The 72,089-nt window shown below is 39.7% G+C and overlaps 1 protein-coding gene across 1 annotated transcript; it reads right to left on the bottom strand.

Annotated features, from left to right (window-relative positions):
* Positions 1-28,192: 28,192 nt before the first annotated feature.
* LOC100344356 (syntaxin-3) lies at positions 28,193-61,198 on the bottom strand. The gene is made up of 3 exons (XM_002720236.2): positions 60,362-61,198; positions 57,519-57,585; positions 28,193-28,317 (listed from the first exon to the last, which is right to left on the bottom strand). Exons 1-3 carry the CDS (start codon positions 61,196-61,198, stop codon positions 28,193-28,195), a joined length of 1,029 nt encoding a protein of 342 aa, XP_002720282.2.
* Between the last annotated feature and the right edge of the window lie 10,891 nt (positions 61,199-72,089).

Raw genomic sequence — 72,089 nt, 5'->3', positions numbered from 1 at the left:
CAAAAAGTTGAAAAACATATAACATGAAACAGCAAGCATAAGAAATCTAGAGTTGTTAATTTAAGATCAGACAGGGTATACCTTAAGACAAGGAGTATTGATAGTAATAGATTAGGATCATTTTATTATAATGAAAGAGTTAATTCATCAGGACAACATAACAATTATTAATGATGTAAAATCTAATAACAGAGCTTCAAGACATGATTTAAAAACTGGAGGAAATAAGGAGAAAAAGTTCCACAACCAAAGGTGAAGATATTAATAACCTGATCAGTTGATACAGAAGATAAGAATCAATAAAGGCATGGATTGGAAGAACTTTGTCAATCACCATGGTATAATTGACATTTATAGAGCTCTGTACATATAAACTCCAGATACTGCACAAAGAACATTTACCAAAATAAATCACATTCTAGGCTATAAAATAAGTTTTGATAAATAATACCCATCAAAATTGAGTAAATTATCTGACCACATTTAATTAGAAATAAGTAGCAATCACCTATCTAGAAAAGCCCTAAAATATAAAAATTAAACCATGTTCCAAATAACCAAAGATACATAGAGGAATATTTAAAAGGCAAAAAGAAAGTAGCTTGATCTTAACTTTAGCTTATCAAAATTTGTGGATGAAGCCATAGAACCACACAAAGGGAATTTCACAGTGCTAAATACCTATAGTAAAATTGAAAAGGTTTAAAATCAGTGACTTACATTGTCTACCTTAAGAGGGTAGATAAAGAAAAACAAATTAATCCCAAAGTAGAGATAAATAAAAAGAGCCTTCCCTGAAAGCCTAACTGACCTTAGGAAAGAAAAGTAAGCATCCAACTGCAGCTTCAGGAAGGAAACACCCAGCTCAAGCTCAATAAGAATGAGACCGAATCATAAGACTATGGGATATTGGGGCTGGCGCTGTGGCGGAGCCGGTAAGGCGCTGCCTGCAGCACTGGCATCCCATATGGGAGCTGGTTCCAGGCCTAGATGCACCACTTCTGATCCAGCTCTCTGTTATGGCCTGGGAAAGCAATGCACCCGTGTGGGAGACCCAGAAGAAGCTCCTGGCTCCTGGCTTCGGATCGGCCCAGCTCCAGCCATTGTAGCCATGTGGGCAGTGAAACAGCAGATGGAAGACCTCTCTGTGCCTCTACCTTTCTGTAATTCTGCCTTTCAAATAAATAATCAGATCTTTAAAAACAAAGACTATGGAATGTTCCCCCCTCTCCAAACTTTACCACAACATTAATACGGCCCTTGTATTATAACATAGATATACAATTAAAAGAATTACAAGCCTCAGATCCTACTTAAGGGAGTCTGTGGGAAAACTCAAAAACAATGGGGGTGGGAGACAAAGAAAAGGACAGTGCAAGGAATTCTGTAGCTGACATTACAGCTACAGCAAACAGTAAACACAAACCTAACTCCTACCCAGATAAACACAAAACTTCATACTAAAGGCATACATAACTCAGTTCCTTTTACCTTATAAATCATGTATGGCTTTCAACAAATTATGATAAGACATGCTGAACGCAAAAAAAAATGCAGTTTGAAGAGACAAAACCAATAGCTAAACCAAATACAGATATGGCAGAAATTTGGGAATAATCAGACAAAGAATTCAAAATAGTCACATGATTAATATGCTAAGGGCTCTGTTGGAAAAGTGGGTTATATGCAACAGATGGGTAATGTAAGCAGAGACAGAAACTCTAAGAAACAATCCAAGACAAATTATAGAAATTGAAAACACTGCAATAGAAATGAAAATATCTTTGACCATCGCATCAGTAGACTAAACAAAGACAATTTTCAACATAAACTTTCAAAACTGAAAAGCAAAGAAAGAAAGTAATAAAAAAAAAACACAAAAAGAATATCCAAGAACTAGGAAAAAAACTACAAATTGTATAACTATGCATAATGGTAATATTAGGAAGAGAAGAAATGACTGAAGCAACAACTGGCCTAGAATTTTCGAGAATTAACTGCAGCTAAGAAACGATAGAGGCTGCCATTGTATCTGTAAAGCTGCCTCCTGCAGTGTCAGCTTCCCATATGGGTGCTGGTTCCTGTCCTGGCTGCTCCACTTCCAATCTGGTTCCCTGCTAATAATGGCCTGGGAAAGCAGCAGAAGATGGTCCAAGTGTTTGGGCTCCTGCCAGCCACATGGGAAACACAGATGAAACTCCCAGCTCCTGGGTTTGGCCTGGCCCAGCTCCAGCAGTTGTGGCCATCTAGGGAGTGAACCAGTGATGGAAGATTCTCTCTCTCTCTCTCTCTCACTTTCTTTCTCTTCTCTCTCTCTCCCTCTCCCTCTCTCCCCATCTCTCTCTATATAACTCTGACTTTCAAATAAATACATAAATATTTAATTAAAAAAGAAAACATAGAGTTAAGAAGTTCAAAAAACAAGTAGGATAAATATCAAAAAGTACACTCAGTCACGTCAAATTTAAATTTCAGAAGAATCAAAGGGGGGATGATGTAGTGGTGCTGCTGGATAAGCTCCCACTTGTGACCCTGGCATCCAATGTCAGAGCCCTGGTTCAAGTGCTGACTGCTGCCCTTTTGATCCAGCTCCCTGCTAATGTACCTGGGAAGCACAGAAAGATGGCCCAATAACATTATTGTTTATGAATCTATCAATAAATCCTGCTGGACCTAATAAGTTCAGTAGTCATGCATGTTCAAGATGTAAAAATTGTATTCCTCTACAATAGAATTATGAGACATACCATATTCAGGGGACTGGAAGAATCAACATAGCGACCTATCAATTATCACCAAAATGATCTAAGATACAGTTTTCAGGTAATTTCAATCAAAATCTCATCAGATGTTTTCTAAAAATAAATAAGCACATAATCAAATTTATGTGAAAAGCCATAGGAAACATGAAAAGCCATAGGAAAGAAAACTTACATGAAAGGCTAAATCTAATTTTTAAAAGAACAAAGAGAATAGCATAGTTTTGGCAGACATTTACCTCTGCCAATAAAATAATAGCACAGAAGTAAACCAACATGATTAGGCCTAAATGATTTTGACTAAGGCCTAAAAGCAATTCAATAGAGGCAGGACAGTCATTTCAACAGTGCTGGAACAAATGGACATCCATAAGAAACCAAAGAAATTAAACCTAACCTTATACAATAATACAAAAAAAGTAAAACTGCACAACCATCAAGAGAAATATTCAGGGCTTAAAACTTGGTGAAGACTTCCTGGACTTGATATGAAAAGGATCAAGAGGTGCCCTCACAATTATAACATGTATTAAGACAAAACAAATTGACAGCCTAAAATGAAAAAGTGAACCTACACAAGTAGCTATCTAAAAGGCTCTGAAGAGAGTTCAAATGTATAATTGTTTTATCCTTCTATACAATAACTTTTTAATGTGATGTGATACTATGACATGTAGCTCAAAAAGAATGCCAAATAAGGAATTCCAAAATACCTTGACTAAAGATATTACTCATTATACCTATGACTAAGTAAATGGCAGGTTTTGAAACTTCCTGTTAACATACCAGATCAGAGACCCATGTTTCACATCAGAGTGCCTGAGTCCAACACCCAGCTCCAGCTTCAAACTCTAGCTTCCTGATGATGCAGACCTCGGGAGGCAGTAGACATGGATCAAGTAATTGGGTTCCTGGGGCCCACATGAAACAACTGCATAACAGTCAGCACAGCCTTGACTGCTATGAGCATCTGGAAAGTGAATAAGCAAATGGTATATCCAGAAAAAACAAAGTACTGAACAATACTTTAAAAATAAAACTAGATTAAGTCCAAGATGACAATTATGAATCACACACATATCTTCATATACACCTGCAGGTCATCCCTTCATATAATTCCAGTCATTTTATGATGAGTCTTTACACAAACTCTCATAAAAGGAGAAAGTAAATACCTTCTCCGTGCCTGTTTTTGTAACTTTTTCAGAATATTTCCACTTAATTTATCTGTGTTTTTTTAAAGAAGATGAGAAATATCAGAGGGAAGAATTAGGACTCATCTGGACCACTAACAATCCATAAGGATTAAAATATTAATAAAGGAATTGATAATTAGCTGTGAATATAACAAAATATGTACAAAATATATATGAGGAAAACTATAACAAAAGTAATCAAAGAATAAATATATGAAAAAATATTTCATGTTAATTGATATAGTAAACACTGTTTAGATGCCAGTTCTTCACTATTTTACCTATATATTATGTGCAATACCAATAAAAATCCCAAAGTGCTCTTTATAGATATTAAAAAATTGATTCTAAATTTGCACAGAGAGGAAAAAGGCCCAGAAGTATACTGTGCTGGCTTATAGCCTACAAAATATTTTTTGAAGTTAATGCCTAACAGACTTTAATGAGATAACTTGTATTTACATGAAGAGTTGACCAAGATTTCCTGTTTTTTTTTTCTTTTTTTAACTTTTATTTAATGAATATAAATTTCCAAAGTACAGCTTATGGATTACAATGGCTTTTCCCCCCCGTAACTTCCCTCCCACCCGCATCCCTCCCCTCTCCCACTCCCTCTTCCCTTCCATTCACATCGAGATTCATTTTCAATTATCTTTATATTTATATTTAGAATATATTAAGTAAAGCTTTCAACAGTTTGCACCCACACAGAAACACAAAGTGTAAAATACTGCATGAGTACTAGTTATAGCATTAAATCACAATGTACAACACATTAAGGACAGAGATCCTACATGAGGAGTAAATGCACAGTGACTCCTGTTGTGGACTTAACAAATTGACACTCTTGTTTATGGCGCCAGTAATCTTCCTAGGCTCTTCTCATGAGTTACCAAGGCTATGGAGGCCTTTTGAGTTCACTGACTCTGATCATATTTAGACAAGGTCATAGTCAAAGTGGAAGTTCTCTCCTCCTTTCAGAGAAAGGTACCTCCTTCCTTGATGACCTGTTCTTTCCACTGGGATCTCACTCGCAGAGATCTTTCATTTAGGTCATTTTTTTTTTTTGCCAGAGTGTCTTTGCTTTCCATGCCTAAAATACTCTCATGGGCTTTTCAGCCAGATCCGAATGTCTTAAGGGCTGATTGTGAGGCCAGAGTGCTGTTTAGGACATCTGCCATTCTATGAGTCTGCTGTGTATCCTGCTTCCCATGTTGGATCGTTCTCTCCATTTAGTATTTGCAGACACTAGTCTTGTTTATGTGATCCCTTTGGTTCTTAGTCCTATCATTATGATCGATTGCGAACAGAAATTGATCACTTGGACTAGTGAGATGGCATTGGTACATGCGACCTTGATGAGATTGAATTGGAATCCCCTGGCATGTTTCTAACTCTACCATTTGGGGCAACTCCAATTAAGCATATCCCAAATTGTACATCTCTTCCCTCTCTTATTCCCACTCTTATATTTAACAGGAATCACTTTTCAGTTAAGTTTCAACACTTAAGAATAATTGTGTGTTAATTACAGAGTTCAACCAATAGTATTAAGTAGATAAAAAAATGAGTACAAATTTTATAAGTATAACTTTCACAAGTATAAATAAGTATATAAATAAGTAATAAATGAGTATAAATTTATAAGTATAACTTTAGGAATATAGTGATTCTTCCCACCAAACACATCCTCCTTGTCCCCATTCCCACCCCACTTCCTCCACTCTCTCCAATTCCTGTCCCATTCTCCATTAAGATTTATTTTCAATTCATTTTATACACAGAAGATCAACTCTATATAGAAATAAAGATTTCAAGAATTTGCACACACACACACACAAAAAAAACCTGTTTGAAAACAAGTGTACAGTTAATTGTTACAATACTACTCATTGAGGACAGAGGTCCTTCATGGGAAGTAAGTGCACAGTGACTCCTGTTGTTAATTTAACAATTAACACTCTTATGTATGATGTCAGTGATCACCCGAGGCTCTTGACATGAGCTGCATAGGCTAAGGAAACATTTTGAATTCACAATTTCCATCAGAATTTAGACAAGGTCATAAGAAAAGTGAAAGTTCTCTCTTCCCTTTAGAGAAAAGTACCTAATTCTTGGATGGCCATTTCTTTCCACTAGGGTCTCATTCACAGAGATTCTTCATGTAGAACATTTTTTATCACGGTTTCTTGGCTTTCCATGCTCTCATGGGCTTTTTGGCTAGACCAGAATGCCTTAAGGGCTAATTCTTAGGTCAGAGTGCTGTTTAAAACGATTGTCATACTATGAGTCCGCTGAGTGGACTGTTTCCCACGTTGGATCATTCTCACGTTTTTATTTCTGTTTTATTACAAGACACTTGATTTTATTTATATGATCCCCTTAACGCATAATATGATCACTTTAACACTTAAGATGGCATTTTTACCACCCAGTTTAATGGGATTTGGAATCCCTTGACAAGTTTTTAAAATGAACCCTTAAAAGTAAGTCCATAGGAATGTATGCAGAACTATACAGATTTATAGTTACAAACTTCCTCCTCTCTTTCTATTCCCACTCTTGTTTTTTACTGAGATCTATTTTCAATCGACTTTAGACACATATGATTAACTCTATGTTAAGTAAAGAGTTCAACAAATAGTATGAAGAAGAGAAAAGAAAAAAATGGTTCCTTGACAGTCAAGACAAGGGCTGTTCAAATCGTTGCTTTTCAAAGTGTCAATTTCACTTCACCAGATTTCCTTTTAGGTGCTCCATTAGTTACCACAGATCAAGGATAACATATGGTATTTGTCCCTTTGGGACTGGCTTATTTCACTATGTTTTCCAGATTCATCAATTTTGTTGCAAATGACCAGACTTCTTTTTTTACTGATGTGTAGTATTCCATAGAGTATATATACCATACTTTCTTTATCCAGCCTTAAGTTGACTGGCATTTAGGTTAACTACATGTCTTAGTTATTGTAAATTGAGCTGCAATAAACATGTGGGTGCAGATAATTCTTATTTACTGATTTCATTTCTCTTGAGTAAATTCCCAGGAGTGGCATGGCTGAGTAATATGATAGGACTATATTCAGATTTCTGAGGTATCTCTAAATTGTCTTCCATAGTGGTTTTACCAGTTTACATTCCCAACAACAGTGGACTATGGCACCTTTTCCCCCACATCCTCACCAGCATTTGTTGTTTGTTGATTCCTGTATGAAAACCATTCTAACTGGGGTGAGATGAAACCTCATTGTGATTTTGATTTGCATTTCCTTGATGGCTAGTAATCCTGAACATTTTTTTCATGTGTCTGTTGGCCATTTGAATTTCCTCTTTTGAAAAACTTGTGTTTAATTCCTTTAACCATTTCTTAACTGGGTTATTTGTTTTGTTGTGATATTTTTGCTGTTGTGATTTTGACATCCTTATTAAAATGTATTCCAAGGTATTTGATTTTTTAGAGCTATTGTGAATGGGATTCATCTTAGAAGTTTTTTCTCAGCCATGACATTGTCTGTATACACAAAGGCTGTTTTTTTTGTGTGTGTATTGGTTTTATATCCTGCAACTTTATCAACTCTTCTATGAGTTCCAGTAGTCTCTTGATGGAGTCTTTTGGATCCCCTACATACAGAATCATGTCATCTGCAAATAGGGATACTTTGACTTCCTCTTTCCAAAACTGAATTCCTTTGATCTCTTTTTCTTACCTAATGGCTCTGGCTAAAACTTCCAGGTGTATATTTAATATCAATGGTGAGAGTGGTCATCCTTCTCTCATTCCGGATCTCAGTGGGACTGCTTCCAACTTTTCCACATTCAGTAGGACGTTGGCTGTCGGTTTGTCATAAATTGCTTTTACTGTGTTGAGAAATGTTCCTTCTATACCCAATTTGCTTAGAATTTTCATCATGAAAGGGTGTTGTATTTAATCAAATGTTTCCTCTGCATCTATTGAGATAATCATATGATTTTTGTTCTTCAGTGTAAATGTGATACATCACATTAATTGATTTGCAAATGATGAACCATCCCTGCATACCAGTAATAAATCCCACTTGATCTGGGTGGACGATCTTTCTGATGTGCTGTTGGATTCAATTGGCCAGAACTGTGTTGAGAATTTTTCCTTCTATGTCCACCAGGGCAGTTGGTCTGTAGTTCTCTTTCTCTGTTGCATCTTTTCCAGGTTTAGGTATTAAGTTAATAATAATTACCTTAATAATTAAAAAATAATGGTCTGGCTTCATAGAAAGAATTTGAGAGGATCTGCTCCCTTTCAATTGTTTTGAATAACTTGAGAAGAATTAGAGTTAGGTCTTCTTTTTTTTTTTTTTTTTTTTTTTTGACAGGCAGAGTGGACAGTGAGAGAGAGAGAGAGAGAGAGAGAGAAAGGTCTTCCTTTTGCCGTTGGTTCACCCTCCAATGGCCGCCGCGGCCGGCGCGCTGCGGCCAGCGCACCGCGCTGATCCGATGGCAGGAGCCAGGAGCCAGATGCTTTTCCTGGTCTCCCATGGGGTGCAGGGCCCAAGCACCTGGGCCATCCTCCACTGCACTCCCTGGCCACAGCAGAGAGCTGGCCTGGAAGAGGGGCAACCGGGACAGAATCCGGCGCCCCGACCGGGACTAGAACCCGGTGTGCCGGCGCCGCTAGGTGGAGGATTAGCCTAGTGAGCCGCGGCGCCGGCCCTAGAGTTAGGTCTTCTTTAAATGTCTGGTAGAATTCAGCAGTGAAACCATCTGGTCCTGGCCTTTTCTTTGTTGTGTGGGTCTTTATTACTGATTCAATATTTTTGGCTTGGTAATGGGTCTGTTTAGGCTTTCTACGTCTTCATGGCTCAATTTAGGTAAGTTGTATGTGTCCAAAAATCTACCCATTTCTTCTAGGTTTCCTAGTTTGTTGGCATACAGCTCTCTGTAGTAATTTGTGATGATTCTTTTTATTTCTGTAGTGTCTGTTGCTACATTTTCTTTTTCATCTCTAATTGTATTGATTTGTGTCTTCTCTCTCCTTCTTTTTTTGGTTAATTGGCCCAATGGTATGTCAATTTTTTTTTTTTTTTTCAAAAAATGGCTCTTCATTTTGCTTATATTTTGGGGTTTTTTTTTGTTTCAATTGTGTTGATTGTTTCTATAATTTTAATTATTTCTTTTCTCCTATTGGTTTTGGGTTTGGTTTTAAGTTGTTTTTCTAGATCCTTGAAATGCATTGATTGCTCATTTATTTGATGCTTTGGAATTTCTTGATGTAGGCACCTATTGGAATAAACTTTCCTCTTAATACTGCTTTTGCTGTATCCCATAAGTTTTGATATGTTGTGCTGTCATCTTCATTTGTTTCCAGAAATTTTTTGATTTCTCTTATGACCCACTGTTCATTCAGGAGCATGTTATTCAGTCTCTATGTGTTTGCATGTATTCTAGAGATTCCTGAGTTACTGATTTCCAGGTTCATTGCATTGTGGTCCAAGAAGATGCATGGCATGATTTTGATATTTTTTAATTTGCTGAGACTTGCTTTATGGCCTAGCATGTGGTCAGTCCTAGAGAAAGTTCCATGTGCTGATGAGAAAAATGTGTACTCTGTGGCTTTAGGGTGGAAGAGTTTGTAGAGAACAGTTAGGTACATTTGGTCTATAATATTGATTAAATCTGTTGTTTTCTTGTTGATTTTCTGTCTGGTTGATCTGTCCATTACCAAAAGTGGGATATTGAAGTCTCCCATTAGTATTGTATTTGAGTATATATCTCCCTTTAAATCCATTAACAGTTCTTTTAAGTAGCCAGGTTCCCCTGTAATTAGGTGCATATATATTTATAATAGTCCTATCTTTCTGTTGATTTGATCCTTTAATCATTATATAATGTCCTTCTTTGTCTCTTTTAATAGTTAAAGTTAAAGTCTATTTTGTCTGATATTAGGATGGCTGCATCAGCTCTTTTTTGGTTTCTATTCACATGGATTATCTTTTCTCACCCTTTCACTTTAAGTCTACATGTGTCTCTGTTGGTAAGATGTGTTTCTTGTAGACAGCAAATAGATGGGTTTTCTTTTTTAATCCATTCTGCCAGTCTGTCTTTTAACTGGGGAGTTGAGACCATTTACATTCAGGGTGACTCTTGTTAAGTAACAACTTTGCCCTGCCATCTTTCCATTATTTGTACTGAATTTTTACTTTGGGTTATCTTTGTCCTTTTTTGGGTCATTTTCTGTGTTCACCCTCTTTTGTAGTGATGTTCCTGTTTCTGTGTTTCTGTGTATAGCACATTGTTGAGCATCTTTTGTAGGGCTAGGGGATAGTTACATATTCTTTCAATTTCTGTTTGTTGTGGAAGATCTTTATTTCTCCTTCATTCATAAATGAGAGCTTCGCAGCATACAGTATTCTGGATTGACAGTTTTTTTTTTTTTTTTTTGTCTTAGGACCTGGAATATATCTCACCATTCTCTCCTTTCCTGTAGAGTTTCTTGTGAGAAGTCTGCAATAAGTCTAATTGGGTTTCCTTTGAATGTGATTTGGCATTTCTCTCATGTACGTTTTAAGATCTTTTGTTTATGTTTTACGCTTTGGAGTTTTACTACAATGTGTCGTGGTGAAGATCTTTTCTAGTCATGTCTTTGGGAATTCTGTGTATTTCCTGTACTTGGATGTCTCTTTCTTTCTCCATGGGGAATTTTTCTGTTATTATTTCATTAAGAAGGCCTTGTAATCCTTTCTATCCTTCCTCACTTTCTGAAACTCCTAGGATCCATATGTTGGATCATTTGATAGTATCTTGTAGATCTCCAACTGTGTTTTTTTATAATTTCTTCTTTTTGTTTTTTGGTCTGGCTGTAATATTTTCAGAAATTTATCCTCTAGTTCTGATATCTGTTCTTCTGTTTCACCTATTCCATTTTTAAGGCTTTCCACTGCATTTTTTTATTTGATCTATTGAATTCTTCTTTTCTAGTATTTCATCCTGACTTCTCTTTAATATCTCAATTTCTTCAGAGACCTTTTCATTTAGATCATGAATTTGCTTCTGATTGGTTCTAAGTAATCTGATGATTAATTTTCTGAATTCCATTTCTGGCATATCCTCTATCTCTTTTTCTTCACCTTCTATTATTAGAGATTTATAGTGTTCCTTTGGGGAACTCATAGTGTTGTGCTTATTCTTATTTAAGGTTTTTCCTTTGTGTTTCTGCATTTGTATATTTTTTCCTCTATTTGGTTGCTTCTCTCTTTGTGTCTTTGTCATTTAGTGGAACATCTATACTTTTAGTGAGCTCCAAGAAGTGTGTACTGGATGTAGCCTGGGTGCTCTATTCAGTATTCCAAGGTGGAGGGTGTATCCAATGTAATGCTCCTGTGGGGCTTTGTAGCTTTCCTCTGGTTTTTTGGTTAGAGGAGGTTGTTCACTTCTGTTGGTGTGGCCTGTCCTTTTCCTCATAGTTACAGGATGCCCTGGTGTTAGCCTCTGGTGTGTTCAGGGTTCTATCACCCTGTTTAATGAACTGCACTTCTAATCTGTGGAGATTTTCTTGTGGTGAGGTTTTCCTCTGTTATGAGCTGCTATGTGTCTGTGCATTGTAAGTGGAAGCACAGAACCCCACCTACTGGATCCTGGCTCATTTCTCAATTGTAGTGGAGGCTTGTATGAGCTCTGGTGCATGGAGCCCCACCTACTGTAGCCCAGCTTGCTTCTCAATGATGGATGGAGTAGGCTCAAGTATTTGATATTCAGGATTTCTCATTGTTGTATAGCTTGTGTGATGGAGAAATAATTTTTCTGAAATGTGGTCCTTGTTCCTGGGTGGGGGGTGTGGTGAGGTCGTCCCCACAATTGATGGGAATGTGTGCAGGAGGCAAAGGCGGCAGTCCCCTGCTTAGTTTTGAAAATGTAAACAAATAAGATGGCTTCTGTTAGCTAGCTGCAGTTCCTGGGGGAGGGGTGTTGTCAAAGGGGTGCCCAACCTCTCTTAAATATACCTTCTCTTTTTTCCTGTTTGGAACTTCAAAAGCAGTTCTCCAAGATTTCCCTGCCACTGCCATTTGCAGCTTCATGGATCCACAGTTTCCCATCTCTCCTTGATCTGGGGTTTTATCATGAATTTTATTTATAACACCAAGAGTAGAATACATGAAACAAAAAAAAAATGATGTTGGGTTTCATTAAATGTAAAACCTTCTCATCCTTAAAGATGCTTTTAAGAGAACAAAAAGAGAAGATATAGACTGTGAAAAATATTTGCAAAACATATCTGATAAAGTATTTGTATCTAAATATGCAAAGTGATGGGTGGGCCAGTGCCGTGGCTCACTAGGCTAATCCTCCACCTGCGGCGCCAGCACACCGGATTCTAGTCCCGGTCGGGGCGCCGGATTCTGTCCCGGTTGCCCCTCTTCCAGTCCAGCTCTCTGCTGTGGCCCAGGAGTGCAGTGGAGGATGGCCCAAGTGCTTGGGACCTGCACCCCATGGGAGACCAGGAGAAGCACCTGGCTCCTGGCTTCGGATCGGCACAGCACACAAGCCGCAGCGTGCCAGTCGTAGTGGCCACTTGGGAGATGAACCAATGGAAAAGGAAGACCTTTCTCTCTCTCTCTCTCTCTCTCTTTCACTGCCTGTCAAAAAAAAAACATTCAAAATGATGGGTGGTTGGTGTTAAGATGCTGCTTGTGACACTGACATCCTATATTGGAGTGCCTAAGTTTGAGTCCCAGCTGCACTCCTAATTCCAGCTTCCTGCTAATGCACTCTCTAGGAAGCAGCCAGTGATGTGACAGTAGTTGGATCACTGCTACTCATGTAGGAGACCCAGATCAAGTTCCTGGATCCTGGCTGACTTCAGCCTAGCCAAGCTCTGGGGTCTTCTGGGGGGTGAATCAGTGGATCGAAGATCTCTTTTTTTCTGTCTCCTCATCTCTGTCTCTGTCATTGTCTTTATGTCTCTTTGCCTTTCAAATAAATATTTTTAAATAAATTAAGCAAAATATTCCCAAAACTCAACTATAAGAAAATGAACAAACCAATCTAAAATGGTAAAAATGAACAAATATCTCATCAAATAATATGTACAGATGGAAAATAAACATATAAAAAGATGCTCCATCTCATATGTTGTTAGGTAAATGAAAATTAAAACAACAATCATATACCACTACACACTATTATGGAAGCAAAAATCCAAAATTCTGACCATACCACATGGTGGCAAGCATATGGTGCAAGAACTATCATTCATTGCTTATGGGTAGAATGCTATAACCACTTTGTCAGTTTCTTTTTATTATCAAATTTATTTCTTTTAATTTCGTTTGTTTTGGAATTTATTTTCTTTTAATTTTGTTGAGAGAGAGAGAGAGAGAGAGAGAGAGAGAGAAATCTTCCATCTGCAGGTTTATTCCTAAAATGCCCACAACAGCCATGGCTGAGTCAGCCTGAAGCCAGGAGTTAGGAACTCAATACAAGTGTCCCTTGTGGGTGGAATGCACCCAAGTCCTTCTGCCTTCCCAGAGTGTGCATTACCAGGAAACTGGATCATAAATAGACCAGGAACCAAACCAGGCACTCTGACATCAGATGCAGGCACCCCAAGCAGTGTTGTAAGAGTTACACCAAACTCCCACCCTTGTCAGTTTCTTACCAAGCTAAACATGATTACCATATGATCAAGCAATCATGCCTTTGATGTTTACTCTAAATAGTTGAAAACATGGCCACACTTGTTAAATCAACAACAGGAGTCACTGTGCACTTACTCCCCGTGTAGGATCTCTGCCCTTAATGTGTTATTCAATGTGAATTAATGGCATAACTAGTACTCAAACAGTACTTTATACTTTGTGTTTCTGTGTGGGTGCAAACTGTTGAAATCTTTACTTAGTATATACTAAATTGATCTTCTGTATATAAAGATAATTGAAAATTAATCTTGATGTGAATGGGATGGGAGAGGGAGTGGGAGATGGGATGATTGCAGGTGGGAGGGAGTTATGGGGGGTGGGGAGCCACTGTAATCCAAAAGCTGTACTTTGGAAATTTATATTTATTAAATAAAAGTTAAAAAAAGAAAACATGGTCACACAAGTAAAAACTGTACCTGGATGCTTTTTGTAGTTTTATTAATTATTGCTTAAGCATGGAGACAACCAAAATGTCTTTCATTGGGTGAATAGATAAAAATTATGGGGTTTCCATAAATTGAATATTATTCAGTGGTACAAGTAAATCGCCTATTGAGTAGCAAAGATATGGAAGTACCGTAAATGTATGTTACTATGTGAAGACACTAAACTGAAATGACCACTTACTGTATAATTTCAACTAAATGACATTCTGGAAAAAGCAAAACTGCATAGAGAATGAAAATTTCAGTGAGTTCCTGTGAGGACATGAGCAAGGAAGTTGTTAATAGTTGGAGAACAGGGGATTTTTAGGGCAGTAAAACTATTCTGTATGATATTGTAATGATGTATAATTAATGTTGCACATTTGGCAGAACACTTAAAAGTGTTCAAAAGAAGGAGTGAACTCTAATGTAGATTATAGACAGTTCATAACATTTTAATATAAATATATACCTAAAAGAAATAAAAATATACATCCACAGAAATCTTATACATGAACGTTGTAAAGGCATTGTTTATGATAGGCAGAAAGTAAAAGAGAGTATCTATCAACGGATGAAAGGATAAACATACATGCTGTATCTAAAAAGAAGAATACTATTTGGCCACAAAAACAGATTCAGTACTTGTGCTTTCACTTAAAATATTACTAAGTGAAAGAAGTCAATTGTATGAAATGAAATATCCAGAGTAGGAAAAATCATGTAGATAGAAAGTGTAGTGGTTTCCATGGACAATGAGAGCTAGGAATGAAGAATGAGTACGAGGTTTCTTTGGAGGTGTTGAAATTGTTGTGCAATCAGATAATTTTGATGGTTGGTATAACTCAGAAAATTAACTAAAATACACTGAATTTTACATTGAAAATAAATTTTATGGTTTTTAAATTACTGTTCAACAGAGGTTTTATTTAAAAAAAAAACATAGAAATTAGAGTTACAGCCCATGTTCACTAATTGGAAGACTGAGTATTGCTTAGTGTCAATTCTTCTCAAATGATGTGGAGATTCAATGCTGTGACAGTTAAGTCAAAATCCCTGCAGGCTTTTTGTAGAAATTGGCAAACTCTGTAAATGAAATAGAATATCCAAATCTATCTTTAAAACAAAGAAAAATTTGTGAATCCTAAATTGCCTATCATCAAACTTACTATAAAGTTACAGTAAGCAGGATGGTGTTAGTGGAACAAGGATAGGTATGTATGATAATAAAAGAACTTTTGAGTCCAGAAATAAACTGGCATATAGTCAGTTAATTGATTTTTGTGAGTAGTGCATGAGAAATCCAACAGAGAAGGGGAGATTTTTCAACAAATGGCACTGGGTAAACTAGATATTCCTATGGAAATAAATGAGAATTGACTGTTACCACATACCAAATAAGAAAATTGACTCAAAATGTGTTATACACCTAAACTCAATAGCTAAAATAATATTTTATTCTAGAAGAAAACACAGAAGAAAAAAATTAACCTTCTGTTAGACAGTGACTCTTTAAGATACAAAAAAATGAGGCACAATAGAAAACAAATGGATAAAATATGACAATGAAAACATTAATCTTTTGTTTTTCAAAGACATTGTTAAGAAAAGTAATTGAGGCTAAAAGACTCTCTCAGTGTTGTCTATTGCCTTAGTGTGATAGAAGGCTCAATAATGAGCTGTTGACATTATTCACTGGTTGTTGGCCTCATGGCACAGTTAGTGACATGGTTCAGAAAAAGATTAAAGATGGGTGAATAGAAGAGCCCAGCATTCACCTTTTCTTGTATGGAAAAGACCAAAATCAACTCCACATTGTGAGTACCCAAAGAAGAACACCTGAATGTAGTAAGGGAGCAGTGGAACACAGGACACTGAGAGGAGACATAGCATAGACAGAGGAACAAAGCCACCTGGATGTGACTGAATCCCCAGTCTCACATCTCGAGAGATTTCCTGTTGCAGGGGAAAGTGTGAGCCAGAGGGCCTAATGGAAGTCCATGTGCAGTGATACCTTAAGTAGGCAATACTCACTGGAGAGGAACCTAGTCATCACAGATCAGCAGCTCAGTAGAGAGAGCTCCCTGGAAAAATGGTTGATTTGTTTCAGAGAAGGAACTCACATTGCCCCCTCCAATCCCAATCATCAGAGCACTGGCTGTGACATGGCACAATCTTGAGAAAGGAGTCATTGTTAGAAGTCACATTGCACTATCAAATAGAAGCCATTGCGTATCTCCTTCCCAGGGACCCCACAGACAATTTATGTGTTCTAGCAAGGAAGATTTAGTCCCACAGCTCCAACTGGGCCCAACAAAGTCAAAATAAGGGCAATCACACAGCACTTGAGCCCACAGAGTTCTGTGCAACTTAGGGGACAGTGCAAGTGAGGAAGCTGAGATATTCAGGCCCTAGGACTCTAGAAGTAGTGATACTTGTCCCTTTGGACTTGGAGATCATCCTCCTTCCTACAGCATCCTGTCCCCTGGCCACTTAAAACATCACTCGTTGCTGCAGGAATACGTATACACTAAGACTCAGTCAGGGTTCATGTGTCTCCACCCAGCCTACCTAAAAGATCTAGAGGTACCTGCATGCTAGGGTCAGAACTTACAGTAGCATCTAAGCACTCAGTAGGAGGTGTGTCCATGCTCTGAACAGTGAAAAAGTCTGAGAGCATGCATGGGACTATGTGCACACTCTGAACAGTGAACTAATCTGCTCCTAACATCAGTACAAAGAAGGGCCTTCAGACTAAGCACCATATCACTCCGCTTGAGCCCCTCTCAATGACAGTAGTCAGCATGTTTGCACCACACTAATCCCAGGCATCACTCTAGATTCTTCCCCCTCCCACAGATGCCTGCCCAAGCTTTCTGGCCCCACTCAACATGCCGGCTGGAAAATTTGTCTTGGGCTTCCCATGTCTTACGTAGTGAAGCATGAAATGTATTTATTCAGGTCTTTGACCTGGGTTTCCTAGCCCTGCAAAGCCCAGCAGCAGATTTCTCCTGGGACTTTGACCTGGGCTTTCCATGCCACACTTAACAGAACATACAGTATATTCACTTGGGGATTTGGCCTGGGCTTCCAGTGCCCCACTGATTTCAGTAAATTACTCACTTGCTGGAATCTCTGGCTCAGTTTCCATGCCACACTCACCATGGGCCTCTAGGCTCCAGGTCTACCCATGAAAGCTGCCATTTCTATGCCACTCCAAAGCTAGTACACTACTGCTCACTTGCATCTCCAGCCCTGAATTCCTATACACCACACAGCTCAGTAAGCAGTTTGTGGAGAGTGGCCTAGGACTGATTATTCTGCTGTCCCAGAACCAAAGTCCTTGTTGTGGATCCAGCTACACTTTCATACAGCATCTGTGGGACTTGACTTCTCTACCCAGTATTATTAGTATTTTGGGGGCTCTGGTGTTGGCAGTGGTTGGGAGTCCATGGACTATCTTACTGCAGGAGCCAGTACTGATCTTGCACCTCCAGCTGCTTACTTGGATATTGGCTGGAAATCTGTGATCCAGACCTATCCACAGCACCAGAAGGGACTGCTCCAATACCTGAGAAGTTCCTGATTCCAGTCTCCCTCAGAAGATAGCTGGGGACCTGTGTGACAGGGGACCAAATGACCATACTGAGGCACAGAAGCACCCCAAATCCCTACTACTACTGCAATCAACTAAAATGAATAAAGGTATAGAGAAACTATACTATGGAGCCCAACTGGAACAAAAGCCAAAGCACTCTGCTAAAGCAATATTCAAAGACACATGCTCAATCAACAAGTTATCTTCTAAAAGTTAAAAAACAACTGATAACGCAGATGTGCAAAAATCAACATAAGAACAAAATACAAATAAGCAAAGTAATATTATGTTCCCAAAGTAATGAAATAATGCATTAGTATTAGACTACAAATAAAGTGAGATTGATGAAATGCCTGAGAAAAATTCAAAAGAATGATTGTAGGCTTACTCAAAGAGATAAAGAGAAAGCAGATAAAAAATTAAGTGAAATTAGGAAATCAGTGCATTACAGAAAAGAAAGCCAACGAAGACACGGGGATATTTTAAAAGAACCAAACTTAAATATTAGAAAGAAGAGCTCAACAAGTCAAATAAAAATATAATAGAAAGATTTGACAACAGACTATATCATGCAGAAAAAGAAATCTCTGATCTTGAAAACAGGTCTTTGAAATATCTCAATTAGAAAAAAAAGGAGGAAATGTTAAAGAAAATAAAAAAGTGTTTGGTATCTCTGGGATACCATTAACATAACTAATATTCAAGTTTTGGGAATGCAAAAAAAGAGAGTGGCTTAGAAAATCTATTCAATGAAATACAGCAGAAAACTTGTCCAAATGAGGGAAAGCTACAGACATCCAAACAAATGAAACTAAAAATATTCCAAATAGACATGATCATAAAAGAACATCACCATGACACAATAAAAAAATGCCAGGTCAGGGCTGACACTGTGGCGCAGTAGGTAAAGCCTCCACCTGTAGTGCCAGCAGCCCATATAGGCACCAGTTCAAGTTCCGGCTGCTCTGCTTACAATATAGCTCTCTGCTATGGCATAGGAAAACTGTAGAAGAAGGCCCAACTTCTTGGGCCCCTGAACCCACATGGGAAGATTTGGAAGAAGCTCGGATCAGCACAGCTCCAGCCGTTGTGTCCAACTTGGGAGTTAACCAGTGTATGGAAGACCTCTCTCTCTCTCTCTGCCTCTCCTTCTTTCTGTGTGTAATTCTGACTTTCAAATAAATAAGTAAATCTTAAAAAGAAAACAGAAAGAAAAGTGCCAGATCATACATGCAGAATTTTGAAGCAAGATCCCTACTCTACACCTCACACAAAAATCTACTCAAAATGGATAAGAGACCTGAATTTACCACCCAATACCATCAAATTATTAGAGAACATTGGGGAAACCCTGCAAGACATTAGCATAGGCAAAGTTCTTGAGAGAGACCCCAGAGGTACAAGCAATCAAAGCCAAAACTGAGAAATGTGATTACATCAAATTGACAAGCTTCTGCACTGCAAAAGAAACACTCAGCAAAGTGAAGAGGCAACTGACAGAATGGGATAAATTATTTGCAAACTATACAACTGATAAAGAATTAATAACCAGACTATAAAGAGAAACTCAACAACAAAACAAACAACCCAGTTAAGAAATGGGTAAAGGACTTATACAGGCATTTTTCAAAAGAGGAGATCCAAATGGCCAACAGACACATGAAAAAACTGTTCAGGATCAGTAGCAATCATGGAAATGCAAATCAAAACCACAATGAGATTTCACCTCACCCCAGTTAGAATAGCTTTCATACAGAAATCAACAAACAACAAATGCTGGCAAGGATGTGGGATACAAAGTGACCTAATCCACTGTTGTTTGGAATATAAACTGATACAGGCACTATGGAAGTCGCTAAGGAGATACCTCAGAAATCTGAATTTTGTCCTACCATACAACCCAGCCATCCCACTCCTCGGAATTTACCCAAGAGAAATGAAATCAGCATTTAAAAGAGTTATCTGTACCCCTATGTTTGTTGCGGCTCAGTTCACAATAGCAAAGATATGGAATGAACCCAAATGTCCATCAGCTGAAGACTGGATAAAGAAATTATGGTATATGTACACCATTGAATGCTACACAACTGTAAAAAATGAAATCCTGTCTTTTACAACAAAATGGATGAAACTGGAAAAACATATTTAGTGAAATAAGCCAATCCCAAAGGGACAAATACCATATGTTCTCCCCGATCCATAGTAACTAATAGATCAACTAAAAGGTAATCTATAGAAGTGAAATTGACACCCTGAAATGCAATGACTTTGAACAGCCCTTGTCTCAACTGTTGAGGAACAGGGTTTTTTTTCATATTATTTGTTGAACTCTGTACTTAATATAGAGTTAGTCTTATTCATATAAAGTTATTTGAAAATAGATATTAGTAAAAAATAAGAATTGGAATGGGAGAGGAAGAAAGGTGTGAGTGCGGGTGGGAGGGAGGGAAGGGTAGGAAGAATCGTTATGTTCCTAAATGTGTATATATGAAATACATGAAGTTTCTATACTTTTAATAAAAAATTTCTATGTTAAATAAATAAACACGTGAAAAGAAAAAAGAACCAAATGTACCTAATAGACATTTATAGTATATCTCATTTCAAAGCATCAGAATATACAGTTTTTTAACAGAATATGGGATATTCTTTAGGATAGATGATACACAAAGTCATAAAACAAGTTTATTTAGACATGTATCTCACAGTCTCCCTATAAACACCAAGGCTCAGATGGCTTCACTGATGAATTCTACCAAACTTTTAAGCAAAAACTAACATCACACCTTCACAAAATATTCCAAATAATTGAAAAAGAAGAAACCCATCCAAACTCATTCTTGAAGCCAATATTACCTTAATTCCAAAATCAAACAAGGTTATCAAAAAAAAGAGAATTACAGACCAATATTCCTGATAAACACAGATGCAAAAATCCTAAACAAGATGCTAGCAAAGTGAACCATACATCAGAAAGATCATTCATTCTAACCAAGTGGGATTTATCCCAAGGATTCAGGGATGGATCAACATACACAAATCAATAAACATGATACATCACATCAGCAAAATGAAGCATAAAAGCCATATGATTTTCTCAACACATGCAGAGAAAGTGTTTGATAAAATACAACATTGTTTTATTACAAAAACCTTAAAAATGGGATAGAAAGAACATACCCATAAAATAAAGCTATGGATGACAATTCCAAGATCAACATCATATTGAATGAGGAAAAACTGGAAGAATTGGGTCCGGTGCTGTGGCACAGTAGGCTATGCCCCTGCCTGCTGCACTGGTATCCTATATGGGTGCTGGTTCATGTCTTGGCTGCTCCTGTTCCAATCCAGCTCTCTGCTGATGGCCTGGAAAAGCAATGGAAGATGTCTCAAGCCCTTGGGTCCCTGCATCCACATGGGAGACCCATAAGAAGCTCATGGCTCCTAGCTTCAGCCTGGCAGAGTCCCAGATGTTGCAGCCATTTGGGGAGTGAACCAGTAGATAGAAAATCTCTCTCTCTCTCTTCCTCTCTCTCTCTCTCTCTCTCTGTGTGTGTGTGTGTGTGTGTGTAACTCTGCCCTTCAATGATCCAGCCAACCCCTTACTGGTATATATTTGCAGGAAATTAAATAAGCATATCACAGAGCCACCTGCACTCCCATGTTCATTGCAGCACTATTCACAATAGCCAAGATATGGAATCAACCTAAGTATCCATCAGTGGCTGAGAAGACACAATGACATATGTTCAGTCATCTAAAAGAATGAAATCCTGACATTTGCAGAGCAACGGAGGGAAATAGAAATCATCAAGTTAAGTGAAGAAATTCAGACATAGAAAGACAAATACTGCAAATCTTTCTAACATGTGGAAGTTAAAAAAATAGCAATGGTCAATTTAAAACTAAAATAGGCTCAACAGTGTGGGGGATAGGGGATGAGTAGAGGTTGGATAATGAATGTCTAAATACAGTCAGATGAAGGCAACATGTTCTAGTGTTCAGTAGCACAGTGAGATGGACCACAGTACACTATAGAGTATTTTATGGTGTATAAAGAACTAGAGGAGAGGATGTAGTAGACTTCAAACATAAAGAAATGATAAGGAAATGGTAAGACCAGTTGCCTTGTGTGTTCAATTTATGCTATGTATATGTGTTAAAAATTGCATTGTTCTCCATAAAAATAAACAAGGATTACATATAATTCCAAAATATAATATATATATATATATTCTTTTTTGAGGTGCATGCTCCATGTGCCTTTAATTGGGCCATGTAAGCATTCACATACTTTTCACATGGGAAATACAGTTTTTTGCAGTAAACTGGCAACAAAGTTTCTTTTGGAAAAAATATTTCAGGTTATACTGGGAATGGTTAACCTTAAACTCAATTTCCAATCAGTTTCCTGTACCCTTGTATTTGCAGGCAGGAAATTTTTTTCAAGGTGATGCCATAATTCAAGGAAGGGAAAAAAATCATAAATTTTCTCTCTTTTCTGTTGTATGTTTTTATTAGTGTGAATAGATCTAAAGGCCACAACAAAATAATGCCACATAGTCATAATTTGTGGTGACAATATCCATACTACTATATGAGTTAACTCTGCAGAATCTTCACAAATTTGGAAGTGAAACCTATGCATAGACAGGTAATATATTCAGAGGAATTAGAAATTAAGAAAAATGGGGGCCAGCATTGTGGTGCAGTGGGTTAAGCCACCACCTGCCATGCCAGCTTCTCATATGAACATGGATTTGAATCTCAGCTGCTCCATTTCTGATCTGGCTCCCTGCTAATGTGCCTGGGAAAGTAGTGGAAGATGGCCCAAATGCTTAGGTCCCTGCCACCCACGTAGGAGACCTGGATGGAGTTCCTGGCGCCTGGCTTCCATCTGGCCCCACTCAGGCTGTAGCAACTATTTAGGGTGTGAAGCAGCAGATGAAAGGTCTCTCTCTCTCTCTGTCTCTGTAACTCTGCCTTTCAAGTAAATAAATATATCTTCAAAAGAGAAATTAAGAAAAATGTTTCCTACTGCACATAAAACAAAAATTAAAACTCCTTAGCTGGCATCCAAAACTCTACAGTCTGATCCTTGCCTACTTTTCCAGCAACATCTCCTGTCACTGCCTACCACCCATTGCTTTCCTGTCCAATATGGCATATGCTTTAGTTACTTTAAACTCTCCATCTCCTAAACATATTTCCCTTCTAGCACCTGAGTTTCAGTTTTTCAAACTACCATTATAGGATAGTGTAATACAGCACAAGATTATCTTAAAAATTATGAGGTATGGGAGGCTGGAATTCTAGTTCTTCCACTGACTTGATAAATGCATTTAGTCCAACCATTTCTCTTTTTCATAGTCAGTTTCCCTAACTGGAAAATGCAGAAAATGAATCTAACTAATCTCCAAGGGCCATTCCTGCTCTATCTTTTCCTAACTTTATATCTCTTTGAGTCATCTGGTTTTGCTAGTCATCCATCGAACTGAACCTTGACTCCCCTTGAAGTTTTCCCTGATGTTTGAAACCCCCTGACCAGGAACTGGAGAAATCCTGATGCATTTCCTTGGATAGAGTCCCACTTGTTTCCAACACGACAATATTTTTGTGTTCCCTTCACCAACAATAGTTTTTGGCAAGTTGCCAACTTTGAACTTACCAGACTTAGAAGCTATTCATTACTTTAATTGAAATGTTTAGTAAACAAAGTCCATACTGCTATAGGGAGGACTGGAAAGCTAAAAAACGAGCCCACACACAATCTTCTAGTGCGTTAACTTTTGAACATTTATTTATTTATATCACCTATAAATAAACATTTTTAACTTCCTTATCATTTGATAGATTTGTTTTCTCATTTTTAAAATATGTATTTATTTATTTGAAAGGCAGAGTTACAGAGAGAGAGGGGAAAGACAGAGAGGGAGATCAATCTTCCATCTCCTGGTTCACTGCTGAAATGGCTGCAATTGCTGGGACTGGAGCTGGGCCAGGCTGAAGCCAGGAGCCAGGAATTCCATGCAGGTCTCCCACATGGGTTGACAGGAACTCAAGTACTTGAGCCATCCTCCACTGCTTCTCAGATGCTTAGCACGGAGATGGATCAGAAGTAGAGTACCAGGCTTGAACTGGCGCTTTAATATGTGATGTGGGCATCTGAAGCAACAGCTTAATTCATTGTGACACAACAGCTGCCCTAAGATTTACTTTTCAAGATTCTACGTGTGGGTGAAGTCATGTGACACTTGTCTTTCTGTGCTTGGTTTATTTCACTTAGCATAAGGATCTCTAGTTCCATCCAAAATGTTGTCCTTTCATGGTTGAATAGTATTTCCATTCTGTACCACATTTTCTTTATTCATGCATCAGTTGGTGAACACTTAAGTTGCCTCCATATCTTGGCTATTATGAATAGTGCTGCAATAACCATGAAAGTACATGTCTCTGAAAGAGTAATTTCATTTCTCTTGGATATATACCCAGTCATAGAATTGCTGGATCATATGATACTTCTAGTTTTAGTTTTTTGGAAGAAAAACATACATTTTCCACAATGGCTGTACTGATTTACATTCCCATCAACAGTGTGCAAGCGTCCCCTTGTCTCCACACCCTTGCCAGCACTTGTTATGGTTTGGGTTTTTTTTTTTTAATAATAGCCAATATAACTAGGGTGAGGTGATATCTAATTATGGCTTTCATTTGTGTTTCCCTGATGATTAGTGATGTTGAGCATTTTTTCATATACCTGTTGACAATTTGTATGTTTTCCTTTGAGAAAAGTCAACTTAGATATACTCACCATTTTCTAATAGCATTACTTAATGTTTTGCCAACTGAGGTAGTTGAGTTTCTTATATACTGGTTATTAACCTCTTTTTTTTTAACTTTTATTTAATGAATATACGTTTCCAAAGTACGAATAATGGATTACTATGGCTTCCCCCCCATACCGTCCCTCCCACCCACAACCCTCCCCTTTCCCACTCCCTCTCCCCTTCCATTCACATCAAGATTCATTTTCGATTATCTTAATATACAGAAGATCAGCTTAGTATACATTAAGTAAGGATTTCAACAGTTTGCTCCCACACAGAAACATAAAGTGAAAAATAATAGATGATTTTTTTTAATGATGATGAAATCAGATCAGACCTATTGTCATGTTTAATCCCAGTGAGAGTCAAGTTGGGAGTTGATAGTTTCTTTTCTTTTCTTTTCTTTTTTTTTTTTTTTTACAGAGGATCAGTTTAGTATGCATACCTCTTGTCAGTCGTATAGCTTGCAAATATTTTCTCCCATTCTGTAGGATCTTTTCACTTTGCAATTATTTACTGGGCAGTTCTTTAGTTTGATGAAATACCATTTGTCTATTTTTGCTTTTGTTTCCTACACCTTGAGGGCCTGAGCAAAACAAAAAAATCCTCACACATCCTAATGTCCTAAAGCGTTTTCTTTTTGTTTTCCTGTAGTAGTTTTTGCTTTGAGGATGAAATCATACTGGATTAGGGCTTGCCTTCAACCATTCATTGGTGCCATTATGAGAACAGGGAAATTTGGATACAGATGCAACACAGAGGGAAGATGGCCACATGAAGACAGAAGCAGATACTGGAGTTATGATGCCACAAACCAAGGACTGCCAAGTTTATCTGGCAATCTCCAGAAACTAGGAAGGGGTAAAGAAGTATTCTTCTTTAGAACCATCAGAGGGAGCATGGTTTTTGATTTCATATTTTATTTCATACTCCCAACCTGTACAACTGTGAGAGAATACATTTCTGTTGTCTTAAGCTACCCAGTCCAATTTGTTATAGTAGCCCACAGAAACTAATACATAACTTTATTATATAAAGCAAGATACTTTGAGAGTGGGCACTATTAACAATTATAGTGGGCTAACAATGGGGATTGTACCAGGAAGACTGGGATTTATGGTCATCATATCTAGGGTTATCCCTGTTATACTATGTATAAGGTGATCTGTAAGGAAAAATAACATGACACAAAGGAGAGGAGCAATGGATTTATGGGCTTGTGAATACAGTATAATGTGGTAATTAGGAGCTATAAATCTGATGTCAGACTACTAGAGCTCTTATCCCAACTCCGCTAGCCATTATTGCAACTTTTCACAGTTGTTTATTTTCTGTGAGCCTCAGTATTTTCAACTCAAATACAGGAAAATTAGTCTGAAAGAAATGCTCTATAAAAAGATTCCACTTAAGAAACTTACCTGTTGGACAGTATTCTTCATTCCCTTTATGAAAATATACCAACTGATTCCCACAACATACTGAAGGTGCACAGCTAAGACATTACTTACTATCTGTGAAACTGCACCACCTGCTGAGTGGTATGCAGAGTCCCAATTCTGTTTATAGCAATGGTACTTGTTGTAATTTTGTAATCTTGTTACATTCCATGAAACACGAGCATGACAACAGAGTTGGCACTCCTATGAAAACAAAATTAAATGTTGCAGAAAGATTCAATAATGGCAATTCTTCTTTGAAAAAAATGCTGTCAGGTTAGATGTGCATGAGAGAGCTATAAACAATCACGTGAAGAGGTAGTCCCTCACTGAGTTGAGACTGCCTTGAGTATTTTTAAATTCTTCCTTCAGAAACCCAAATTGAAATCCTAGAGCAAAGGTCATTAAATTAAAGCTCAGAAGCCAAACCAGCCAGCTGCCTGCTTGGGTATAGACCTTAAGCTAATAATGCAGGGCAGGAAGAAATAAAGAAAATGAAAAAGAATATTTCATGACACTCAAAATTTACATGAATAGAATTTTTACTGCCAGTAAATTTATCTTGATTGGAACATAGCTACACTTATTGTTTATGGCTAGTTTCATGTTAAAATGTTAGAATTGAGTAGTTACAACAGAGATCATAATGCCTCACAATGCTTAAAATATTTACGCTCTGGCCTTCAAATATTTGAGATAATTATGTATCTTTTTAAAATAATTATCTCTTTGAATCAAATTTCCTTTTTTATTGATAGATAAAATTGTACATATTTATGGGGTACTATGTGATACTTCAGTACATATATATGTGTAACACTCAAATCAAGGTATTCGTGTCTATCTCCTCAAGCATTTATCATTTCTTAGTGATGATAACATCCAAAATCCTTTCTTCTATCGCTTTTTGAAACACAAAGTACATCATCATTATCTGCAGTCACCCTACTGGGCAATATAAATCAGAACTTATTTTTCCTATCTAACAAAACATAGTACTCATTTACCCAACTTTCTCCACTACTCCCTTCAACTCAATCTCTGTTGCAAATGTGTGACCTTCCTACTACCTACTAGTGTAAGAAAAGATTGTTTTCTGTTTCATTTTTGCATTGTTTCATTTTCGAGTGCACAGACTTCAGACAAGGTTATCAGTTCTATTGACCCACCTGCATATGCTTAACTGTTTTATAGAAGTAACACAGCATATTGGTTACGTTTATGGATCCTGAAGGTAGAGTGCTTGGGTTTAAATTCCAGCTCTGTCACAGCTTCTGAGCAACTTACTTAATTTCTCTGTGCTTCAGCTGGCTGTAAATTGGGACTGTAAGAAGGGCATCTATTTCCTAGAATTGTGACAAGCACTGACTAAGTTAATAATAACCATTGTTCTTAGAGTAGTCAAGTTCTTAGAATAGTGTCTGGAACACAGTAAGCTGTACTTGGGTATTTTCTGTTAGTAATATTTTCGCCTGATCAAGCAGAGAAGTGTGTCTTCACATCTTCTTGCCTCTCTATTTGGCACTGCTTCTGAATTTGAGAAATCTGGCTTCCCTAAATTCTCTAATATCTTCAGATTCCTGCCATCACAAGTGAAATACTCCTCCCCCTTTCCACATACACACCCAGGAATAGGTCTCCCTACCTGAATTCTTTAGACATACCTTGTATTCCAAAAATTTTCTTCCCCTTGTTACTAATTTTGCTAATACATGCTGCCCGTCATCTAACTGGATGATAAATGGGATGGCTAAATTGTCAATTTCTCACCTTCCTCAAAAAATAACCTCTTAGATTTTTCTCAAAATTGGGGCGATATTTATTTAAACATTATATTGCTTAAAAGATCATCTTCTTGATCATATCCTCCATGTAGCACATTCCACGGTGGCATTGGCATATTCTCTAATTGTATAACTACTTCCAACTATCCTGTTTAATAATAATTTCCTCAGTATCACTGAATTTTCGGTTGAACAGGACCTTACATTTCATCTAGTTTGACCTCTCACCCCAAACTACTCCTTGATTCTATCAAAATGCTGTCACATGGTCATCTCACTATTCAGCCCTAATAGCTTCTCATACAGGTTGAAAATTTCTCAATCCACTGACAACAATTCATCTGTAGGCATTTCTGTTAGAACTTATTTAAACTACCTGGGACCTGTTGCCATAGTTATTCTTCTTCCCTTGCCCCTCTACTTTCTATCCTCCACCCTATCCCCACTCATCCTGACTTGAAGTTAGTGGACTAAAAATCAAATATTCACTATTACTTCCTCATGAAAGCCTCTCATACACATAAGCGTAGTGATCATGTGCCTGAGAAGTATCTTCTTGTCCAGGGTTAACATAAACTAAGTCTTTCTCTTTTCCCATTTTGTCCACATTGGTTTCCAACTTGGCTATCAAAAACAGAGAGTGTTTAATAATACGTCTATTTACATGCTCAATCGGACTTGCCCCAAATGGTAGAGTTAGAAACATACCAGGGGATTCCAATTCAATCCCATCAGGGTGGCATGTACCAATGCCATCTCACTAGTCCCAGTGATCAATTTCAGTTCACAATTGATCATGATAGGACTAAGAGTCAAAGGGATCACATAAACAAGATTAGTGTCTGCAAATACTAAGTGATAGAATCAAAAAGGGAGAGAATGATCCAACATGGGAAGCGGGATACACAGCAGACTCATAGAATGGCAGATGTCCTAAACACCACTCTGGCCTCAGAATCAGCCCTTAAGGCATTCGGATCCAGCTGAAAAGCCTGTGAGAGTATTTCAGGCATGGAAAGCCAAGACACTCTGGCAAAAAAAAAAAAAATGACCTAAATGAAAGATCTCTGCGAGTGAGACCCTAGTGCAAAGAATGGGCCATCAAAGAAGGAGGTACCTTTCTTTGAAAGGAGGAGAGAACTTCCACTTTGACTATGACCTTGTCTAAATAAGATCAGAGTCAGCAAACTCAAGAGGCTTCCATAGCCTTGGCAGCTCATGACAATAGCCTAGGGAGATTACTGATGCCATAAACAAGAGTGTCAATTTGTTAAGTCAACAGCAGGAGTCACTGTGCACTTACTCCTCATGTAGGATCTCTGTCCTTAATGTGTTGTACATTGTGAATTAATGCTATAACTAGTACTCAAACAGTACTTTACACTTTGTGTTTCTGTGTGGGTACAAACTTTTGAAAGCTTTACTTAATATATGCTAAATTGATCTTCTGTATATAAAGAGAATTGAAAATGAATCTTGATGTGAATGGAATGGGAGAGGGGTGGGAGAGGGGAGGGTTGTGGGTGGGAGGGAAGTTATTGGGGGGGAAGCCATTGCAATCCATAAGCTGTACTTTGGAAATTTATATTTATTAAATAAAGGTTTAAAATAAATAAAAAATAATATGTCTATTTAAGCTCCATTTTACACCTACTTAAAAGAAAATATCTAGGGATGGAGACCAAGGATGGAAAGTTTTGAAAACTCTAGGACACATAATGAGTTATAGAACTGAGATTAGGTTCCATTTCATCTGATTCTCAACCCCAATATTTTTCTACTGTACCAGTGGCTATCCAGTGGAGAGGAAGAAGGCAAGATGAGAGAGAAGGGCTTGTACAGTAATATAAAGACCTTGTGGAATATCACTGGAGAAGACTGCTTAATGAAAACCTTTCCCAGATATATCTGACACCACTCCTGGCCCCACTCCCACTGAAAATTAATCTAAATGAAAATTTTATCAGCAAAGGAAAAATGAGTGAAGTGAAAACAGCAGAATCTATTTGTATACTCCTCAGGAGCATCTCTTGGAGTACCAGAGCACCCCAACATATAGGTATTTGCTCACCAGTAGAGAAAGATGATAGCTGAGACACAATAGGCACTTAAAATTTATTCAATAATTAAGAATTAATTAATTATGCAAGCTTCATATTTAGTTAGAGATGAAAAAATATTTAGCAGAAATCCCACTGGCGTTAAAAATTGGAGATTCTATAGAATCTATGTCCTCTCCAAAAAGAATAGGATCATAGAACAAACTCTCTGATAAGAATTCTCTTTTTTTTTTTTTTTTTTTTTTTTGACAGGCAGAGTTAGACAGTGAGAGAGAGAGAGAGGTCTTCCTTTTCCATTGGTTCACCCCAGAAGTGGCACTTCGGCCAGCGCGCTGCAGCTTGTACTCTGTGCCAATCCTAAGCCAGGAGCCAGGTGCTTCCTCCTGGTCTCCCATGCGGCTGCAGGGCCCAACCGGGACTAGAACCCGCGGTGCCAGCTCCGCAGGCGGAGGATTAGCCTAGTGAGCCACGGCGCCAGCCAAGAATTCTCAACAAAGGGCCAGTGCTGTGTAGCAGCAGGTTAATCTGCCACTTGTAAAGATGGCATCCCATATCAGAGTGCTGTTTCAAGTCCTGGCTGCTCTGCTTTTGATTCAGCTCCCTATTAATGATGTGGAAAGGTAGCTGATGTTTGTCTAAATACTTGGGCCTCTGCCACCCATGTGGGAGGCCAGGATAAAGTTCCTGGCTCCTGGCTTTCCCTAGGCCCATCCCAGCCATTACAGCCATTTGCGGAATGAACCAGTAGATGTAATATCTCTCTCTCTCTCTAGAGATTAAATCCAATCCCTATTAATTTAGAAAAGGCATTCTTTACAGAAATAAAAAATGCAACCTCACAATCTTCATTTTGTGAATTTAAAGCTATTCTGAAATAAGATGTTTTTTAAAAACCTAAATTCATGTAAAATAAAAAAAGATCCAAGATGATCCTGAGCAAAAATAAATAAAGCTGGATACATCACAATATTTGACTTCAAAGCAACTACTAATCTATACTAATTAAAACAGCTCGTTACTGGCATGATAACCAACACATAGATCAATGGAGTAGAATAAAGAACCCAGAAATTAATTCACATACATACCTCTAACTGATGTTTAACTAAGATACTAAGAATATACACTGAGGAAAGAATAGTCTCATCAATGAATGTTGTTGGAAGAACTTGATATTCACATGTAGAAAGTGAAATTAAATTCCTACGTCTCACCATATACAAAACTCAAGATAGATCAAAGACCTGAAATTATGAACCTGCTAGAAGAGAACATGGGGTAACCACTTCAATACATTAACGTAAGCAATGGTTTTTTACTACGACACTAAAAGCACAGATAACAAAAGTAAAATTACACAAATGAGATTATATCAAACTAAAGGCTTCCTTATAGCAAAGGAAACAGTCAACAGAGTGAAGAAACAATCAATAGAATAGAAGAAAATATTTTCAAGCTAGTTATCTGTTGAAGGATTAATATTCAGAATATATAAGGCTGTCATAAAACTTACCAAAAAGGAAAAAACAACCAATCCAGTTAATAGGGTAAGGACCTGAATAGACATTTTGCAAAAGGAGATATACATAAATATGAGAAGAGATGCTCAATATCACTGGCCATGTGGGAAATGCAAATTGAAACCACAATGAGACTTCACTGTACCCCCACTAGAGTGGTTATTAGTTAGAAAAGACAGAATGCAACAAACACAGGAAAGGACTGAGAAGAAAGGGAACTCTTATATACTGTTTGTGGGAATGTGAGATAGTAGGGAAACAATGAAAACAAGTACGGAGATTACTTTTAAAACTAGAAATAGAACTGTCATATTACCTAGCAATCCCACTACTGGATATATAGCCAAAAGATATTTTATTACTATCAAAGAGATAATTGCACCATCATGGTTATTAAATGATTCTTCACAACAGGCAAGATGTGGAATCAACCAAAGTCAACAGATGAATGTGTAAAGAAGTTGTGGTGTGTATATACACAATAAAATACCAGTTAGCCATACAACGGAACAAAACCTGTCATTTCCAGGAAAACGGATGCAATGGGAGCACATTATGTTAAGTGAAATAAGCCAGACACAAAAAGACAAATACTGCATTTTCTCTCTCATGTGGAAGCTAAAAACACTAAATACACACACAGAAGAGTCACTGCATTTTTGATACAGAGAATTTCCATTGATTTTTTTTTTTTTTTTGACAGGCAGAGTGGACAGTGAGAGAGAGAGACAGAGAGAAAGGTCTTCCTTTGCCGTTGGTTCACTCTCCAATGGCCGCCGCGGTCGGCGCGCTGCGGCCGGCGCACTGCGCTGATCCGATGGCAGGAGCCAGGAGCCCGGTGCTTTTCCTGGTCTCCCATGGGGTGCAGGGCCCAAGCACTTGGGCCATCCTCCACTGCACTCCCTGGCCACAGCAGAGAACTGGCCTGGAAGAGGGGCAACCGGGACAGAATCCGGCGCCCCGACCGGGACTAGAACCCGGTGTGCAGGCGCCGCAAGGCGGAGGATTAGCCTAGTGAGCCGCGGCGCCGGCCTTCCATTGATTTTTGTATGTTGACTTTACACACTACAAATTTATTAAGTTTGTTCAGTAGTGACAACAGATTTGTGGTGGAGTCTTGTACACATCATGCTATGTGGACACAGGAGCAACTGAATTTTTTTCTTATCACTTTGAGTGCATTTTATGTTCAGCTTTTGCCTAATTTCTTTTACTAGGACTTCCAGAATTAACAAGAGTGGTTGGAGGGGCCGGCGCTGCGGCACAGCGGGTTAACGCCCTGGCCTAATGTGCTGACATCCCATATGGGCGCCAGTTCTAGTTCCGGCTGCACCTCTTCTGATCCAGTTCTCTGCTATGGCCTGGGAAAGCTGTGCAAGATGGCCCAAGTCATTGGGCCCCTGCGCCCACATGGGAGGCCCAGAAGAAGCTCCTGGCTCCTGGCTTTGGATCAGCTCAGCTCCAGCCATCTGGGGAGTGAACCAGTGGATGGAAGACCTCTCTTTCTCTGTCTTAACCTCTCTCTCTAACTCTGTCTTTCAAATAAATAAAATAAATCTTTAAAAAAAACAGGAGTGGTTATCCATGTCTTGTACCCAATCTTAGAGAAATAATTTTTTCAACTTTCCATCATTAAGTGTGATGTTGGTTGTGAATTTGTCATATATAGTCTTTACTGTGTTCAGGTACATACCTTGTATACATAATTTGTGTTTAATTTTTATTACTAAAGGATGTTGACTTTCTTCAAATGCCTTTTCTACACCTAATGAGATGATTATTTGATTTTTATATTTCATTTTTTTTTAAACTTTTATTTAATGAATATAAATATAAATTTCCAAAGTGCGACTTATGGATTACAATGGCTTCCCCCCCATACCGTCCTTCCCACCCACAACCCTCCCCTTTCCCACTCCCTCTCCCCTTCCATTCACATCAAGATTCATTTTCGATTATCTTAATATACAGAAGATCAGCTTAGTATACATTAAGTATGGATTTCAACAGTTTGCTCCCACACAGAAACATAAAGTGAAAAATAATAGATGATTTTTTTTAAATGATGATGAAATCAGATCAGACCTATTGTCATGTTTAATCCCAGTGAGAGTCAAGTTGGGAGTTGATAATTTCTTTTCTTTTTTTTTTTTTTACAGAGGATCAGTTTAGTATGCATTAAGTAAGGATTTCAACAGTTTGCACCCCCATAGAAACACAAAGTGAAATATATTGTTTGAGTACTCGTTATAGCATTAAATATCAATGTACAGCACATTAAGGTTAGAGATCCTACATGAGGAGTAAGTGCACAGTGACTCCTGTTGTTGACTTTACCAATTGACACTCCTGTCTATGGCATCAGTAATCTCCCTATGCTCCAGTCATGAGTTTCCAAGGCTATGGAAGCCCTCTGAGTTCTCCGACTCTTATCTTGTTTAGACAAGGTCATAGTCAAAGTGGAGGTTCTCTCCTCTCTTCAGAGAAAGGTACCTCCTTCTTTGATGACCTGTTCTTTCCACTGGGATCTCACTCTTAGAGATCTTTTGCCAGAGTGTCTTGGCTTTCCATGCCTGAAATACTCTCATGAGCCTTTCAGCCAGCTCTGAATGCCTTTAGGGCTGATTCTGAGGCCAGAGTGCTATTTAGGACCTCTGCCATTCTATGAGTCTGCTGAGTATCTCACTTCCCATGTTGGATCACTCTCCCCTTTATTTATTCTATCGGTTAGCGTTAGCAGGTACTAGACTTGTCTATGTGCTCCCTTTGACTCCCAGTCCCTCCACCATGACCAACTGTGAACTGAAATTGATCACCTGGAACAGTGAGATGGCATTGGTACATGCCACCTCGATGGGATTGAATTGGAATCCCCTGGTATGCTTCCAACTCCACCACTTGGGGCAAGTCAGCCTGAGCATCTCCCAAATTATACATCTCTTCCCTCTCCCATTCCCACTCCCATGTTCAACAGGGATCACATTTCAGTTAATTTTCAACACTTAAGAATAACTGTGCATCAATTACAGAACTAAACCAGTCATATTAAGTAGAACAGACAAAAAAACTACTAAGAGGGATAATGTATTAAGTTGTTCATTAACAGTCAGGGCTATGCTGGTCAAGCCACCGTTTCCCCTAGTGTCCACCTCACTCCAACAGGTTTCCCTCTTGGTGTTCAGTCAGTCGTCACCGATCAGGGAGAACATATGGTATTTGTCCCTTTGGGACTGGCTTATTTCACTCAGCATGATGTGTTCCAGATTCCTCCATTTTGTTGCAAATGACTGGATTTCGTTGTTTCTTACTGCGGTATAGTATTCTAAAGAGTACATATCCCATAATTTCTTTATCCAGTCTATCGTTGATGGGCATTTAGGTTGGTTCCAGGTCTTAGCTATTGTGAATTGAGCTGCAATAAACATTAGGGTGCAGACCTCTTTTTTGTTTGCCAATTTAAATTCCTTTGGGTAAATTCCAAGGAGTGGGATGGCTGGGTCGAACGGTAGGGTTATCTTCAGGTTTCTGAGGAATCTCCAGACTGACTTCCATAGTGGCTTGACCAGTTTACATTCCCACCAACAGTGGGTTAGTGTCCCTTTTTCCCCACATCCTCACCAGCATCTGTTGTTGGTAGATTTCTGCATGTGAGCCATTCTAACCGGGGTGAGGTGAAACCTCATTGTGGTTTTGATTTGCATTTCCCTGATTGCTAATGACCTTGAACATTTTTTCATGTGCCTGTTGGCCATTTGGATTTCCTCTTTTGAAAAATGTCTATTGAGGTCCTTGGCCCATCTCTTAAGTGGGTTGTTGGTTTTGTTTTTGTGGAGTTTCTTGATCTCTTTGTAGATTCTGGTTATTAACCCTTTATCTGTTGCATAGTTTGCAAATATTTTTTCCCATTCTGTCGGTTGTCTCTTCACTCTCCTGACTGTTTCTTTTGCAGTACAGAAACTTCTCAATTTGATGCAATCCCAATAGTTGATTTTGGCTTTGACTGCCTGTGCCTCCCGGGTCTTTTCCAGAAATTCTTTGCCTGTGCCAATATCTTGAAGGGTTTCTCCAATGTTCTCTAGTAACTTGATGGTGTCAGGTCGTAGATTTAGGTCTTTAATCCATGTTGAGTGGATTTTTGTGTAAGGTGTAAGGTAGGGGTCTTGCTTCATGATTCTGCACGTGGAAATCCAATTTTCCCAGCACCATTTATTGAATAGACTGTCCTTGCTCCAGGAATTAGTTTTAGATCCTTGATCAAATATAAGTTGGCTGTAGATGTTTGGGTTGATTTCTGGTGTTTCAATTCTGTTCCATTGGTCTATCCATCTGTTTCTGTACCAGCACCATGCTGTTTTGATTACAACTGCCCTGTAGTATGTCCTGAAATCTGGTATTGTGATGCCTCCGGCTTTGTTTTTGTTGTACAAGATTGCTTTAGCTATTCGAGGTCTCTTGTGCCTCCATATAAATTTCAGCACCATTTTTTCCAGATCTGAGAAGAAGGTCTTCGGTATCTTGATTGGTATAGCATTGAATCTGTAAATTGCTTTTGGGAGAATGGACATTTTCATGATATTGATTCTTCCAATCCATGAGCATGGAAGATTTTTCCATTTCTTGGTATCCTCTTCTATTTCTTTCTTTAAGGTTTTGTAATTTTCATCGTAGAGATCTTTAACGTCTTTGGTTAAGTTTATTCCAAGGTATTTGATTGTTTTTGTAGCTATTGTGAATGGGATTGATCTTAGAAGTTCTTCCTCAGCCATGGCATTGTCTGTGTATACAAAGGCTGTTGATTTTTGTGCATTGATTTTATACCCTGCTACTTTGCCAAACTCTTCTATGAGTTCCAATAGTCTCTTAGTAGAGTTCTTTGGGTCCCCTAAATACAGAATCATGTCATCTGCAAAGAGGGATAGTTTGAGTTCTTCCTTCCCAATTTGTATCCCTTTAATTTCTTTTTCTTGCCTAATAGCTCTGGCTAGAACCTCCAGAACTATATTGAATAGCAGTGGTGAGAGTGGGCATCCCTGTCTGGTACCAGATCTCAGTGGAAATGCTTCCAACTTTTCCCCATTCAATAGGATGTTGGCTGTGGGTTTTTCATAGATTGCTTTGATTGTATTGAGGAATGTTCCTTCCAAACCCAGTTTGCTTAGAGTTTTCATCATGAACGGGTGTTGTATTTTATCAAATGCTTTCTCGGCATCTATTGAGATAATCATATGGTTTTTCTTCTGCAGTCTGTTAATGTGGTGTATCACATTGATTGTCTTGCGCACATTAAACCATCCCTGCATACCAGGGATAAATCCCACTTGGTCTGGGTGTATATTTCATTTTTAATATGGTGTATCATATGTGTACTTTTACATAGGTTAAGCCATCTTTATATTCCAGGAATAAATTTCACTTGATTATGATGAACTATCCTTGTAATATGCTTTGGAATTCAGTGTGCTGGTATTTTTAAAAAACTTATTTTGTTTGATTTGATTTGATTTATTTGTTTTATTTTATTTTAAAAACTTTATTCGAAGGCCGGCGCCGCGGCTCAATAGGCTAATCCTCCACCTAGCGGCGCCGGCACACCGGTTCTAGTCCCGGTCGGGGCGCCAGATTCTGTCCCGGTTGCCCCTCTTCCAGGCCAGCTCTCTGCTGTGGCCAGGGAGTGCAGTGGAGGATGGCCCAAGTGCTTGGGCCCTGCACCCCATGGGAGACCAGGAGAAGTACCTGGCTCCTGCCATCGGATCAGTGCAGTGCGCCAGCCGCAGTGCGCCAGCTGTGGCGGCCATTGGAGGGTGAACCAACGGCAAAAGGAGGACCTTTCTCTCTGTCTCTCTCTCTCACTATCTACTCTGCCTGTAAAAAAAAATTAATTAATTAAAAAAAAAACTTTATTCGAAAGGCAGAGTTACAGAGAAATAGGGAGACAGAGAAAGAGCGATCTTCCATTCACTGATTTTACTCCCCAAATCGCCACAATGGCCAGGGCTGGGTCAGGCTGAGGCCAGGAGCCAAGAGCTTCTCCCAGATATACCACATGGGTGGCAGGGACCCAAGTACTAGGGCCATCTTCTTTTGCTTTCCCAGGTGCATTAGCAGGGAGCTGGATTAGAAGTGGAGCAGCCAGGTTTCTAACCAGCACCCATATGGGATGCCAGTGTTTCAGGTGGCGGCTTTATTCCCTACACCACAGCTTCAGCCTCCAGTTTACTGGTATTTTATTGAATATTTTTGCATCTGTAGTCATCAGTTATCTTGACTTGTAACTTTCTTTCTTTTTTAAAAAACATTTATTTATTTGTTTGAAAGGCAGAGTTATAGACAGGCAGAGGCAGAGAGAAAGAGACAGAAACAGATGGAAAGAGAGAACTTCTGTCCCTGGTTCACTCCTCAAATGGCCACAACAGCTGGAGCTGTGCCAATCCAAAGCCAGGAGCCAGGAGCTTCTTCTGGGTCTCCCATGTGGGTGCAGGGGCCCAAGGACTTGGGCCATCTTGCACAGCTTTCTCAGGCCATAGCAGAGAGCTGGATCAGAAGAGGAGCAGCCGGAACTCAAACCAGCACCCATATGAGATTCTGGCCCTGTAGGTGGCCCCTGACTTTCTTTTCTTGGAGTTTCCTTGTCTGGCTTTGTTACCAGGCATTGATGATGGCTTGGTAAAATGTAGTTTGGAAGTATTCCTGTTTCTTTTGATATGTTTTCAGAAAGATTGGCATTAGTTCTTTAAATGTTTTGATAGAATTCTGCAGTAAAGCTATCAAGTCCTGAGATTTTCATTTTTTGTTATTTACTTTAAATTAACAAAACAAAAATTGTGAGGTAGTGTTTGAGTTTCCATATACCCCTCACCCCACTTCCCCTGTTAACATCTCACATTAGTATCTTTGTCACAGTTAATGGACTACACCAAGCCTTTCTTATTTGCTATCCAAATTCCTTTCTTCCCTCCCATGTCTCCTAGCCTGCAACAATCAACATTTTATGTTCAGACTGATTTTTTCTGATCTTAGCTCCCACATATAAGGGTGAACATGTAGTATTTGTATTTCTGTGTCTGGCTTATTGCACTCAACATGATGTCATCCAGTTACATGTATTTTCCTGCAAATGACATGGTTTCATTATTGTTTATAGCTGAATAATACTTCATTTTGTTTATATGCCACATTTTCTTTAATCATTCATCTGATGAGGGACAGCTTGTTTAATTCCAATTTTTGGCTATTGTGAACAGTGCAGCTATAAACATGGTGGAGCAGGTATCTCCTTGATATAATTATTTCATTTTCTGTGTATACTCAGTAGTGTGATTGCTGGAACACATGGCAGTTCCATTTCTAGGGGTTTGTTTGTTTGCTTAAGATTTATTTATTTATTTGAAAGGGAGAGAGAGAGAGAGAGAGAGAGAGAGAGAGATCTTCCATCTGCTGGTTCACTCCCCAACTGGCCACAACAGCTGGAGCTGGGCTGAACTGGAGCCAGGAGCTAGGAGCTTCTTCTGGGTCTCCCACACAAGTGCAGGGGCCCAAGGAGTTGGGCCATCTTCTACTGCTTTCCCAGGCTATAGCACAGAGCTGGATTGGAAAAGGAGCAGCCAGGACATGAACCAGCAACTATACGGGATGTCAGTGCAGCAGGCAGAGGCTTAGCCTACTGTGCCACAGCACCGGCCCCAATTCTTCCAGTCGGGTCTTGAACCACTGCCCACATAGGATGCAGGCACTGCAGGCGGTGGCTTAATCTGCTGTGCCACAGTGCTGGCTCCCATTTCTAGTTTTTGAAGACATATCCATACAGCTTTCCACAGTGGCTGCACTAATTTACACTTCCGGCAACAGTGTATAAAATTCTCCTTTCTCCACAACCTAGCCAGCAGTAACTGCCCTCTGTCATTTTGATAGTAGCCATTCTGACAGGGGTGAGGTAATATCTCACCGCAGTTTGCATTTATGTTTCCCTCATGGTTAATGATACTGAGCAATTTTTTTATATGTCTGTTGGTCATTTGTATTTCCTCTTTTGAGGACTGTCTATTCAGGTCCTTTGCTCATCACTTGATTGGTTGTTTTGTTCTGTTGAATTGTTTGAGTTGTTGATATATTCTGGATATCAATGCTTTGTTGGATCAGTACAGACAAATATTTTTCCCAGGCTATTGGATGTCTCTTTATTCTATTTATTGTTTCCTTTGTTATGCAGAAGCTTCTGAGTTTGATGTAATCCATGTGTCTAGTTTTGATTTTGTTGCCTGTGCTTTGGGGGTCTTGTCCAAGAAATCATCACCTTCATCACCTACACTAATGCCCTGAAGGGTTTATCATATATATTCTTCTAAAAATTTTATAGACTAAGGTCTTACAGTTAGGTCTTAGAGCCACCTTAATTTATTTTTTTTAATTTTTTTTAATGAACATAAATTTACAAAGTACAGCTTATGGATAACAATAGCTTCCCCCCCCATAACTTCCCTCCCACCCACAACACTCTCCTCTCCCACTCCCTTTCCCCTTCCATTCACATCAAGATTCATTTTCAATTATCTTTATATACAGAAGATCAATTTAGCATATATTAAGTAAAGATTTCAACAGTTTGCACCCACACAGAACATAAAATGTAAAATACTATTTGAGTACTAGTTATAGCATTAATTAAGCACCTAAGAGTAATTGTGTATTAATTACAGAGTTCAACCAATAGTTTTAAGTAGAACATAAAAAATACTAAAAGGGTAAAGTATTAAGTTCTTTTTTTCTTTTTTTGTTTGTTATATAGTTATTTTTTATTTAATAAATGTGAATTTACAAAGTGCAACTTTTGTATTGTTGTGGCTTCCCCCCAACCTCCCTCCCTCCCGAGGCCCTCCCCTCTCCCACTCCCTCTCCCATCCCGCCCTTCATCGAGTTTCATTTTCAACTACCTTCATATACTGAAGATCAACTTAGTATATACTAAGCAAGGATTTCAACAGGCTGCACTCACACAACCGCACAAGGTATAGGGTATTGTTCGACTAGTAGTGTTGTTTATAAGTTTCCTAGCAGAACACATTAAGGACAGAGATCCTACGTGGGGAGCATGTACCCAGTGACTCCCGTTGTTGATTTAACAATTGGCACTCTTATTTATGACATCAGCAATCACCCAAGACTCTTGCTATGAGCTGTCTAGGCTATGGAAGCCCCTTGAGTTCACCGACTCTGAACTTGTTTAGTCAAGGCCGTATCACAGTGGAGGTTCCTTCCTCCCTTCAGAGAAAGGCGCCTCTCTCCTTGATGGCCTGTTCCTTCTGCTGGGGTCTTGTTCACCAGGATCTTTCATTTAGATTGTTTTTTGCCACCGTGTCATGGCTTTCCATGCCTGTGAGACTCTCATGGACCTTTTAGCCAGATCTGAGTGTCCCAAGGGTTGATTCTGAGGCAGGAGTGCTGCCATTCTATGAGTCTGCTGTGTGTCCTGTTTCCCCTGCAGGATCATTCTCTCCCTTTTAATTCTATCCTTCATTAGTTGCTTACACTGGTCTTATTTGTGAAATCTCATCAACACATACCCTATCTTTTTGATCGGTTGTGTATTTATATATGGCGATAAGTACAGATCTAATTTCATTCTTTTGTACACTTCCAGTTTTGCCAGCACCACTTATTAAAACGAGCATCCTTTCTCCAATGTATGTTCTTTGGCATCTTCATCAAAACTCATTTGACTATATTTATGTAGATTAATTTCTATCTCTCTTCTGTTTCATTGATCTATGTGTTGATATTTATGCAAATACTATGCTATTTAATAACTACAGCTTTGTAGTATGCTGTGACATTGGCTATTGTGATGCATCCAGCTTGATTTCTTTCCCTTCAGGATCATTTTGGCTAACCTGGGTCTTTAATAATTCCATATAAATTTTAGGATTGTTTTTTCTAATTCTATAAAGAATGTCATTGGTAGTTTCATAGGGATTGCATGGAATATGTGGATTATTTCAGATAGTATAGGAATTTTATTTTTATTTTTTCAAGATTTATTTATATATTTTGAAAGTCAGAGTTACAGAGACACAGGGAGAAACAGAAAGATCTCCCATCTACTGGTTCATTCCCCAAAATGGCCGCAATGGCCAGTTCTGGGCCAGAACAAAGACAGGAGCCAGGAGCTTCCTATGGATCTCCCACATGGATGGCAGTGGCCCAAACACTTAGGCCATTTTCTACTGCTTTTCCCAGGCCATTAACAGGGAACTGGATGAGAAGTGGAGCTGAACCAGGGCCTGTATGGGATGCTGGCATCTCCGGCAGTAGCTTTTTCTGCTATGCTACAATGCCGACCCCTAGAGAGTATAGACATTTTAATATTAATACTTCCAATTCATGAACAAGGAATATATTTCCATGTTTCTGTGTCCTTGGTGATTTCTTTCATTAAAGAAAGAGATCTCACTTCTTCAGTTAAATTTATTCCTAAATATTTTATTTTTGTAGTTATCGTGATGTATTTCTCAATTTCTGTTTCAAATTGATCATTATTGATATATAAAAATGCTGCTTTTTTATATTATGATTTTTGTAACTTGTGACTTTACTGAATTGGTTTATCTTTTTATCAGCTTTTTTGGTAGAGTGTTTAGGTTTTACCATGTACAACATAACGTCATGTGCAAAGTTATATATTTTGAATTTCTCCTTTTCAATTTCATTGCCCTTTATTTTATCCTTTATTGTGCTCTTGCTAATGTTTACAATACTATATTGATTAAGTGAATGAAAGTGGACATCTTTGTCTTGTTCCAGATCTGAAGGGAAATGCTTTCAGCTTTTCCCCATTTACATTGATATTACCTATTGTTTTTCACATATAGCCTTTATAATTTTGACGCATGCTGCTAGTACACATAATTGTTGAGGGTTCTTATACTAAAGGGATGTTGAATCTTATCAAATATTTTCTCTATATATCGAGATGAGCACATAGCTTTTGTTCTTCACTCTCTTGATGTTATTTGTGATGTGTATTGATTTGTGAATGTTGAGGCACCCTTCATCTCTGGAATAAATCCCACTTGATCATTATGTATGGTGATCTTTTTGATGTAGTGCTGCATTTGCTTTGATAATATTTTTTGATAATTTTTACATCTATGTTCATCAAGGATATTGGTCTATAGTTTTCCACTTGGGTGGTGTCTTTGTTTGGTTTTGGAATCAGATTGATACTGGCCTCATAAAAGCGTTTGGCAAAGTTCCATCCTTTTCAATGTCTTGGTATAGTTTGAAAAGTATTGTAGTTCCTCTTTAAATGTTTGGTAGAATTCAACAGTGAAGCCAACACTTCCTGGACTTTTCTTTGATCTTTTCTTTTTCCTTTTATTTTTTCTTTGATTAACTACTAATTCAATTCAAATATCTTGATTTAATCTTGATAGGTTATGTGTATTCAGGAATTTATCTATTTCTTCAAGGTTTTCCAATTTGTTAGCACATAGTTGTTCATGCGATTTCTTATTATCCTTTATTTTTCTGTCCTTTTGTGACTGGCTTATTTCACTAAGTATAATGCTTTCCAGTTGCATCCACATTGTTGCAAATAACAGGACTTCATTTTTTACTGCTGTGTAATATTCCATAGTATATATGTACCATAATTTGTTTATCCACTCATCAGTTGATGGACATCTGGGTTGATTCCATATCTTAGCTACTGTAATTGAGCATGAGAGTGCAGATTACTCTTTCGTATGCTGATTTCATTTCCTTTTGATAAATTCCCAGAAGTAGAATGGCTGGGTCATATGGTAGGTCTCTATTCAGATTTCTGAGGTATCTCCATACTGTCTTTGACAGTGGCTGTACCAGTTTACATTCCCACCAACAGTGGATTAGGGGACCCTTCTCCCCACATCCTTGCCAGCATTTGCTGTTTGTTGATTTCTGTATGAGAGCCATTCTAACACGAGTAGGGTGAAACTAAAGAGTTCATGCTATGTCTAAGGAAGCAGAGGCTGCTAGACAATAGCAAGTCTGGAAGTTCTTTACTGTCAAATAGTTAATGCATTTTTCAAGAGAACAAAGAAATTTGGAATTTTATTTGGAAAATTCAGCAGATTAATGAAAAATGTGTATTATAAAAAATTTTCAATTTAATTTTCAATATTTTTGCAACAGAAAAACTCATACTAACTTGTTATAACATGTCTGAATAGGATCTAGTTTAGGCATTAAGAAGGATAAGAAAAGATTGAAAAGATCTCTTTTCAAAGCAACATCATCTATGTTAAAATTGAAACAAGAATAAAAATCAAACTTATGATGAAGCTTGGGTGAAAGACTGTTGAGGTCATTGATGCTTTAGTTTACAAATGGATAATTCACTTTAAAAAGAGGCACAATGATATTTTATTTTATTTTATTTTATTTTATTGACAGGCAGAGTTAGACAGTGAGAGAGAGACAGAGAGAAAGGTCTTCCTTCCGTTGGTTCACCCCACAAATGGCCGCTACGGCGATCTGAAGCCAGGAGCCAGGTGCTTCCTCCTGGTCTCCCATGCGGGTGCAGGGTCCAAGCACTTGGGTCATCCTCCATGGCCTTCCCGGGCCACAGCAGAGAGCTGGACTGGAAGAGGAGCAACTGGGACAGAACTGGCGCCCCAACAGGGACTAGAACCCAGAGTGCCGGCGCTGCAGGTAGAGGATTAGCCTAGTGAGCCGCAGCACCGGCCGAGGCAAGATGATATTAAACATGAATGGGAAAGCAATTCTTAACTCAAAGAAATTTATTGGTAATGATGGTATTCCAGGCCTGATCTTTTTTTTTTTTTTTTTTTTTTTTTTTTTTTTTGACAGGCAGAGTGGACAGTGAGAGAGAGAGAAGAGAGAAAGGTCTTCCTTTTGCCACTGGTTCACCCTCCAATGGCCGCCATGGCCAGCCCGCTGTGGCTGGCGTACCGCGCTGATCCGAAGGCAGGAGCCAGGTGCTTCTCCTGGTCTCCCATGGGGTGCAGGGCCCAAGCACTTGGGCCATCCTCCACTGCACTCCCTGGCCACAGCAGAGAGCTGGCCTGGACGAGGGGCAACCGGGACAGAATCCGGCGCCCCGACCGGGACTAGAACCCGGTGTGCCGGCGCCACAAGGCGGAGGATTAGCCTAGTGAGCCGCGGCGCCGCAGGCCTGGTCTTTACAGACTTTTTGGTTTGGGAGATGGGGAAGCTTCTCATTGTGTTTGTAATCCCATTATACAGTTATGTCTCCTCTATACATTTTTTTTGAAAGGCAGAGTTATACACACACACACAGAGGGAACGGGGGAGAGAGAGAGATCTTCCATCCTCTGGTTCACTCCCCAGATGGTCACAACAGTCAGGGCTGGGTCAGACCAAAGCCAGGAGCAAGGAGCTTCTTCCAGGTCTCCCACATAGGTGCAGGGGCCTGAGCACTTAGGCCATCTTCCACTGCTTTCCCAAGTGCATTAGTAAGGAGCTGTATCTGAAGTAGAGCAGCCAGGACTTGAACTGGCCCCCATATAAGATGCTGGCGTTGCAGATGGCAGCTTAACCTGCTATGCCACAGCACCAGTCTCTCTTCTATATACTTATAAGGAAAGGTAGGGAATACATACTGATGGTTTGAAATGACTTACATGCTATTTTATTTTATTTTATTTTTTGTTGTATTTTCTAACATATAAACCTTTTATTTAAGGTATACAAGCTATTTTATAGATGTTGTATAAAAATGCTGACAATCAGTATAATATCTTGAGCAATCCACTTATAATAGAATAAATTATGCAGCATTCTGAAAGAGTATCATAAATAATGGATTTCTTTTCAACCATCTTTTTAAGGATTTAATTAGCACGTGAAACTTCAGTACCAAGTCTTCTCTACATTAATACTGTCAATATAGGTCTTATTCTTGTTAACTCTAGTAGTTATGAGTTAGAGTCCATTAAGAAAGAAAGTGGATCCAGAGGAGAATGTATAGCAATTCTTCTCACTGAAATCATCACAAGAATCTTTCCTCATGGTTTAGTGGAAACACCATGGGGGCTACGAATCTGGGGACCTGAGTTTCAAAATTATCTCTCTCTCTCTCTCTCTTTCTCTCTCTCTCTCTCTCACTCACACACACACACACACACACACACACACACATGCACACGCTTGGTTCCAGTTCACTCATCTATAGAGTGACTCAAATTTCAGTTTGTTGAGATTTTCTGATTTTTACCTATTGTCATGGAGGAATTAGTAATATTGCCTCCTTTCATTTCCAAGAGTGTCCTGATTTGGGCACTACATTATATTGTCATTCTATTTATGTGCAACATAAGGATGCTGACTTAAAGCATTCTAAAAGTATATTGCACACTGCGGGTTTGGATAATATCACATAATGCCAAATCGCTTCCTAGTGTTCCCAGGCCTGATAGATACCTTCTGCCTGGTGTGTATCATTTCATAGCACTTTAGAAACTGAGTCAAGTTGCTGCAGAAAAATCACGTCATTTACAGAGATTCTGAGACTCAGATAAAAGAAATGAATGTTATTTTAAGGCCAATAAATAAGAAAATGACTTTATATATAAAATAATTTAATGGCCAACATTTAGACATGAGCAAAGAATTGTAATAAAGAGGAATGTGACCAGCAGAATACCACAGAATAAAGCAATGCCCCTGGGGCCTCTTGTAGCTTATCAAGTAAGAATGAAATAACATAAGGGGATCTAGGAAGTTGTCTATGGTAAGGAAGGGTCAAAAACTCAAATTTCTACCAATCAGCAGCAGTCATACAACTGAAAGAAATCGGGGCTGGTGTTGTGTCGTAGCCTGCAGTGCCAGCATCCCACATGGGCTTGGTTGCTCCATTTCTAATCCAGCTCTCTGCTATGGCCTGGGAAAGCATCAGAAGATGGCCCAAGTCCTTGGGCCCCTGCACCCACATGGGAGACCTAGAAGAAAGTCCTGGCTCTTGGCTTCAGATCGGCGCAGCTCTGACCATTGCAGTCAATTGGTGAGTGAGCCAGCAGATGGAAGACCTCTCTCTCTCTCTCTCTCTCTCTCTCTCTCTCTCCCTGCCTCTCCTTCTCTCTCTGTGTGTAGCTCTGACTTTTTTTTTTTGACAGGCAGAGTGGACAGTGAGAGAGAGAGAGAGAGAAAGGTCTTCCTTTGCCGTTGGTTCACCCTCCAATGGCCGCCGCGGCCGGCGCGCTGCGGCCGGCGCACCGCGCTGATCCGATGGCAGGAGCCAGGAGCCAGGTGCTTTTCCTGGTCTCCCATGGGGTGCAGGGCCCAAGCACCTGGGCCATCCTCCACTGCACTCCCTGGCCACAGCAGAGAGCTGGCCTGGAAGAGGGGCAACCGGGACAGAATCCGGCACCCCGACCGGGACTAGAACCGGGTGTGCCGGCGCCGCAAGGCGGAGGATTAGCCTAGTGAGCCGGGCGCCGGCCGTAGCTCTGACTTTTAAAGAAATAAATAAATCTTTTATTTAAAAAAGTGAAAGAAATCATTAGTTTATTTAGGATGTTGTCACAGAAGAGCACTATATCTTGTTTCAAGTTCTGAATTCTACTCATAATTCTGCAATCTATAATTTACATAATTTTATTTATTCTTTAAATATTTATTTAATTATTTGAAAATCAGAGCCACAAAGAGGAAGGGAGAAATACAAAGAGAGATCCTCTACCTGCTAGTTTACCACCCAGATGGCCAAAACAGCCAGACCTGGGCAGTTGAAGCCAGGAGTTAGGAGCTCCATGCAGGTTTTCTATGTGGATGGTGGGGGCCAAAACACTTGGGTCACCTTCTGACGTTTTTCCCAAGTCATTATCAGGGAGCTGGAGCAGAAGTGGAGCAGCTGGGACTCGAACCAGTGGCCATATGGGATGCTGGCATCGCAGGTGGCTGCCTTACCTGCTACACCACAATGCCAGCCCCAAGTTGTACAATTTTAGTCACATCATTTCACCATCTGTATCAGTCAGCTTTTTCCATTGTAACACTGTCCAACAAACCACCCCAAACTCAGCGGCTCATAAAGAAAAAATCATTTATTGTCATTCATGCATTTACAGGTTAGCTGATCTGTGCTGAGCTCAGCTGGACTTGGCTCCAAGCTATAGACTGGGTCTAGATCTGCTTCATGTGACTCTCATTCTCCTGAAAACCAAGGACTAAGCCAGTAATATTCTTCTCATGGTAGTAGAAAAAGACAAATAAAATCATGCAACACAAATTTTGCATGCATTATGTCAGCTTTACCTCCTTGGCAAAGCAGGTCATGTGGCTGAACCTCAAATCAAAGCAGTGGGTAAGTACACATTGCTCACTACAAAGCCATGACAATAAAGAATTGAGAATGCTTATTCCAATTTCCCACAAGTTCCTGCCCTTCCAAAGCCACAAGATTGTAATGAGAATATGTTCCTTTATTCAATCACTCATTCATTTAAAGCAATTTATTATCTACCAGGGACTGGATGTTGTAGCATAGCTCTTAAAATTGAAAAAGTGATGGCCGGCGCCGCAGCTCAATAGGCTAATCCTCCGCCTTGCGGCGCCGGCACACCGGGTTCTAGTCCCGGTCGGGGCGCCGGATTCTGTCCCAGTTGCCCCTCTTCCAGGCCAGCTCTCTGCTATGGCCCGGGAATGCAGTGGAGGATGGCCCAAGTCCTTGGGCCCTGCACCCCATGGGAGACCAGGAGAAGCACCTGGCTCCTGCCTTCGGATCAACGCGGTGCGTCGGCCGCGGCAGCCACTGGAGGATGAACCAATGTCAAAGGAAGACCTTTCTCTCTGTCTCTCTCTCTCACTGTCCACTCTGCCTGTCAAAAAATAAATAAATAAAATAAAAATTAAAAAAAGAAAAAGTGCCTCTTTTAATTCAAGGTCTTAGTTTAGTGATTATCAGGACCAGGTCAGGGTGAGTCTAGTGAGGTATCTTGCCTCTGACAATGAGTGCTTCCTTAAAATTTTACCCCAAGTGCTCATTTGCCTCACCCTAGCCCAGATCCTAGCAATGATACATGTAAAAATTCTGTGGAAAGTATAATGTGCTGTACAATATAAAATAAAAACACTAGTGGCCATTGAAAACTAAGAGAATACCTGTGTGGTAATGTTCAATGACCTCAAAATTATGAAAAAAAATATGCTGACTTTTTTTGAGAACAGGCAAACAAGAAAAAGGAATTGGAGTGGGCAATCATGTTTACTAAGTGTTTATTCTATTTGAAGTAAGTTGTACTTGTTATTGGCTTTACTTTCCATAACTAGCTTATTAGGTTAGTATGATTATCCACCCTTTATTACACAAACAGATTTAAATTCAGAATGAGAAAGTGATTTACCCAAGGTCACAGAGTACAGGAGCACAGTATGACCGGCCTGACCCTAGATTTCTTGACTATCTAATGGTATTCTACACTGACAACTACCTTATTGGCTAAGGATATTTGGAAATTTAACATTCTTTTTAAAGCAATCTATCCTCTAAAAAATGCCATATTTGTTAAGTTTCTTTTAAGAGCTACTGTCTTATTCCTGCTTAGCCAGACACATTATCATTCTTGATTTCAAACTGCTGACAGAATGCAAAATAAAAAGTGGTGAAATGACAGAGAGACTTGAAATTGCTGCTCTACAAGCTTGATTTGTTCTGAAAATTCTAAGCATTACCTGTCTCCACACCCATGTCATAGGATACATTCTGAGATAGCTCAGTTCATTAAGATATTCCCGTGGACTACGGGCCCACACTGTTCCTGAGTCCCCGACTTTACTCCGTTGCACATCCACAGCCTGGACACGGGCAGAAGCAGGTCAGTCCTACGGTGTTTTCTAGTCACACACAATTTGGTCACTCATGTCTCCATCCAATCAAAATGACAACACTTTTGCTACCTAACCTCAGTGTCAATTCTCAGATTTCTCAGACAACGATTTAATTAACAAACACCCTGTCTGGACCACAGCATGGAGGATGCAACGTTGAACTTCATCTACCCCTAACCCCATATTGCTCCTTCAGGCAGTCCCTGATCTTTGGCCTTCAGCTTGTCCTGTACTTTGAGCTATTCTGCCTGCATGAAGGGCTGGCCTGAATTAGGAATTAAGGTTGCCATTATTGCTTGGTGTTCACATTAACTTGGTCATGAGTCATGTTACAATTCAGTCTTTACTTCCTTGCTTTTTGTGGGGAGATGAGTTATACTGTCCTAATATTGACAGAATGATGATGACAGCTAATTAAACCTCAAGTCCTCTGCCGAGGTAACTTTCCTGTGTTGGACAGATCAGGCCTGTCACTACTTGTTACTATCAGCTGAGCTCACAGTTCTGTGAGGCTGACATTCCAGGCAGAACAAGTCAGATATCATCCTTTCTTTAGATTCCTGTGAAGAAAAAGGAGCCTCACAGCAGGAACAGGCAGAATCTGCAATCAGTACTAAATCCAGTCTTCCCCAAGCCTCATCCACTTACTTCCAGAAACCAAAACATGAGTGCTCACTTGATAGTTCACTTAATCTTCAAAGTAAGAGACAACAGATACCAAAACAAGGAGCATAAAACAAGCTAGTGGATGTGAAACAGGCTGTTGATTGTCTGTCAAGCATTGCCTGTGACATTTCACAAAGGCTTTACTTGACTAAACTTTAGTCATACCCTGTCCATCCACTTTTTTTTTTTTGGGGGGGGGGGGGTAGGTAATGCCTTTCTTTACTAGATTTTCATATCTAGTCTAGCTCCTTACTTGACAAGACTTTACTGCCTGTGCTTGGTCTGAATAGTCCTGTTTTAGTACAAATTCTGTTAGCTTAGTGAAGTAACACCTTGATAATAAGGACTCCATTTTGGAGCACCTGAGACTCCATCTTGAGAAAGCATTCGCCCATGAGACTCTGGTCTCAAACTATAATCTAAAACTCTCGGACAACAACAGTCGAACTACATCACACTTGGCAAAGCATAGAAACCCTCTAGCATGATCGCCCAAGCTTGGAAGCGGATAGGCTAAAGCTGGGTTAATGATACAAATGTCATTTGTCTGTGTCCTACATATGATTTAAGCCAATATCTGGATTAATGTCAAGATTATAATTGAAATTGTTAAGACTGTAACTGGTATTATTAAGATTATAATTGATATTAGTTTCACATAGGTTTTAGGTTAACTTGACCCCAGTAACCATGTATTCCCCCTCCTGATTTTGTGATTTTTGCCTTTAAAAACCCTGTTGCTTTGGACTTTGGGGTGGAGAGTTCTTCAGGGCAAGAGCCCACTCTCCACTGGCAATAAAGGAGCATCAAATTTTACCAGTGTGTGCTGCTCCTTTGTTTGCACTCGCTCAGGTACAACATTAGAAAGAATCCCAATTTTCAATACCTGATAAAATTCCTTATCTCCCACCTTTGATATATATGTCCTTGGCCTGCCTTCAAGTAAGAATCCTAAGTTACTTTATCAAAAAATACTCATATTTTTGATGTCTCCTCTTCATAATTTTGCAACAACCACCCCCTCAAGTCTCCATTTGGTTTAGTATTCAGAATTGAGCCTAATCTCTTTATCCTGCTGAGGTAGTTGTAACAGGTTCCAGAAAAAAAGATCAACACATTCACCACATATATAAAAATGAAATGTTTCCTCCACACTGGTTGCTATGATTTGCTCTTTCTCAAGGACACAGGAACATATGGATAAGCTGACCTCGATCTAACAAATTCTTACTGGCAGTGTTAGAAGTGAAAGAGGGTAACTTGGAGATCCCTTAACCAAGCTTCTAAGTCTTTTCAGACGTATCAGTCACTGAGACCCCAATGACCAAACTTTTATTTATTTTTTTTTAATTTTATATAAGGTATACTAGTTTCATGTACTTCATATATACAGATTTAGGATCACAGTGATTCTTCCCACTCCACCCTCCTTCCCACCCACACTCCCATCCTTCTTCCTCCTCCCTCTCCTATTCTCATTCTTTTGTTTTTTTACAAAGATCTATTTCAGTTAACTTTATGCACATAAGATTAACTCTACACTAAGTAGAGAGTTCAACAAATAGTAGGAAGAAAAAAAACGCAGTTCCTCAACAGTAAAGACAAGGGCTGTTAAAAATCATTGCATTTCAAAGTGTGGCCAGAATTTATTTTTAAGATTTATTTATTTATTTGAAAGACAAAGTTACAGAGAAGCAGAGAGAGAGAGAGGTCTTCCATCCACTGGTTCACTCCCCAAATGGTCACAACAGACGGAGCTGGGCCAATCCAAAGCCAGGATCCAGGAGCTTCTTTCAGGTCTCCCACACATGTGCAGGGGCCCAAGGACTTGGTCCATCTTCTACTGCTTTCCCAAGCCATAGCAGAGAGCTGTATCAGAAGTGGAGCAGCCGGGACACAAACCAGTGCCCATATGGGATGCCGGCACTGTGGTCAACAGCTTTACCCGCGATGCCACAGAGCCGGCCCCATAGCCAACTCTTAACTGAGAGTTTACAAGGCCCCAGGAGCTAGTGCTTTGTCTAGCACCACTCTTTTGGGGATCATGGACTTCTTAATGTGATGAAAGCTACAGGTCGTCTCTCCTGGCAAAAGATAAACATCCACAAGACTAGAAATTTTGTTAACAATTTCAGGTGTTTCATGTACCCCTGACCTATTCACAGAACCTGATTAAGAACTACGTAAAGGGTGGGCCTGCCTCCTTGGTAGGTAAGAATCCCATTAAAATACCCTCGTGATGCTAATCCTGGGACAAGGCTAGGGAAAATGATGGATATGCTGGAAAGGAACTTAGAAATCATCTCATTCAACTTCTTTATTCCATGTGTGAAGAAACCAAGAACCAAACAAGTCATGTGTCTAAGTTCACACATTTCATAAGTTACAGCACTGGAGATAATATCCAAAACTATTGACCTTCACAGTAGTGCTCTTTCCATTTGCTAATTGTGCCACCCGTCCTTCTCCTGTCACACACAAATACACAGAATATTTCCCAGTTATGGAAGAAAAGGGAAAGAAGAATAAATCACAAACCTCTCTACTCCCACATAAATCTTAAATTTAGCAAGGAAGGACAGTTATGATATTACCTGTTTTAATTCTGAAAATTGAATAAAATTTAAATTCTTCCAAACCTCCTACCCCAATATGATGTCAAAAATCACAGAAAACAAATATTTGCTTTAAAAATACCTAGATACCAGATTTGAGTTCTGTCAAGAAATTCAGAAAATCAAGATAGCAGAATCCTGTATGCTGGCTGATAAGGGGAATAAAGAAAAAAACATATAGGCATTTTCATTCTTTAAAAAAACCACAAAACTGCAGAAATTATCAAAAAAAAGTCCACCTGTCAGTAACCACCATGTCAAGCTGCTCTGTCCAATATATCAATCATTACCCATATGGAGCACTGGAAATATATTAAATGAATGCTAGATTTTGAAGACTCAGTATGGAAAAAAGAAGATAAAATATTTCATTAATAATTTTAATATTAATTACATGTTGAATGTTAATATTTTGGATATATTAGTGAAAAATTTTGAACATATTAGTAAAATTAATTATACCTCTTTATTTTTCACTTTTTTAATGTGGCCACTAGAAAATATAAAATTGCCTATGTAATTGACTTTTGTGGCTCACAATTTTGCCTGTTGGGAAGTGCTAATAGAGATGCTAGAAATAGGGATAGCATGAGAATGGATAGCAGGAGAGGGCTCCACAGTCTATCTCAGGTCTAAAGCAAGCTCCAGTTTTTGGAGAGGCAACACTTTGTCCATAATTTTGTCACTGGGTGAAAGGTCCGCAGCTATATTAGCCCTGGTTCTTGCCTCCACATGAGATAAATATTCAAAGCAAAGACATACATAAAGCGCAAGAATGGGAGCAGAATTTATTTTAAAGATAGAATGGGAGTGCACACTCAGGTGTGAATGCGGGCAGTGCTGTGAGTAGAGAAATGCACCACACCACAGCTCAGTAGCCCCCTTTACTGGGCAGGTGATGGTACCCTAACTGAATATACAAACAGGTAAAGTTAGAGTCCTAAGATCACAGATGTTGACAGAGGTCAACAGAATCAGGGTATACCAATAAAAGGACAGTTCCTATCCTAACTAGTGTGCGGACAAAAGGAGAATATTCCACAAAATTTTTGAAGTGCTTCATATATGTGACATCCACCTGTAAGTATTGCATTTCCATCTGGCTTAGAGTTCTCACCTGCCTTCACCAAGTCAGTATTTCCTGGCTGTGCTTTCCTAAACCTGTTTACTGAAATAATCCTATTCTCCCAGGAACACAGACAAGCACATATTCACAGACAAAAGCTGTGAAAAGCAATGAAGAGAAAATACATAAAGGAAGATCAAAGTTAGGTAAAATGGAAATGATAGCACTTTGCCTATTTACTCCTCAAGGTTGTTAGTAAATTCTAATGGTCTATTAATGTTTTGTGACCTGCAGAACGTTGAGCAAGTATAAAACCAATCAAGCCAGCCAAACTGCAGAGGATTGAAGGAAACTCTTCCCTCTCCCATGAAGCCCTTCTTGACCACCCCAAACCATTCATTAAGCTAGACGCCTCAGGACCTCACTTAGAACAAATTAGAGGTTCAAAATCTTGCATAACTTATGAATTATAGATTTAATTCTATTCAACTGAACAAAATCTATCTCTCTACAATAAAATATTTTGTGATACTAGTACTCTTACTCTGAGTTGTTTCACAAGTCTAATTTTTTAATTCATTTTTATTCTGTATTTTTCTGAAGAGCTCCTTGAAGGAAAAACCACATCCGTATTGGACCCATAGCACCTAGTAAAGATTTGAACACATACTAGATAGTCATTAAGCATTTGTCTCATAAAACAAACAATACACTACTATAAATTCACCACATAAATTGGGGAACTTCCAAGGAACTCAGGAAAATAGCCTAGTATACAAACCACATTGTTCTCTTAAAACTTAAAAAAATAAAATCTATGGAATAATCTATTACTGGATTGTATCTATGAACACATAGCTTCCAATATACTCTGCCTCTCAAATAAATGAATAAGTAAATCTTCAAGAAAGAAGAAGAAGCAGAGCTTTCTCTTTCCAAAAGCAAGGGAAAGTAAAGCAAATTAGGCATCTGGACATAGAACAGGACAGACAAGGCCTATGTCCATAACACTGATCCTCCACACCTATGTCGTGAAAGCAAGAACCTCTCAGGCTAGACAGGTGGCTAAAAAGATCCCGCAATAGGTTGCAATGAGGTGTTTCTATGTGAAGCATAAAGCAGAGTGCTAACTGTGAAAAATAACTACTAACATAGGAAAATGTTTACAATATAATATTAGGAAAAAGTAGTATATGAGACTATAAAGATGATTGTATAAATAATCAGAGAATACTGCACACCAAAATGACTATCGCTAAGTGGGAAGATTTGAAGCTCATTTTCATAAATGCTTTTCTTAATGTCCGCATTTTCTACAATGAGCATGTGTTACTTTTATAAAAATTAAAGTGGAGGGGTAGGCATTTGGTGGAGCAATTCAGATGCTGCTGGGGCACCCTCATCTCATATATGAGTACCTGGATCAAGTCCCAGCTCTGCTTCTTCTTCTTTTTTTTTTTTTGTAAAGGTTTATTTTTTTAATTTGAAAGACAAAGCATCACAGGAAAGATGGGAGACAGACAGAGAGAGAGAGAGAGAGAGAGAGAGAGAGATTTTCCATCTGCTTGTTCACTCCCTAAATGGCCACAACAACCAGGACTGGGCCAGGCTGAAGCCAGGAGCCCAAAACTCCATCCTGGTCTACCACATGGGCGGCAGGCATCCAAACATTTGGGCCATCTTCTGCTGCTTTTCTGCATACATTAGCAAGAAACTGGATCAGAAAGAGAGCAGCCAAACTTGAATTGGCACTCGGATATGGGATGCCAGCATTGCAAGCAGCAGCTTAACCTGCTATGTTACGTCAGTCTCCAAGATCTGCTTCTGATTCCAGCTTCCTGTTAATGTGTACCCTGGGAGGCAGCAGGTGATGCCGCAAGTACTTGTGTACCTGTTACCCACATGGGAGATCCAGATTGAAATCCTGGCCTCAGCCTAGCCCAGCCCTGGTTATTGTAGGCATTTAAGGAGTGAACCAGAAGATGCTCTCTCTCTGTCTCTCTCTCTCGATATACATATGCATGTATCATATCTATCTATATATAGAGATAGATAGATAGATAGATGTATCTTATATATCTGCCTTTAAAAATGAATAAAATAAATAAATTTTAAAAACAAATCATGTGGGGAAAAAGGGACACTAACCCACTGTTGGTGGGAATGCAAACTGGTCAAGCCACTATGGAAGTCAGTCTGGAGATTCCTCAGAAATCTGAAGATAACCCTACCGTTCGACCCAGCCATCCCACTCCTTGGAATTTACCCAAAGGAATTTAAATTGGCAAACAAAAAAGCGGTCTGCAGCCTAATGTTTATTGCAGCTCAATTCACAATAGCTAAGACCTGGAACCGACCTAAATGCCCATCAACGGTAGACTGGATAAAGAAATTATGGGATATGTACTCTTTAGAATACTATACCGCAGTAAGAAAAAATGAAATCCAGTCATTTGCAACAAAATGGAGGAATCTGGAACACATCATGCTGAGTGAAATAAGCCAGTCCCAAAGGGACAAATACCATATGTTCTCCCTGATCGGTGACAACTGACTCAACACCAAAAAGGAAACCTCCTGAAGTGAAACGGACACTATGGGAAACGGTGACTTGATCAGCATAGCCCTGACTGTTAATGAACAACTTAATACATTATCCCTCTTAGTAGTTTTTTTGTCTGTTCTACTTAATATGACTGGTTTAATTCTGTAATTAATACACAGTTATTCTTAAGTGTTAAAAATTAACTGAAATGTGATCCCTGTTAAACATAAGAGTGGGAATAAGAGAGGGAAGAGATGTATAATTTGGGACATGCTCAAGCTGACTTGCCCCAAATGGTAGAGTTAAAAACATACCAGGGGATTCCAATTCAATCCCATCAAGGTGGCATGTACCAATGCCATCTCACTATTCCAAGTGATCAATTTCAGTTCACAATTGATCATAATGAAAGGACTAAGAGTCAAAGGGAGCACATAAACAAGTCTAGTACCTGCTAACACTAACCAATGGAATAAATAAAGGGGAGAGTGATCCAACATGGGAAGTGAGATACTCAGCAGACTCATAGAATGGCAGATGTCCTAAATAGCACTCTGGCCTCAGAATCAGCCCTAAAGGCATTCGGATCTGGCTGAAAAGCCCATGAGAGTATTTCAGGCATGGAAAGCCAAGACACTCTGGCAAAAGATCTCTGCGAGTGAGATCCCAGTGGAAAGAACAGGTCTTCAAAGAAGGAGGTACCTTTCTCTGAAGGGAGGAGAGAACCTCCACTTTGACTATGACCTTGTCTAAACAAGATAAGAATCGGAGAACTCAGAGGGCTTCCATAGCCTTGGAAACTCATGACCGGAGCATAGGGAGACTACTGATGCCATAGACAGGAGTGTCAATTGGTAAAGTCAACAACAGGAGTCACTGTGCACTTACTCCTCATGTAGGATCTCTGTCCTTAATGTGCTGTGTATTGAGATTTAATGCTATAACGAGTACTCAAACAATATATTTCACTTTGTGTTTTTATGGGGGTGCAAACTGTTGAAATCTTTACTTAATGTATACTAAACTGATCCTCTGTAAAAAAAAAAAAAAAAAAAAAAAAAAAAAAAAAAAAAAAGAAATTATCAACTCCCAACTTGACTCTCACTGGGATTAAACATGACAATAGATCTGATCTGATTTCATCATCATTTAAAAAAAATCATCTATTATTTTTCACTTTATGTTTCTGTGTGAGAGCAAACTGTTGAAATCCTTACTTAATGTATACTAAGCTGATCTTCTGTATATTAAGATAATCGAAAATGAATCTTGATGTGAATGGAAGGGGAGAGGGAGTGGGAAAGGGGAGGGTAGTGGGTGGGAGGGATGGTATGTGGGGGAAGCCATTGTAATCCATAAATCGTACTTTGGAAATTTATATTCATTATATAAAAGTTAAAAAAAAAGAAGAAAAAAAAACAAATCATATATACTTTCTATAATAAGGTCAGTGTGTGTGTGTGTATGTGTGTGTGTTGACTCCTATTCCCATTAAGACTCCTAAACACTCACACAGGTACCTTCCATAGTCATCTCCACAAGTGTTGGCTGCTTGTTTTACCTCACGTCCTCCATGGAGCTTGTAAGCAATTTAACATGATTCATTTAGCACTAACCAAGACATGGGCAGCTCACAATTTTAAGCAGTCTGGGCAAGGCAAGGCAGAGCTCGACTTTCAAGCTTCGAGTGCAAACTGGGCTTTTCCTTCACTGATAAGGTAGTTAAGGTGCCACATGCTAATATTTGCCCAAAACTAGTTTGAATAGAAATCTGTGTGCCTTTTGAAGAAGTCACCTGTGAAAAGAGCAGTTTAAGCAAAAGTCAGGGGTCACATGCCCTCTGTATGGTTAGCCTAGGTTAAGTGCTCTGACACATTCAATAAGTCAGACTCAAGACTGTCATTTACTAAAGCCTGTGATCTTTGGGTTAATTTGTAAAACAGTGAGGAGAGAGAGTATCTATGGCACCTCCCATTTCCTGTGTGGCTTTGATTAACTCATTCATAAAATGGAGCTAATAATCTTGGGCTTACTGATATAGGAGTATTGAGAGAACCAAAGGAGTTAATAGGTATTAGAACATTATAAAACATTTCAAAAATCATTGCATGTTAAATAGGCATCATTTTAATTATTTTCTGGCACATTACAACATATAAATAAAATTATTCTTGTATTTCATGTGTTTTAAGTACACAGTTACTACTGTACCCTTTTCCTGCAATACATCTCTATATGCTCATTTCCCCTACACACACACACACACACACACATGCACACACACACATCACAAGCTGCTAATACATTTTTTCCCAACAAAAATTCTAAAGACAGCTTTAAATGATCAGAAACTGTAATTTTCCATAGACAATTGTAGTTCCTGGTAACAGAAAAAAAAAACATCCCTTTTTTCGCTTTCCATTCATTCAATCAAGGGCAGTGGCAGAATGTCCAATAATAATCTTCACTGAAATAACTATAAAAGATGAAAATTTACAGAAACTTAGAAGGAAATAGGGGAAAAAACTCCCCAGGGAAACTCTGCAAGAAAAATATCACCCAGCATTCCAAGGAATTAACATCCCATGAATTCCATTCTGTTTGTGGCTAAATGCACACACATAATGCAAGAGAACAGATTTTCATAATGAAATGTTTAAAATGTACTCGTTTTATTGTAAATAACCTAAGTGTAAGCATCAATCACTTTATATTTCTGATAGTAGAGGTTGTCTAAGAAAATAGTAGCAAGATTGCAAAGATTTTTGAGAGCTCAGTTCATTGTTTGAGTGAAAAAAATCTATGAGTCAACCTCCATAAAAATGTGAATGACAGGCATCTGTTAGCAAGTGCACTAATGAAACTTCAACAAGAATTGAAGTAGTGCATGATGTATTTCAAATGGTATTTATTACCTTCTAAACTGATTGTCACATATCACATTCATACAGGGTTTGTTTCCCATTTAAGTGTGGGAACAAAGAATCTAAAAATATTCTAATTTTATGAAAAGCTTATCCTTTGAGACAAGTTCCTCTGTAGGACCAGAGTTATAAAAACCAAACCAATGAAAACATTGATGACTCCAGTATCCTGATTGGGACCATAAAAAAACAGCAGGCATTCAGACAAAGATAAGGAAGTTGAGGTTAAAGGTGCTGCAGCTTCTGAAACAGGAAAATGCAAATACACATGTGTGCTTTCTTTTCAGAAACAGCTGTAAAAAAACGGTTCCTTAAAGGAATGAAATCACGTATTTCCAGTGTTTTTTAAGGTGCTTCCTCTACAACAAACAGTAGACAGGGCTCTCAGGTTTGTCCACAACGTACACATGGCCTTTAGTCCCTCTTCAGTCCTTGAGGCAAAGAACTTCCAGACATCTTTCTAAACACCCACAGGAGCATGAGCTACTCCATGCAGAGCTTTGTAAGTCTTGGTTTCCTGGTCATTTTTTTTTATTTCCATTAGGGAAATTCCTCTGTCCCAGAACTTCCTTGACTTTCTGCCTCCACATGTACTTCCAACAAGTGGTTTTCACTCAGCACCAGCTGAAAACCTCCAGGATGGGCTCACTGGAAATTTTTTGTACCAGGATAAGAATGAAATGAAGATAGCTGAACGGAGGCAGGAGGACAGCAAGTGGCCCCAAGGCAGGCTTTATTCCTACTGATGGTGTCCTTATTTTTATGCAGAACACTTGACTAAATTTTGTCCTTTAATTTGCCAGACTTTTTCCTCAGTTTCCAACCCTTTTTTGCTCTAGTCTCTAACCCAACATTCTTGATACCTGTTGAGCAGTCTTCAGCCTCTATCCTGGCCTTCCAACTGTCATTTTTCACATCGGAACTCAACATTCTATATGTCTGCCTTATGATATCAAAGTCCTGGTGTGACATGCCCCGGTCCTCCACTTGTCGTTTTGCTAGAAAAGGGTGTACAGCTTTTCACTAATCACTAATACGGTTCTAATAGTGGAAAGCAGAAAGAAAAAGGATTATTCTGATACCCACAGCAAGCAGCTGTGAAAAGAAGAAAAAGAAAAGAAAAAAAAATAGAAGAAAAAACTAACTCCTGGGCCTCAGCGCTCCAGAAGGCAGCCAGTCTTGCAAATATTTTTGCCACAATACTGAGCAAACCCACAACAGAAGAACAGATTTGCTGCCTGGCTACCTTGCAGGGAACAGGCCAGTGTTGGCACTCATTGGCAAAGCTGACCTTAAGGTTATGCGCTAAAACAGCGCAAGTGGTATCTTAGCTCTTCAGCTGCTGCTCACACCACCAGCAGACCTATTTTGTGTTCAATGAAGTCCTCTGGTCACACAAGATAAGCATGTACAACAAGCACAAAGTCCTACCACAGTTGATATCAGTGTTAAGAAGCGTGACTGGCGCTTATATTTGAGGGCTTTCTTCACTGTCTCATTTGACTGTTCAATGTAGTCCTGAGTTTGCAAAATGTTGTATTCAATGCTGTCCACAAACTCCTGCTGCTCTGAGATGAGCATCTCCAGTTGAAGGAAGATGATATGCAACTCACTGATCTGACACTCCAAGTCCAGAAGCTGCTGGTGACGCACCTGGACCAGAGCCAGGCCCTGCTTGGACTTGAAAATATCTAGATCATGACCCACAATTTGAGGAGCCACTGGGCTAGCTACCAGTTTCTCCAGGTCCTCCTCTCGCAACTTCAGGCCTGCTAGTTCAGCCTGCCTCAGCATCTTCTCCTTTAGCCGGACCACGTACTGAGTCTCGCAGGCATAGTGGTGGCTGATGATGCCACGGTAGCGGCCAAGGAGGACAGCGAGCTGGCTCTGGCGGATGCGGTGCTCAGCCCGCCTGTACTTACAGTCTGTGGTCAGCTCCTGCTGGATGGTGTTGAGCTGGGGCTGGATGAGCCGGGCTTGGCTGGTAAAAGAGGCTTTCATGATGCTCAAGTCATTCTTCTCCCTGAACACACTCTCCTCTGTAGTACAGCACAGCACACCTTGCTGCTTCTTGTCTATTGACACAGATAGCCCTTCCAGCTCTGTCAGTGCCAGGGACAACTCAGCCACTTCCTGGAAAAACTTCTCTATAGAGTTGGCCTCACTCTTCTCGAAAGCAGGGTTGTCAAATACCAAGGTGTCATCCAACTCCAAAGGGTCTCTGCCCGGGTGTACTTGGTTCTTCAGTTCCTCCAGTCTGTCCCTCATCTTTACGTGCAGCTTCTGGCCACATCTGTAATGGAAGGACTGGAAGCACGCACATCAGCTTTGTTCAGTGCTGTGGAGAGTCAGGAGCAGCTCAGTTTTGCGTCAGTGGAAGCTATTAAAAAATCTCTCCTTCCCAGGCAAGTAAATATTGACAGAGCCAATAGGCCGCTGCATTGTTGACTCAGTATCGGGTGGTAAGGCACACAGGATGGGCTAGACTGTATACCAGGAATAGGGCCAGGCACTGGCCTGATTTGTAAGACCTAGGGCAATACTACATTTGAGCTCCAGAGTGCAGGGCCAAGTGGCAACAAAGAGCAAGTCCAAAGTCTGGATAAGCCCCTGGAGGCATCATGCATGAGTTCAAAGAAAGTGATGACACAGTAAAGACAATGGTATTGAAAACTCTTCACTGAGAACTGTGATTTTTCTTACTTAAATTGGTAACTAAATCAATTCAGGAGTAGCATAGAACGACCATTTAGCTAGCTTTGGGACTCTGTGAGCTGCAGTTAAAAGAAAACATTATCATTTAATCAAAATGTCAGATGCCTCTGAGATCAGCCATATGCTTCTGCTTTTGTTTTGGTTTTAGCTACATATTTTAATTTAAAGACTGCCTGGTGGGGTCGGTGCTGTGGCGTAGCGGTAAAGACCCTGCTTGCAGTGCTGGCAACCCATATGGGCGCCGGTTCGAGACCTGGCTGCTCCACTTCCGATCCAGCTCTCTGCTATGGCCTAGGAAAGCAGTGGAAGATGGCCCTAGCCCTTGGGCCCCTGCACCCGCGTGGGAAACCTGCAAGAAGCTCCTGGTTCCTGGCTTCAGATCGGCGCAGCTCTGGCCATTGCGGACAATTGGGAGTGAACCAGAGGATGGAAGACACCTCTCTCTCTCTCTCTCTCTCTTTCTCTCTCTCTCTGTAACTCTGACTTTCAAGTAAATAAATATTTTTAAAAAGACTATATGGTTTCAAGTCCCAGCTCAACCACTTACTAGCTATATGATCTTGGACCGTATGAATAATCTCTTTGTGACTCCATTGCTGGGTAGCAAAATAAGGATAATAAGTGTACAAGGATACTTCAAAAAGTCCATGGAAAGATGGATTTAAAATGCAAGCTTATTGTGGTGCAAAAAAAATTGAAATCCAAGTATAGTTTTTTCATACTATGCATTTTTTGTGGACTTTTTTTGAAGACTCCCCATACTTTCCATAGGGATGTAGTAAGAATGAAAGTGCACACATGAAAAATGTGTTGAATAATGCTTGGCATAAAATTAGCACTATAATTTAATTGCTATTTGAATTATTTGCATGAAACAGCCACAAAGGCACTGACCAGAGAGGGATGAGATCAAGTTCTCAGTGAATGTTAAAGATGCTTACAACCAGGGGCTTCCAGCCAGGTGGGGTCAGACCTGGGAAAAGCTAGGAAGTGGGAAAATGTGTCCCTAGCTCCACCTCCTGTCCCAACACCCTTTCTCTTTCCATGCACCTGCCTTACTCTACTCGCACCCAGCATAAATTTTCCATCTTCAGATGTCCAGAGGTTGAGGGCATGACACTGCTTCCCTCTGTTCCCAATTTTTCCTACACTCTTACCTTTCCACAAAGTTACAAACCGTCAGAACTCAAAAATCAATAAGAACGATCCATTTCAGCTTCATTACTTCACCAGTGAGGAAATCAAGATCCATAAATGTAAAGTGACTTGCTCAAAGTCATATAGCTAGCTGACTGCACAGCTAGAACTGAAGAATGCAGATGTGGTGATCACAAACATACCCCATCCCTCCCCACCCCATTCTTTATTAAGATACAGTGCAAATGATTCCACACTGATATTGGCTACATTCTTGCTCCAGGTAACTTGCGGCCTTTATCAGCGCTACCAGGAGACACAGTAGCATGACATGAGAGAAAATTTCTAATGCTAGGAATTCCAGAGGATCTGCAAAGCAAGTGGGAACAAGGAGGATCATTTGGTAATTCTAAATACACATCACATGAGGGACTTTCCACGTGGTATATTTATGGGGGAGAAAGCATGAGATTGGAAAGTTATGATCCAGTTCAAAAGCTAAGGTTTTTCAATTAGAAAAGTCATTAAAATTGTGGCTGTCTTTATTGAGACCTTACCCGGTCTCAGAGAATCTGCTAAGATTGTCATATGTAGCTCTTCACTTAATCCTCATAAGAGATAGATCTGCGATTTGAGAATGACTGCTGTCTCCGTAGAGGAGAAAACTGAGGCCTAACTATTGGAATTGCAAATAAACAACAAATTATTTTAGCGTAAGTATGTTCTGTGCAATATTTGGACATATTTACACTAAGAATTCATTCATTGTTTATCTACAATTCAGATTTAACTGGGAGTCCTGTTGTTCTTCTGTAAACCCAACAACCCTACCAGAGGCTAGAAATCTTACACATTTTCTCTACTGCTGGGGAGCATCAGATGATTGATTCAAACCCAAAACTGTCTGACCCCAGAGCCCACACATTTATCTACTATGTAGCAATATATAAAACTTCATCAGAGGGCAAACTGGCAGTGTTATCCTGAAGGCAGTGATATTCTGAAAGCTACTGTCAGACTCACATACAAAAAAAAACCTACCATTCAGCAATCTCCTTTCCTTAAAGATAAGAGGTGGGGCAGGGCAGGCATTGTGGTGCACTGGGTTAAGCTACCGCCTACGAGGCCAAGATCCCAAATTGGCGCTGATTCAAGTCCCAGCTGCTCCACTTCCAATACATCTCCCGGCTATCACGCCTGGGAAAGCAGCAGAAGATGGCCTGGGTTTTTGGGCCCTGCCACCCACAAGGGAGGCTCGGATGGAGTTCCAGGGTCCTAGATTTAGAGGGCCATTGTGGCCATTTGGTAAGTAAACCAGCGGGTGGAAGATTCTCTCTTCCTCTCTCTCCCCACCCTCTCCCTCTGTCAAAACAAAATTAAAAAAAAATATTTAAAAAACAAGGATAAAAAGTAAGAAACCTGGCTGCTCCACTTCCGATCCAGCTCTCTGCTATGGCCTGGGAAAGCAGTAGAAGATGGCCCAAGTCCTTGGGCTCCTGCGCCCACGTGGGAGACCCGGAAGAAGCTCCTGGCTCCTGGCTTCAGATTGGCTCAGCTCTGTCTGGTAGGGCCATTTATGGAGTGAATCAGCAGATGGAAGACCTCTCTCTCTCTGCCTCTGCCTCTCTGTAACTGCCTTTCAACTAAAAAAAAATAAATCTTTAAAAAAAACTGAGTGGAGGACAAAAATAGATAACAGGAATAAATTACTAAATAAAGTAATAAAAATTAGGATGACCATTAAAAAATAAAACAATTGGAGATTTCTTAACAAAGTAAAAGTAGAACTACCATATGATTCAGCAATTACAGTTCTTGGTATATATCCAGCGAACTCAGTCTGTTAAAGAAACATCTGCGCTGCCACATTTATTTCAGTATTGTTCACACTAAGCAATAAATGGAAACAAGCTAAGCATCCATCAACTGATGAATAGATAAAGACGTGCTATATAAATACAATGGAATATTACTCTGCTGTGAAAAAGATGTAAATCTTGTCATTTGCAACAACATGGATGAATCTGAAGGATATTATGTTACAAAATATAAGCCAGACACAGAAATATGAATACTGGGGCCAGCATTGTGGTGCAGCAGGGTTAAGCTGCTGCCTGTGATGCCGGCATCCCATATGCATCCCAGCCATTCAACTTCCATCCCAGCTCCCTGCTAATGCGTCTGGGAAGACAGCAGAAGATGTCCCAAGTACTTGGGCCCCTGCCACCCGTATGGGAGAACCAGGAGGAGTTCTAAGCTCCTGATTTTGGCATAGCCCAGTTCTAGCCATTGAAGCCATTTGGGGAGTGAACCAACAGATGGCACATGTTTTTCTCTCTGTCTCTTTCTCTCTCTGTGTAACATTGCCTTTCAAATAAATAAATAATGATTTAAAAAAAAAAAAAACATGCAAACTGGGTAGTAAAAAATCATGCTGAGTGAAATAAGCCAGTCCCAAAGGGACAAATACCTTATGTTCTCCCTAATCGGTGACAACTAACCGAGCACCAAAAAGGAAACCTGTTAAAGTGAAATGAACACTATGAGAAACAGTAACTTGATCAGCCCTCGCCCTGACTGTTGATGAACAACTTAATACGTTATCCCTCTTAGTATTTTTTGTTTGTTTGTTCTACTTAATACTTTTGGTTGAATACTGTAATCAATACACAGTTATTCTCAAGTGTTGAAACTTAACTGAAAAGTGATTGCTGTTAAATATAAAAGTGGGAATAAGAGAGGGAAGAGATGTGCAATTCGGGACATGCTCAAGCTGACTTACCTCAAACGGTAGAGTTAGAAACATACCAGGGGATTCCAATTCAATCTCATCAAGGTGGCATGTACCAATGACATCTCACTACTCCCAGTGATCAATTTCTGTTCACAATTTATCATAATGATAGGACTAAGAGCCAAAGGGAGCACATAAACAAGACTAGTGTCTGCTAATACTAGCTGATAGAACAAAACAGGGAGAGAACGATCCAACATGGGAAGCGAGATACACAGCAGACCCATAGAATGGCAGATGTCCTAAACAGCACTCTGGCCTCAGAATCAGCCCTTAAGGCATGCGGATCTGGCTGAAAAGCCCATGAGAGTATTTCAGGCATGGAAAGCCAAGACACTCTGGCAAAAAAAAATGACCTAAATGAAAGATCTCCGTGAGTGAGATCCCAGTGGAAAGAACAGGTCATCAAAGAAGGAGGTACCTTTCTCTGAAGGGAGGAGAGAACTCCACTTTGACTACGACCTTGTCTAAATATGATCAGAGTTGGTGAACTCAAAAGGTTTCCATAGCCTTGGCAACTCATGACAAGAGCCTAGGGTGATTACTGATGCCATAAACAAGAGTGTCAATTTGTTAAGTCAACAACAGGAGTCACTGTGCAGGATCTCTGTCCTTAATGTGCTGTACATTGTGATTTAATGCTATAACTAGTACTCAAACAGTATTTTTCACTTTGTGTTTCTGTGTGGGTGCAAACTGTTGAAAGCTTTACTTAATACATGCTAAACTGATCTTCTGTATATAAAGAGAATTGAAAAATGAATCTTGATGTGAATGGAAGGGGGGAGGGAGTGGGAAAGGGTAGGGTTGCGGGTGGGAGTTAAGTTATGGGGGGGGGGAAGCCATTGTAATCCATAAGCTGTACTTTGGAAATTTATATTCATTAAATAAAAGTTAAAAAAAAATCCTGCTTACTAGTTAAGGTTGTCAGAGAAGGCACAATTTCCAAATTCCAGTTTTATTTTTCTAAAAAAAAAGGTAAATCATAAAATCTTGATATTTTTAACATTCACCTAACTCAGACTCATCACAAAAACTCATGAGCTGCAATGAAAAAATACCTACTAGCATTCTATTAGGTCCTGTTTTTCTCTCATTGTTACCCTCTTTCACATAATGGAATGAAGAAAACAATTTATTCTTGCTAATGTTCTGTAATATCAAATATGTATTGCGAATTGGCAGCTTCCTCCCAATGTTCTTCCCTCTTATGATCAAATCTTTATTAAAATACTTTCGAGGATAATTTATTATATATTGTTTCCTGGATTTTCTATGGGCTGCTGCTGCTACTGCAAGAAGCTGAGGGAATCCCCCATGTACTATTTTCATGATGGACCATGTTCTTTTCATGTTTTATTTTCTGGAGGCTCCATTTAGTAGAGCCATTAAGCCTTTAACTACAATGTGAGTTAAAAATATGTTATCTCAAAAATATATTGTTTTGGGGTCAGCGCTGTGGTGTAGCAGGTAAAGCCGCCGCCTGCAGTGCCAGCATCCCATATGGCGCCAGTTTGAATCCCAGAAGCTCCACTTCCTATCCACCTCTCTGCTATGGCCTGGGAAAGCAATGGAAGATGGCCCGAGTCTTTGGGCTCCTGCACCCACATGGGAGACCCAAAAGCAGCTCCTGGCTCCTGGCTTCCGATCAGCTCAGCTCCAGCCATTACGGCCATCTGGAGAGTAAACCAGGGGGATGGAAGACCTCTGTCTCTCAATCTCTGCCACTCTGTAATTCTGCCTTTCAAATAAATAAATAAATCTTTAAAAACACATTATTTCTTCATTTTTCTTTTTGTGGAATGTGAAAGAAGTTAATAGATTCATTTAACTTTAACCCAGTTTTCTCTTTGCATATTAAGGTCACCAATCAATTCTGACACTCAGAATTCTTTCATTTGTGAGGAGTCTCCTTTCATTGTAATAATTTATCCATCCTATCTTCCACCACTCCTCTCCCTCTCAATTTCCCAGCTCTCATCTGCTTTATCATGGAAGCATAGAATCCTTCACTGTGGGACTCTATGCGAGCTGGCCCACTCTGCCACAGGAATACTCTAGAGTCCTAAATGACATAGTTTGCAGACATAGAAGCTGCATTCACCCAGTATCCTGAACTTAGCAAATTGTAAGAAGGAAAGTCCTTCGCAAGAGCCATACATACTAATGTATTCATGATCTCACATCCTTTCATTGTAATTGTCGCTCCCCGTCTTCATGGAGGAACGACACAGGACCCTGCGCTGTTCTTTCGTCTGCTCAGCCCTCCCCGGGTTTGCTGCTGGTTCTTCCCGGGTTGGCTACCGACCCTTCCACCTCCGTGGAAGGGCGGTTCCCCCTGGCCACTTTCCCCGCTTCCGCGGGGGAGCGGCACACCGCCGGCCGGCTCTCTCAGGGGCTGCACAGGTGTTCCTCGTAGATGTTCCTCGTAGATGTTCCTGGTGCATGTTGTCTCTCTCCTCCTTTATAGTCCTCTTCCACCAATCCCAACTCTGCTACCCACACGCCGAGTACGCTGCTCTCCTCCAATCAGGAGCAGGTCCTGCTGCTTATTGGTTGAACTGGAGGCAGCTGTGTAGAAGCTGTTTTTACTCCTCTCCCAGCGCCATATTGTGGGAGAGCAGATGCATAGAATAAGTCTTAATTCCAGTAACTTAGTCTAGTCCGAGTTGCTCCCAGTTGCTCCCCACAGTAATGATGTCTTAAAGCGACATCAAGAAATTCTGGTAGGACTTCAGGAGCTAGTGGCAGAACAATGAGAGCTACTTGTCTTTAGGAAAAATTCTTCTGGAATCCCTCAGATCATTCTGTGTAGTCAGCTACTGACTATACCCGCAAGATATGCTCCACCAAAAAAGAGACTCAGCCTTGGATAGAGGAGGGAGGAGAGAAGCTGACTTCTATAGTATCTAACCTTCTGCCCTGTCTTCTCCCATGTGCACCTGCATTATAGTCTCATCTCTTCCTGGCCTGGCCTAATTTGTTATAGGATTTATGATTTACTTATATTTTGTTCCTCCTAACTTGGGCAATTTCATTCTATATGTGGAGAATGAGTTCATGTGAACTTAAAGTGGTATTTTAAAAGTTTACTTATTTGAAAGTCAGAGGGAGATACAAAGAGAGAGAGAGTGAGAGAGAGAGAGAGAGAGAGAGATCATCCATCCATTCACTTGTTCACTCTCCAAATGGCCACAACATCCAGGCCAAGGTCAGGATGAAGTCAAGAGCCAGGAACTCGATCTGACTATCTTATCTGGGTGGCAGAGACCCAAGTATTTGAGCCATCATCTGCTGCCTCTCAGGATGCACATTAACAGGAAGCTCCATGAGAGGTGGAGGAGCCAGGACTCGGAGCAGGCACTCCCATACGGGATACAGTCATCACCAGCAGCCTAACCCACTGTGCCACAACACCCGCACTTTAAAACAGCATTTTTGATGGAAAATTTATAAAAATATTTCTCTGTACCTTCATGTGCAATGTTCTGTCTTCTCTAGAATACTTTTCAACTAATTTTCTCCCTATTCATCTTTAAGCATGATAGCAAATATAACTTCTTTTCCAAAGCATCACTGTCTCCTGCATTCCTATAGGTCCACAATAAACAGAGGCAGTTCTCCCTTGCCTTGGACTCCAATGGGCCTTTTGCATGAACCAGACCTTCAAGTAGCACTTACCAAATTACATTATAACTATTTTAAGGGTATTTGCCTTTAAACTGGATTGCCAATTTCCAGGGAATGGGGACAGTGTGTTAGTTCATCCTTTTATCTTCAGAGCCTCCATTACAGGGCCCAGAATTCTGTTAACATTCAAGTGTTGGAAGTGAATAAAAAATGAATTAAAAACTAAAAGATCTTAAAAAGGAATACTCGGCCGGTGCCGTGGCTCACTAGGCTAATCCTCCATCTTGCGGCGCCGGCACACCGGGTTCTAGTCCCAGTCGGGGCACCGGATTCTGTCCCGGTTGACCCTCTTCCAGGCCAGCTCTCTGCTGTGGCCCGGGAGTGCAGTGGAGGATGGCCCAAGTGCTTGGGCCCTGCACCCCATGGGAGACCAGGATAAGTACCTGGCTCCTGCCATCGGATCAGCACGGTGCACCGGCCGCAGCGCGCTGGCCGCGGCGGCCATTGGAGGGTGAACCAACAGCAAAGGAAGACCTTTCTCTCTGTCTCTCTCTCTGTTTCTCTCACTATCCACTCTGCCTGTCAAAAAATTTAAAAAATAATAAAAAAAATAAAGGAGTATTTAAGATATACATTAACACATGCAATTGTGATTTTTAAAACATCAGGTTTTCTTGCGTCTTTACAGACGTATAATTGACAAAAAATAGATGCTTAAGATATACAATATGATGTTTTGACATATGTATACATTGTGTACATTTTGGGCAGTTTCTTACAAAACTAAATCTATTCTTACCGCACAATACAAAAAACACATTTCTTGATCTTTACTCAAAAGAGAAAAAACATGTTCTCACCAAAACCCGTACAGAGATGTACTTTATTTATAATTGCCAAAACGTGGAAGTAACCAAGATGGCCTCCAATAAGTGAATGATTAAATAAGATGTAATGCAGGCCGGCGCCGCGGCTCAATAGGCTAATCCTCCACCTAGCGGCTCAGGCACACCGGGTTCTAGTCCCAGTCGGGGCGCTGGATTCTGTCCCGGTCGCCCCTATTCCAGGCCAGCTCTCTGCTGTGGCCCGGGAAGGCAGTGGAGGATGGCCCAAGTGCTTGGGCCCTGCACCCGCATGGGAGACCAGGAGAAGCACCTGGCTCCTGCCTTCAGATAGGCGCGGTGCGCCGGCAGCAGTGCGCCAGCTGCGGCGGCCATTGGACCTTTCTCTCTCTCTCTCTCTCTCTTTCTCACTGTCCACTCTGCCTGTAAAAAAAAAAAAGATGTAATGCATAAAGACAATGAAATATTATTCAGTGTTAAAAAACAAATCAACTATAAAGCCATGCAAATATGTGAAGGAAATTTAAATATATATTACTAAATAAAAACACTGAAATACTACAAATTATATGATTCTAATCATATGACACTTTGTTAAAGACCAAACTATGGAGACAGTAAAAACATCAGTAGTTGTCAAGTGCTGGGGGAGTGGGGATGAATAGACAGAGAACAGAAGATTCTAGAGGTAATGAAATTATTCTGCATGTTACTACAATAGTGGATACATACTATGATACCAGACTGCCCTTTTACCAGGTTTCCTCTTGGTGCCCTATTCATATGCTTTCCCCATTCTTTCATTCTTTTCCTGAAAGTGTCTCTGTATTGGGTTTTAACAATGAGTAACATCATATTTTTGTAAAGTTTCTGGGTTTTAGTTCATGGCTGCCCATTCACAGAGGGAATCCAGAGCAGAAAACTGCATGTCATGTAACCTATGCATGTGTGAAAAAAGGGAAATTCTAACTGGCAGAAGCAAAGAAGCCAGAGCAACACTGAAATGTGAGTACGCTTTGAGAGATTAGCGGTCCCTTGAACATGGAAATCTGGAATTAAAAGTCCGTTTTGTAATGCTGTCCTGATTCCAGCCCTCTCCAATCAAATTTTGTCTTTCTGAGCATTTGTGCTTATAAGCTTTCTCCTACTTAATCTATAATGCCTACCACTGTCGTGCAATCAAGGAGACAGATTTGAGTCAAGGTCTCATGTCTCCTTACAAGTATTAATAAAGCCATTTCTCACCTCCAAGGACTGACTTCACAGAGCGTGACTGGGAATACTGAACAGGGACCCTGTAATGGTTATACATTTGTCAAGACCCATAGAATGGACAACATGAAGAGTGGCTTCTAATGTAAACTGACACTGGGTGATTGATGCATTAATGTAGATTCCTTGATTGTAACAAATGTACCACTCTGGGGAGGGATGTTGATAGTGAAGAAGGATGTGCATATATGGAGGCAGGGGGTATATGTGAACTCTGCACTTTCTGTTCAGTTTTTTTTTAAGATTTATTTATTTATTTGAAAGAGCTACAGAGAGGCAGAGGCAGAGAGAGAGAGAGAATCTTTTATCTGTTGGTTCACTCCAAATGGCTGCAACAGCTGGAGCAGGGCCAATCCGAAACCAGGAGCCAGGAGCTTTTTCCAGGTCTTCCATACAGGTGCAGGGGCCCTGGGTTTCCCATGCTATAGCAGGGAGCTGGAGGGGAAGTGGAGCAGCCAGGACTTGAATTGGATGCTGGCACTGCAGGTGGTGGCTTTACCCAGAATGCCACAGCGCCAGCCCCTCTGCTCAATTTTTCTGTGAATCTAATAATGCCCTCTAGAAAATAAAATGTTAAAAGGCAATATGTGCATAGGTATACATAAAAATCTTATATTCATATAATTTAATAGGCTATCCACCAATGAAAATGTTTAAGAACCACTGGATCAGTTTGGCATACCAAAGTTTGGGTTACACAGTATTTGGTATCAGAAGTAGCCTGGGCCCCTGCTACCCACATGGGAGATCTGGATTAAGCTCCTGGCTC

This window comes from Oryctolagus cuniculus, chromosome X, assembly GCF_964237555.1.
Source record: "Oryctolagus cuniculus chromosome X, mOryCun1.1, whole genome shotgun sequence".
NCBI lineage: Eukaryota > Metazoa > Chordata > Mammalia > Lagomorpha > Leporidae > Oryctolagus > Oryctolagus cuniculus.
The sequence above is the reverse complement of the archived record's forward strand: the minus strand, read 5'-3'. Positions and strand labels throughout refer to the sequence as shown.

Coding starts and splice junctions, on each gene's coding strand:
- LOC100344356 (XM_002720236.2), bottom strand. CDS start 61,198: ATGAGGGACAGACTGGAGGAACTGAAGAACCAAGTACACCCGGGCAGA. Junction 57,586..60,361: donor TAACACTGATATCAACTGTG/GTAGGACTTTGT, acceptor ATTGCTTACAAG/CTCCATGGAGGACGTGAGGT. Junction 28,318..57,518: donor TGACTATGGAAGGTACCTGT/GTGAGTGTTTAG, acceptor TGTTTTTGATAG/CCAAGTTGGAAACCAATGTG.